The sequence below is a fragment of the Vanessa tameamea genome, chromosome 24 (genome assembly GCF_037043105.1).
Source record: "Vanessa tameamea isolate UH-Manoa-2023 chromosome 24, ilVanTame1 primary haplotype, whole genome shotgun sequence".
Taxonomy (NCBI): domain Eukaryota; kingdom Metazoa; phylum Arthropoda; class Insecta; order Lepidoptera; family Nymphalidae; genus Vanessa; species Vanessa tameamea.
Genome location: NC_087332.1, coordinates 7837598 through 7909686, shown reverse-complemented (window position 1 = coordinate 7909686; position 72089 = coordinate 7837598). Strand labels below are relative to the sequence as shown.

The following is a 72089-nucleotide window of genomic DNA, read 5'->3' as shown; positions in this document are numbered from 1 at the left end:
CTACCGCCAAACAGCAGTATTGTTGTGTTCCGGTTTGAAGGGTGAGTGAGCCAGTGGTAACAGGCACAAGGCACGTAACATCTTGGTTCCCAATGTTGATGGCGCATTGGTGTTGTAAGGAATGGTTAATGTTCCTTACAACGCCATTGTCTATGGGCGGTGGTGACCACTTACCATCAGGTGACCCATTTGCTCGTCCGCCTATCGATGTCATAAAAAAAAGAAACCGCGGCCGATGACTTAAGCTAATGAATAACATACAAATGTGTCCTTCTTGTTGTTACAGTTAAATCGAATCGAATGATTTTTTTTTCTGTATAAACCAACTCGAAATCCACATTATGCGATATTGGCTTTAATAAATATAACTTTTAAAGGACACGCGCATCATAATAGCATCAACGTAAGACGATTCAGAACGAGTAGGTTTCACGAGTGAAACGCAGAGTGAGTTCTTACAGCAACGCATCGCTGTAACCGAACACCGGTACGCCACTAAAATAAATAAAATCATTTAACAATAAATTAGACAAGTCTCGGACTTTAAAACGGGACATATATTACAACTGGTGGTTTATTCCCTGCTCGCTCGATTGTTTTTAATTTATTTCCAAACATAAGTTTAAATATCGAGGAATACGAAAATATTGCGATCCGAAAACCTACGACGGCGAAAAGCGTTGGGAATTTTGCGCAAACGGCACTTACCAACATGACATCTATAATACCCAGTTCAGACTAGGTATCCAGAATCCAATGTATGCCAAGAACACCTTTATAGCAAGACAACTGGCACACAATATTTCGAATCAATGATCAAATCAAATTAAATCAAAATATTCTTTATTCGAGTAGGCTCATAAAAGCACTTTTTAAACGTCATTTTACGGTATGAAATCAAATTTAAAGCACTCACCACCACAAAGAACATAGATTCTACTGAGGAGAACCGAAAAGAAACTCAGTTGTTATTTTATTTACAGAATTAATCGAGTATTTATCAAGTATCAAGTATTTTAATATCAGAATTTGTCAATAAAGTACAATTAAAATTATTTACATCTTGCCTGAAAATCAACGAATACTAAGTTTTTTACCATTAATATCGTATAGTTCTAGTGTTAAGTAATATGTCTTGTTTATCAAAGCTTTTTCGACAAGTGATTTAAATTTATTAACAGGCTGAGTTCAAAATAATTAAAATAAGTAGAATCTTATAATAAAAATGAATACCGCGCCGTACCGTGTACGAAGAAGTTGTCCTCGTTCGAGTTCGTTCGTTGTCAAGTCCAATGAAAAATTGTAACCAAGAATATTGAGATTGAGATCGTGATGCCATTTTAAAATTAAAACATTCAGGCGCATTAAAAAGTAGATTGAATCGGAGAATGTATTTAATTTATCCAAATAACAGTGAAGTTATTCTATAGGCACGTAAATCACGTCTAGATAAGATATAATAAATTATTAGTCGCATTTGGGAAGTATACATAACCTTAACACAGGCTATTCTTATAATCTAGCTAGGATGACTAGACTGTAGTCTAAATTATCTTTGTTAACTTTTGACTCGTTTCTTTTTTAAGACTAAGTAAATATCTATCCATCAATCCTTATGTAATACATATGCTATTGTTATTATTAAATTGAATGTTTCTAATATTATATCAATTATGAAATCGTAGTCCACTGCATAGTGCACCTATTTCAGGGTCTATAGGAGTATGTCTCATCTAAAATGCGCCAAGACTTCCAGTTCTTCAATATTGATGTTATTTATATCTCCAGAGATTTATGACCATTTGACACAAATTTGTGGTGGAAATTTTGAATGAAGATATTTATATAGAAATTGAATTTGAGCATTTCACGAGTTTTCTGGAACGCAGTAGATTGAAGTGGCAGTATCGTCACGTGAGGAAAACGCGTTATACCTCACCACAACCATTGACCAGCTTTCGGTGACCTTCCCCTCTCTCTGCTCTCTATCTATCTGCTGTATGCAATATTTTAATTCACATGAGTTTTAATAACTTTAAATTATCTTAATGATTGTTATTTAATACAAAGTAGCGAAAATAACTTCGCTCCAAATGAGTGGCTCAAGATAAATATATTTTTGTTTTGTTTCGTTCCGTTTTGTGCTAGTAATATTATTTGATTTAGATAGATATTCTATAAATAATGTACGTACATGGACTGTTACATCAAACAAATAAATAAATACTAGTCAATACTACATTATTTTATTTTAATTTAGTTATCTTTCATTTTTTTCATCTTCGTATCGTCCTGATTCCCCCTTCCTTATTTAGTCAGTTCCCAACACCTTCAGACATAAATTTACCATACCATTAAATACCGTCTACAAAATAATTTTAATTACCCAAGTAAAAAATATACAAACGGAAATTAATTTAAAAATACACGGCGATTAATAAAAAATACCTTGCAATTGTTTTTGTTGTAATTAGTACGCGACTGTCTGTCACTCGATGTAATTAGTACGTTTCTACCAGTCCTCGAAACTGGTATCACGAGAGAGGTGCCAAATGCCAAATACTATAAAAAGTGACAGTTTCCCGTAAATGTCATTGAATTAGGTATTTTAGTTAGCTAATTAATTATAAAAAGCGAAGCAATACATTTTGTCGACGACGGAATACTTGAACTTTTAATAAAATTTTTTTTATAGATAGTAGAAAGGCAGACTGATAAACGGACCACCTGATGGTAAGTGGTCACCGCCGCCCAATGACATTGGTACTGTATGAAGAATTCACCGCCCGATACATCGCCAATCCGTGTTGTTATTTCTCTTTTAACCGTAGTTACAATAACTCAATATTTATATATAAACTAACTAACATTTGACTTGTCAATAGACGTATTCTGTAAGAAGAAACTCGAAACTCACCACGGAACACGAGCGTCAAATGTCAGAAAGATATAAGCGACTTTGACTTTAATAATTTCTTAATACGTGATTTTGATACGTGGATCTAAAAGAATCACACAATTAAATATAGATCTATCTATCCATTGAAGGCGCTCCCTTCCTCATTAAAATATTATAAGCATTAGTGTGAGTGAAGTCCGACTTTAAAATATGCCGTAGTGTGTGTGAGACTAAGAGTTAAGACAGCAAAAAGAAAAAAAAAAGAAAAAGTTGACAACAAATATGTTGTTAACATTCATTGGTAAAAATAATCTCATAATTTATTCACTCTCTTCTCCGATAAATTGGTAAATCGATAAAAAGAAGGAGGAAAGGAGGAGGCTTAAGTCTGTAATCACTGTAATTCCTTCAGACTACAGACATCAAACATCAACTGACAGTTAAACAAAACCCGATAAATAAAAAGTTCAGTAACAAATAGATGAGTGTGTAATATACTAGCGTGTTAAAGGAATGTTCGTCTGATAACTCAATCTAACACTCGGGCCTCGATTATGTTAATGTGGGAACTTTGGTTTCGATTGGGAATTCGAATGTGTTCCTTTTTCTTTAATTTAAATTTCTTGTTGTAATATTAAAAACTATGCAAGTATTCCGAAGAGGTTGTATATATATATTTTTTATAATTTAATAAGAATATTAGAAGAAAAAATCAAATCAATATTATTCGCCTGTTTATGATAAACCTTTGGTTTTTTATATGAACGCACCCATATATATAAATTTAGTTACCACCAGAGTCGGTGGAAAAATCTTTATTAAAAACAATTTGATGCTTTTTATAACACTAAAGAATAAAACAAATAAAAAAAAGAACAGATTTATTTAATAAAAAATTCAAATGTAAATAAAAACGAAAAGCTAAATTTTAAGAACGTGTTTTTTGTATGTTTTTTATAAATAAAAAAAACTGGTTGTCGCCCGCGTCTTCGCTCGTATTTAAAGCGCTAGTCTTCATATGTTAGGTACATAATAACCTATGTCCTTCTTTGTGTTCGAGCTGCCTTCGTAGCAAATTTCATCAAATTCGGTTCAGCAGTTTAGCCGTAAAAGTGTAACAGATAAGAGTTACTTTCGCATTTATAATATAAGTAATATATTATATTGTTAAACTTAATATAAATGTCAAGAAGTCGCAACGACGCAACGCTTGGATAAATAAAACGTATTTCCCACAGATTAAATCTTTGACAGATAGCATACACAGCTACTCAACTAAAGTAAAATACTTATTCAACTGCATTTAATTATCTGTGTAATTTAATTGCCGGAAAAGACTACTAAGTTTCCAATTGGTCATTTCGGTATAATTCACATTTCGAACCGGTGGTAGATTTATTTTAATTGATCTTGTAAAATGACTAATCAAAGTGTTCATAAGAGGCTACTTGAATTATGTTTATTAATATAAATATTCTTCTTAGTCTTAACTACTGAATAAAACTATATTTCTTAGGTTTTCTTATTATTTTATAATAATTTTATAAATGTTTTACCCGATGTACAATGAAATGTATATATCCATGAATCAATTTTCCCGCCATGACGAATATCTATCAATATTCGTGTTGCCAGTTTAAAAAGATAATATAACGATTAATTTACAAAGTGGCAGATATTCGTCTGTAATATACAGTATATGTCACCGAAATCAACGTCAAGCCGGCAATGGACGATAGGTCAATTGATGGGGGTTATCAGAAAAATAAGAAAAAAATATTTAGAAATAATTTAAAAGAACATTGGCTTTTTAAAAAAAATCGAGAAATTGACATCCTGTGACAGTCTTTTCAGCTTTGTGACCACGAATCTTGACCATGTTTTGATTTTTTTGTGTAACGGATCCCTGAATAACAGTTTTATAAATTTTAATCTAAAATCGATACAAAAACGCCTCAGTTTTAGAAAAACAGCATTTTATTGGGCAACCGTTACGCAAAAAAGATTACATCATCCATCTTTATGTAAAAAAATGTACTACGCTCTTTTGGTAAGTGAATTAAAAGACGGTGCCTTTAGTCTGTTAGGATTCTAAAATGGTACGACACTTAGTAGACTACACCCAAAATTAGGTAGAAAAAAATGTAAACCAATTGAAAGTTAATTATATTTATCACTCTGGTCCAGGAAATAAATATGACGCTTATGATGTATTCCTGACCGATTTCGGCCACGGCTCTAAACTCAAGGGAGACCAGCCATGTAGGCAGTACTGTACTCTCTATTCCGTCACTCTTATAATCTGATGGGACGGCAAATCCGATACGACCACAAAGAGTTCAGGCATCGGCCCAACGACCAGACTCAGACCAGACCAGACCAGCTGTTACTGAGAATTTTTCGACAGCCAAAAAACCGAAAACCCAATAACTGTTTATCGGCCCGACCTGGGTTTGAAACCAGAACCTCGAGATCGGTAGCCTTATATCAAGCAACAAGACTATCGAAGCAGTTAGAAATATAACCTAGAATTATATCTATGGTCGTGAAATAATTCTGCAGACTGAATAACTAAGGGGGAACTCGCCTAAACAACTATCTCAGATGAGCCTGGAATGCAATACCTGCTATCGAACATTGAAAGGATTAATGAAATGGATTCTTGAAGGAGGAATATCAATAACCAACGGAGTTCGCCTAGAACCATCTAGAACCTTCTAAAAGTCTGCTAGATAACAAAAATAAACTATTTGATAGATACCAAATAGGCTCAGGGAGTGTATACCATTTAAAAGGAGCCATAAGCGTTAGATTAATATTTTATTGATAACTGCTACGATATATATTTTTCGTAATCGATACTTGCAAATTAAAAGCAAAACTTCTGTCACTTAAAAGATCAGAACGGGACGAGACGTTGTGCTGAACGAAACTGTGACGTTTACCGTAGCAAAGACCAGGGAACAGGGGGTGTGAGGTTACCCCGCGTCATATTTATCTGTCAAGGTCAACGAGGTTTAGCATTTCTTTATGGATATATTTTTGGTTTTAGGTTCTATTACGCGTTAAGCAGGTAGTATATATATTAGAGGAACTGTTTCGATATATCAATTAAAGTCATTGGAAAAGAAGGTATCAAAACAAGCAACTAGTAATGAAATCGGATCGTGCCCTCTGAACTAAAAAAAAGTTAACGTCTTCATCGGAACACACGTCCAAACATACATATGAGCGTACTGATCGGTACGAGATAAAGAATAGATTTGGAGTTCAATGTGACGATAAGAAAATCCTTTATAATTATTATTCGTAATAAATAATAATAACAACTAACATGACTGTATTTTTAGATGTTGAAAAAGAGTAACTACTGAGTTTCTTGCCGGTTCTTCTCGGTAGAATCTACATTCCGGTGCGGTGGTAGCTTTATTTTAAATAGTTTGTTAAATGATCATTCAAGAGTGCTTGTAAAAGCCTACTTGAATAAAATAAATTTTGATTTGATTTGATTTGATTCATTTATTTTAATAATTGATATTGCAAGCGTTTTACCATTCTTTATAAAATATACTGTTTTTATAAATACGTATAAATTTATACGGAAGAGCGTGGTGGATGATAACGAAACGCTTGGATACATTTTCCGGAAGGACCGAGGCTTTAGACCAGCAGTAAGATATTTACATTATCTTAACAGCTATAGGCGATCGAATTCAAGACTGGCTTTGAATTGATTGGAAAAAATAGTCTTATTTTTAGTTAACATATAATCACTTAGTTTAACCTATCAGTAGCAGTGATATATGGGCGTATACGTATATATGTGTGTGTATTGATCCTATTTCCAGATCTACTGTTGCTTGGAAAACCGCAACGTCTAACTACGTATAAAATATTGTACACGGAACAGTCGCTCATATTATATTCATAGGTATGACTCGGTTGTAGGGATGTACAATCCGTCTCGGTAGTTACCACCCACTTATTCTGTATTGTACTGCCAAACAGTAAGTTCTAGTATTACTGTGTTCCGATTTCAGATGAGATGAGGATCTCTTCCAGGCAACCAACTTTTATGCTATCCACTTTATTGTGACTCGCCGCTAGATGGTGCTGTTAGTTGTGCCAACCACTCATCAGATATTCTAACAAAAAACAGTATTATTTTTTTTTTTATGGCATTGGTTGGCGGACGAGCTTATGGGCCACCTGATGGTAAGTGGTCACCATCGCCCATAGACAAAGGCGCTGTAAGAAATATTAACCATATAACACAACAATAACATAAAACATAACATTTAACAGTATGTACACATTATTGTTGTATTCCGGTTTGGGTGAGTGAGCCAGTGTAACTATAGGCATAAGTAACTGCCTCTGCTTCTCGCATAATCGAATAATTATCTTCAACGTAAATTAAGTCTAAAATTTTATATATAGAGCTTAATTTTATGTAAACGATTTCAAATCCAATGCATTCGGTAACTTTGAAACAAACACAAATTAAATGTAATATTTTTATTTATTACTTTTTATTATAATATATATTATGTTAATAATCATAAATAGGTGCCAACATTTAAATAATAAAATATATATATATTTAATTATACGGAACCTCGATGATACGGAGCGACGCTTACGTTAAACAAGAGTCGGGTTACCAACGTGATGCTCGGTGTAAGTTACTGAGTGAAAAGTTGCTATGAGTTACTATAAACATTGTTACCGATACGAATTCAACATAAATTTCAATTTGTTTTTACTGTTAATAAATAAAACTTATAATTTAATGTAAGTCGAACAAGAGCCATAAAATCACAGGTGGTTTCTTGTTAGGCTGCACAGAGGTCCAGGGTTCACGACTCGGGTTGGGCAAATAAAAAAATCTATGGTTTTTCTGGAACAGCACGAAACTTGGACACTCATAACGTACATTAACTAGCTGTAAATTTCCCACTGCTGGGTTAAGGTCTCCTGTCCCTTTGAGAAGAAGTTTTGGGGCATACTCCACCACGCTGCTCCAATGCGGTTTGGTGGATACACATGTGACAGAATTGCGTTGAAATTAGACACATGCAGGTTTCCTCGCGATGTTTTCCTTCACCGCCGAGCACGAGATGAATTATAAACACAAATCATCGGTTAAGATGCACTGGTCCATCTCGGCTCTTGTGCCTCGAATAGCATGTTCTGTGCAAGAACTCTCTTCGGTCGTGACGGATTGCCTTTCCATTGGATTAGGTATGGAGTGTCCTGCTGGAGAAAGTTTCGCTGAGCTACCAGTATACCGATACGATTCTGCAGCCTCTCCGATCCGTGCCGACGACGGCCTTCACAGTGGTTTTCCCATAATTCCCACATGACCCGGAATTCTAAGAGCCGAGGTGACCCAGTGGTTAGAAATATATAAATCCTTAACCACACATATAATATTTTAAGCGATAAGAATAAATTTTTTTTTTTTTTTGAGTGTTTTTTTAAACGATTAAGATCGTAGCCTTTAGTTATTAATATTAATTAAAAAAAAAAAGATGATAAAAAACCATATAAGTATAATAATGATTGAACTATACAGAATTAAGTATTAAAAAAAATACAAACGGATGGTAACGGGGCTACCGTTATCGTTCGGTTAAACTCAAAAGGTTAGCTGTGTGCTTTAATATTTCACTTTTTTTTTACAATTATTTTAAGTAATTTGTTCAATTATTTATCATTGAAGTAATTGGTTCCATATTATTGTGACAGACAGACAATTAACATGTGGATATATAAATAATTTATTACCTTTTCTATGTTGAGAAAAAAAAATCATGAGAAAAAAAATTCAGCTCAGCAAGGTTGGCAACGACTTAATTTTTTAGAGTTTATGTTACATGACAAAAAAAATTATAGCTCAAATGATAAAATACTTTTTCTTATTAGACGGAGCACGTGAATGGTTCCAATCTGTGCAAAGTTTCATCCCGTGCATTAAGAGCAACAAAACCGTCAATATAAGAAATATTACCAACCCTTAAATCGTCAATGCGCACCCAACATTGGTAACTAAGATTTGATGTACCTTGTGCCTACAGTTACACTGGCTCATCTCGTCCTTCGGACCGTAACACAATATATTATAAATGAACATTACCTATGCAGAGAGGCTTCCATAAAGCCCTACGAATTACGTCTATAGTATTAAATTAAAAAAAAAAAAAATTGACATTTATAAATAAAACTTGAATCATCGATAAGCAATTTCATTATAATCATTAAAATAACTAGTAACACTGTGACTAAATTAAGTAATGATTTTAAACAATCCTTATAAAACACTTTGACATAAGTTATATATAATTGTATACACAACCTAAGTCAGTAATGGTCCAGACGTACAGACAGACAAATTTATAAGCGGGCGCTAACGAGATGTAAAGACGGTTCGGGTTAATAAATAAGCAAGTGAAAATTATTTGAACAGCCTTAAAAAATATCAGTCCAATTTAATATGAAACTTTTTTATTCGTATATTATATTATTGTGATTTTTTTTAACTGTTAATTTATATTTTTAAATTGTTCCGTATTTTATTTAAATGTTATTTTATTTGTTAAAAGAATATATGTATATTTCTTAAAAATAATAAATACATTAAAACTTTAAACCTCCTTTTTGGCAAAGGTATTGCAATATATAACCTAAAACTAATGACATAATTTTGACAGCTCAAAAAAAAAATGAACACGGACGATACCATACAGCCAATCATTAGTATTTCAATATCGGTAATTTTCATATAGAATCTTTTACACGTCGAGTCTGTAACGAGGTACTAAAATAAAACGACAGTTTAAACCTCAAACAAATAAACAGAATAATGTGCAGGTGTGAATGAACATTGGCTGCTGGTGGGAAGGAGATGGGAAACGCGTCACCAACGAGTGAGAAAGAGAAGATCGGGATGCAGATAGGGAGATCAAATTTCGTATAAAGGTAACGACTTATTTGTACCGTGTACATTTTTTTTAATACACACTTAATAAATTAAACGTCGAATTTTTGTGTGTATGATCAAATTAGAATTGTACGTAAGTATTAAAACCACGGCTTCTCTTTACGATTATTGGTGCACTTCATACACATAGTTTCTAAATTCATTTTACAAGATTTAATACTAAATAATTTTACAACAAGTTTGTAAATTGTAATGTCAATTATTCAGAGAAGAACCGGTTTAAAACGCAGTAGTTATTCATTTCCATAAATCAATTTACATAAAACTACATACTAAATACCTACAATTATAATTAGAGAATTTAAACCCTTTCGAAATCAACAAATACTAACCGCACTCCTTTTATCATCTATATAATATAATCTATATAATATATAAATATAATGATGAATAATAATTGTAGAATTTAAAAAAAAAACATTAGAACCTCTTGAGCAAATAGTTGTGTATAACTGTACACTAAAATAGTGTATAAATCTGCTCGCAAAATTATTAGGAATATATGAAAGGATTATAATTATCAAGCTAAAATATTATTATTGTTTTAACACTGCATCCATGAAAAAAATACCAGTATTAATATTAACAGTGTTAATATTAGGCTGTAATAATTAAGTCTTTCCCAGTATAATATTTGTAAAAAAAAAAACATTGCGTAATAATCTGTTAATATTTATATAAATTGACAACACTATTCAGTTTTAAAAAATCTAAAAATTATTATAACTTCCAATAAAAAAATATTGTATTTCGTTTCGATATTCTGTATCATAAAAAAATCCAATTTAAAAAAATATACAAAAAGTAGTTTTATGACTTAAAAGGATATTATTTAAATTAGTTTAACACGTAAAGAACAATAACGACAAACTAAAATGATAAAAATAAAAAAAAATCCTTCTCTCACATTTTTATATCTTTATTTTTAATCGCAATAAACATTAATGAATTTGCCGTAAACCTCGATCCGAATAATGTCACAGATTATCAAAGTAATAACTGACACGTATTTTTATATTTAGGGTGTACCCGCATTCACGTCAAACGCTTGCGTTTATTCTAAATTATTTTACTTTTTTATTATTTAAATTAGCTAGGTGAACGGACAAATGATCACTTGGTGGTAAGTGGTCACCACCTCTTATAGACTTTGGCACTATAAAAAATATTTACTGCGCCACCAACGTTGGCGATGTTATGTTGTATTAATCAATTTCCAAGGTTAATTTAAATATAAATCTACAACCGTTTCAGGGTGTAGATTCAGCCAGAAGAACCGGCAAGTAACTTAATACTCTTCTGCGCCCATCAAATGTCACATAATAATTGTAGATGATATATTGTAATTGTATATGTTTCCTCAAGCAATAACGCGAAACAATAAAACATAAATTGGCTTACAAACAAGTCATCTCCTCGTTTACTTCAAGCTATAATAACTTAACGACAGTATGACAACGACAATTTACTTTTATTATTATACATTTTATAAACACACATTTTATTAGAATCCAATACATTTGGGCATCAAAGACAAACTATTTTCTCATTAAAATTTGAATAAGACATCCTCTATAAAACGCATTGTGGAAAACGTAGTGTGAACAGTGCCTATCTTTTACGATTTTATTAAATTTTATCTCGGCAAATGAGCATTATTAAAGCATTTACGATATTTTCGGGTCGTAAAAAAAATCTTTTTATGTGAATAATTCAGAACGACCTGTGATTATCTTTGGTCATTTTTATTATTTACAAATCGATATTAATATTGTAAATATGAACATGTCAATTGAACTGTCTGTATCTTTAAGGATAATTATATATTTTAATTTTTATTTATAATAACGGCTCAACGGCTTATGGCATGGCCTGGAACTGTAAAAAAAAAAGAAAACATTATCGTACTGACAATTTATCGTCAACCATAGGTAAATTAAAGACGGCTTTACACGGTGCGTAGTATTTGGACATACGCGAACTAGCACTGATGCATTTTAGGAAGTTTCTGAAAACACAGGCTGTTCGTAGCGGTATGATCCGACTCGAATCTGTAACCTCAAAACTGTGCTGCGAGCTTGTGCGCTGTAGTCCGAGCTCATCGGTATATACACAGACTAGCAAGTCTTGTAATAAAATGTCATGTTCCTTGAGCTATACTTGACGATTTGGCGCTAAAATATTTTACAACTTATATACTGTGTTGCATTCGCTTTATAATTATTAATTATATTTTTCTTATTTAGATTTAGCCTCATCTACATACAAATAAAAAATAAAAATCTTGCACAAATTATGACCGCGTGGAATGGTGACAATAATACAAGCATTTCCCCGTTGAATCGCAATTCCGATCCTCTGGACAAAAAATGAACCAGCCCTCCTGCCATCAGTGGGACGATAAGGTTTCTATACTGGAATAGATTCATCGCTTGGAATAAGAGACAAATATTTCGATCGTTTCAGCTCTTAACACTGTTTCACTGATATGAGACGGGCCCGTGTCTCTCACTGGTTTTCAAACACACGAATATTGAAATAAAAACAAACAATACGTCCAGCGGCTGGACTAAGACTCCTCTTAAGTAGAAGATTTGGAGCGTCCGTGCTGCTTCAATTCGGATTGGTACGTGGCGGAATTTCAGAAAAATGTAGTCTTCTTCTCTTTGATTATTAGCCACTCATTCATCACACATTCTACCAATAATCAGTAAAACTAAGTATTGTTGCTATTGAAGAGATATACCAACTTGGTTCCCAAGGTTGGTGATATTGGTGATGTTGGAAGTTTGTCATTTTGTACGGCGCCTTTGGGCGGTGTAAAGAGTAATTACAGATATTTTTGCCGGCTCTGCTTGCTAGAATCTATATTTCGAACAGGCGGTGGCTTTACTTTTAATACAATGCTGTTACGTACAGATTCATATTTTGAATTGATATAAACATTTCGGTGGAGTTTACTTACCACCCGGTTGTCAATTTGCCAATCTCTTTTAAAAAAACCTGCAATCTGGTTTATTATTAAGGTTCATAAGTTCTAACCACTGGGCCATCGCGGCTCATGAATACCTTCACTTAATATTATTAACACGACAACAACAATAATTTGGTCACATCGTGTTGAAGTTTCTCGTGTAACGAATATTGCTTTTAAACATGTTGATAAAAAAAAATTAATCGATTCGAATCGAGATTATATCGGTTGGCTGATCGAGAAAGCTTATAACATTGATGCATATCGATTCGGATTTAACCTCGGGTGTTCCGTATACAAATGGAAAAGATTTTTCACGCACAATATTTTGTCTTTAATATCAATTCAGTATATCTAAGCCATAAATTGACCAGATATCTTGGGAATGTAAGTATATACGAGCATCATCGATTAATTTTTCAGTCAAAAATATTTTCTTCCGTAACGAAGTAGGAATTATATATATGTAATTATATTATTGTTTTTTTTCGAACATTGGTTCGAACTATTGAGTAAGTATATGTTGTAAGCTTGTTACGGTTAAGACAGAGGTCAGGGACAGCGCCCGGCAAGCATTGTTCTGGTGATCTCCCCTTCCCCCTAAAAATTCTAACCTAACCTAACCTAACCGACAGTCCAATACTTGACAATCATCGGCGAGGCCCTAACCAACGCCGTAACTCACCGCAGAACACGATTATAAAATGATAACTGAAATTGTTTTTGTTTTTTATATTTCATATGGGTAGACTGACAATGATGGTAAATATTCCTTCCACAGAAATGGTAGCCTAGATAGGTAGATGCTGTAAGCCTTACTTCCAAATCAAATATCAAATGTGTAAAACTTATGTTTTACACTTTTGGTGATGGAATCCTAAAATATGAAATATTTAAAATTAAATAACTAAAGTATTCAAATTACATTCTAAATTTTTTAATACAATTTTAATTACTACCTTTGCCTGAATGAGAGGTGATGTCATTTTAAGGAAACCTTTTTTAATATCACAGATATAATTAAGCGTGTTAGGTTCTTTTTTAACCGACCTCAAAGAAAGAAGGTTGAGTTTGAGTTTATTCACATTAAATGCAGGTTTTATATTTTCAAAAGTCGGACTAACATTTTAATTTTATTTTATAACTGACATAAATTTGACTTTTTTAATCAACTTAAATTGTTTAAGTAATTGACAAATAAATTCATACAGCTTTGTTAAAAAATATATAAGTAAAGGACTATTATTAAATATTTCATTCATGCAACACAACAGCTCAATTTAAAAAAATACCACATAAAAATTACGGCATAATATATTTTTTCTTAACAACTCTATTAAAAAAAAAGAAAAGTCTGTATAAAATATATAATAAAACACAGCAATAAAATTAATTTTAAATTGCACGAGTAATACAATTTCGTTCGGCGCCATTTTATTTTCCAAGGCGATCGGATTTCGCGCGCTTTATTTTGTTATACATTTATTTTATATTTGTTTTTATATTCAAATTTCAATAATAACAAATTATTGGTAAGAATTTATTGTACATGTCGAATCGTTTCTTTAACAAGCAGATTTATTTTATATAATACACTTTTGTTTAAAAGCGTTCGAGCGATTTCATTCATCGAGGTTATACCTTTTTGGCGCCTTATGTTAAAGAAAACTATTATGTTTAATTTAATATTGTATGCGTTACCGGAATTGTAAATGAATATCGATCATGCTAATTTTCAATAATATACTTAGTTTTTTTTTTTTAGGCACACAAGCGAGCAAATGTGCTACATATTCTTTCAACTGTCAAAGTAGGTACCTCAGAACATAGTCAAACATTATAATATCTCTCACGTCTGTAAGTAGCACTAGCTTAGTTTATCTTTCAAACTTTAACTCACCAATACAAATTTTATTGGTAGAATAAATAATGAGACGATGGTACGCACCCAGACGATCTTAGCCAAAGCCTACCAGTAAAAAAATAACATATACAGTACTGTTTATGTAGTTGTCAAACACGGCTTCGCTCGAATTCTAGGGGTTGGTCATCAGGTGATAGACAGAATGAAACAGACAGATAGTATTATATTCGCATTTATAATATTAGTAAAGATAACCCTATTTACTTGGTGGTAGGCTTTGTGCAAGGCCCGAGCAGGTACCACCCACTCAACATATATTATACCGCTAAGAAGTAATACTTTTAGTAGTAGTACTGTTGTGTTTCGGTTTAAAGGGTGACTGAGTCACTGAAAGGAACAATGGACATAAAAACTTAGTTCCCCATGTGACGCATTGATTTTATCTAAGAATGTCTAGGCAGTGGTGAATACTTACCATCTGGTGGTTCATTTGCCCGTCTGCCATAAAACCATACCGATGCCATAAATAGCTTATTTATAGGAAATATAGTCTTTTCCAATCGTAGAAGAAATAAATATAAACAAATCTTTACGTTTTTTTTTACATTAACAGGCTGTAAATTTCCCACTATGGGCTGGGCTAAGGCCTCCTCTCCCTTTGAGGAAAAGGTTTGGATATTACATATTCCACCATGCTGCTCCAATGCGGGTTGGTGTATACACATGTGGCAGAATTTCGTTGAAATTAGACACATGCAGGTTTCCTCACGATGTTTTCCTTCACCGCCGAACACGAGATGAATTATTAACACAAATAAAGCACATGAAAATTCAGTGGTACTTGCCCGGGTTTGAACCCGTAATCATCGGTTAAGATGCACGCGTTCTAATCACTGGGCCATCTCGGCTCTCTTCGTACGCTATTAACAGTTCTTGATTAATATGTATTTATTTTTAATACAAAAATATTTCACTTAACTACTTATATCCACTTTAATTTTATTTCCAAAATACCAATAAAGTTTCGTGCACGTTCAAAACGGCATTCTTTTGCAAATCCATTACGAAAACCATATATTTTATTCAAGCTCTCGACCAATGATATCGCGTCGATTGTATATCAAATGTCGTGTTTACTTGTCCTTTGTCCTCTTGTGGATGGAATAGACTATATGTATTAGAATTTATGTTGTCCTATATTTCAATAATTGCTCCGCGCTTAAAGTTTCTTCGATCCCGAAGGTCGTAGCGTGATGTAATCTATAGTATTTTAATTATCTTTCTCAATAAAAGGGCTATCTAACACCGATACATCCTTTAAATTTGTGACAAGACATTCTTCAGACTAATAATTTGTACAGATAATAAATATATTTTACAAACAGACAATATTGCAATATTTTACACACACAAACATATATATATAAATATTTGTGTGTGTATAAAATCGCTACAATTACATTGGCATTTGTTATTAACCTTGATTGGTACATTTTGAATTAAGATTGTGTAACATTGAACATTAAAGTAAATCATATCCATTAGTTAAACGTATTTTAATATTATTAATTTACGTAACGATCAGATTTACGCTTCAATCGGCGGAATATAAATCCAATTTTATGTTACATAAGCACTTATTAAGTTATACAATAATTTACTTAAATCACTTCAAGTGAATAAAAGTTTTCTTTTTTAAATAAACTAGGCAAAGGCCCCTTATTCGAACTATGGTATTTGGGCAGTGCTGTGACTAGGGGCTAAAAATTTTAGCAAAATTAATTTCGTGATACTTTTATACACGGCTTATTAACTTGAGCTGCAGGTATATAATAATATTTATATTAATATATTTTAAATAAAAAATAGACAAACAAGTACGACATAGATAAAAATACGCAGTTATAAAAAAAAAAAAAGAGTTGTGTTTACTTATGAGACGCGTTAGAATCTTCTAATCCTTGCACGCAAATACTGAATTGTAATAAAATAATAATAATGTTATCATTAACATATTAACAATAAAATTATAATGTTTATTACGATAAAAACTATTTCTTTTTTTTTCACAACTCCTAAAACAGTCGGGCACAAATTTAAACATTCACAATTTCAATTTGTAATAAAATAAACATTTTAAAATGTGATCCGATGTGAAGTTGTCTATTTCGAGCAAATTGACACTTAATTGTCAGTTTAGCGAGCGACTTCATCGTGTAGTGTTTACGTCACCCTGTGCGCACGTGTCAATAAACATTCAGGACAATAGGTACCTGTCTAAAAATATGTAGAAAACAAAAAAGTATGTTGATTTCATCTTCATTATTTAGCCTCGTACAAACCAACTACATAACAAAAATATTGGACAACAATTTAACAAAACGAATCCGAAGCTCTTGTCATAATTTTATTTTTACCACAGACATTTTTTTTTTTCAACCATATTATGACGTCAAAAAATGAATTATTTATGAAGGAACAATTTCGTTTTGACTTTGCATCACCAAATACTCAAAGCAGAATTATTTATATATATACATATATATATATTTTTTTGACAGATATACCAATAACTATTACTGGCCAGACCTGTGGGTTGAACTCAGGCCCTCGGAATCAGCGTCCGTATATATCTATTAAACACATACACGCTACCAATGCAGGCGGTAAAACTTAGTGCAGGTTGGCTATCCAGTGTAATTTTTTTTAAATTGTTTTTATATAAATTCTCTATTATATATTTACGCCAAACATCAATACTGCCTACTGCTCTATTACAGTTTGAAAGGTGAGTTATTACAGCCACAGGAGATATAACATCATCGAACCTACGAACTTGGCAACGCATTGACGGAGTACTACATAGCATGTGATTTAGGGGGACTAAATTGCTACTAAACACATTACTTTCTAAAATAATTATATATTCTATTAATGAATGAAATTAATTATTAAAAAAAAATTGTATGAACTGACATTGACATTGACGTGTGAGATTTAAATTTGTTTAATTAATTAATCATTGGAGGTTTTAGTATCTATTAACGTAATGATATCTCTTTAAAAAAGGTTTTTCCTTACATAAAATAATACTTATTGATAAGGCTGTACAAGTCCGTCTGAGTAGGAACTCATCATTTATTTTACAGCTGAACACTCAGTATTTTTGTGTTTTAGTAATTCAGGCAAAAGGGATATAACTTTGTTTCCAAGGTTGGTGGCGCATTGGTGATACAGAGAACAGTTAATGTCTTAAAGCGTTAATGTCTACGGCCCAACAACCAACAGCCTTTTATAAAAAAAAAAAAATTGCATTTTATCAAATATTGAGAACATTTGTAATTATTGTAAAACAGATTAATAATACATTATTGAATACAGATTATACCAATCAATTTATAGTCTGTTATCTGCTACTGAATTTAATTAAATAAATGAATATAATTATGATTATGACACAGATCTTAATATTTTTTTAAAAAAAATGTTACCGATAACCGTTAAAGCACTTTTAAACGAAATAATCGTCCCTAAAAATAAATACTGTACTCAAACATCGCTATTAGGTCCGTATTAAGGGAAAGAACTCACGTAATTCACCCGTCTCGCTCTAACTAGTCGCTCATATCATGGATGAAGGGTATTGCCATCCTTGTCACACGTCTTGGCAATTTGCTGGCACGTTGTTAAATTGCAATCAATTGCCATGCGCAAACAGACGCCTATGATATATCCAATTAAGACGCGTTCAAGGAAAACAGAGTACGGGAAATTTTAAATTTGTAAAGTTATTTTACACAAGAGATTTTGAAATTTAATTGAATATTTTTTTATTATGAATTTATTAATTATAATTTATTTCGTTATTAAAAATATATTAATACTTTTTGTTATCATAAATTGTAAACGCTGTTAATAAATATAAAGTAGGTATTCATCAATTCGTATTAACATTTTGTTAATAATAGTGTATGTTTTGTTGCTTGCCTTATGACATTTTTTTATTTTATTGCGAAGGTAACCTGGTTGAAATTTGCTAAACAAAATACACACATCAAAAATAAATTCCATTTTTAAATAGTGTTTTTTTTTTTAATTAAATTAAATATAGTCAATAAAATATAAATCATCGAATACTAAATTAATTCCTACTGATAACTTTAAAGTTATTTCTTTGCCGATAATAAATTATTCTGCTTCAAGAACATCAAGAATATAATTTTCACATACAATAATATTCAAGTTAACCGTAATCTCAGGTAACGTGAAGAAATTTACCGAGTATTAAATCTCTGAACAAACAAGTTGTTCGCGCTTACACACACACTCAACACGCACACGCAGATACACGTAACGATGTAAACATGTAAGTTACACGCACACAAATGCTAACTTAAGGGCAAGTTAACACATGTATAAAGTTTATACTGCATTCTTAACTGATTATTTATCATTTATAATGTTTATTATATTTTTGTAAAGGACTTTTTAATATATTATTTCTATTCAGAAATATATGTATGTAATATATACTGTTAATGTTATTTAATTTTTATTTTAGCTGATTTGATATAACTTCGCATTAACACACACATTTAATCAATACACGCTCACATAGCTTCTAAATAAACCTAGGCGTCTACTGTAGATTTTATACGAACCATCAAACTATGAAAAATACACCCTTAATTGAAAGAAAAAAAAATATTCGCATCAGAAACGTAACACAAAACGTGACACGCATAAAATTTTACTCACATAGAAAAAAATCAAAACATTTAAATAAGATATATGTATATCTATATAATATAAGAAATATAAATAACGGCAGATAATTATTAATTGTTATTTCGTCCTTTGCAAAAAAAAAAAAATTAAAACAAAAAGGCTAATGTAACTCATTCATCATCATTATTTAGTGTAACATACATTCAAATGTAATTTTATTTAATAACATATCTAATTATGGAAATATAATCTTGCAAAAACCTACTCTTATAAAGTTTATTCTCATATTTATTGTGTCATAAATTTACATGATGGGGTAAGGTTACTAGCAATTAAGACATTTTTTAACATAAAAATATTAATAATTAGTTAACTTTACTAATCTTTAAGTTTCATTGTTTAAATTATAAATGCTTATAATTTAAGTGAATACTCTTTAAGCTCGACAATTTTTATCATTGTTAAATCGTAACGTGTATAACATCACTACAATTTAAGTATTTGTATCTCAAAATAAACTTACATGGTATTAACATTTAAAAAAAGAGCTCTTTCAAGTAAGAAATATAATAATAAAATACTTCAATAGCAGATGCAACTTTCTTATCATTGGTTAATAAATTAGCCGTAATTAAAGGGCATTTAATTACTTTCGTTTACTTTAGAGACATTTTCATTGTTTTTAAATGTATGTTCAATATATTTATTTTGTGGTAGTCACTCATCAAGTTTTCTACCGCGAGACAGCAATATGTACCTACTTAGTATTATTGTGTATATAACATCATAGTTCCCAAGGTTGGTGTTGCATTAGTTATGGCCCCATCAGATGGCACCTTTGCCCGTCCACCTACCGATTACATAAAAAAAAACAAGAAAAAAAAATATTTTTTTAAATGTCAGATTTGACAGCCCGCCAATCTACACGAGTATTATAAAGCTGATGTTTGTTTGAACGCGTTCATCACTTGATATATGTACCATTCCAAGTTGAAAAATATATGCGATAGATGGCCTATTTATTGAGAAAGATTTTAGACACAATAACATATTATGAGCCATGGGGGGTAGAGCAGTAACATTTAATAAGGGTGAAGGGTTAATTATAATTAAAATATATTTATTAAGAGAGTAGGTCCTAGATAATTGTTATAAGTTTAAAATTATCTATATATAAAAATAACTCAGACAGACTGAGTTATTTTAAATGCAAAAATAACTCTGTCTGTCTGTCTGTATGTCCGTTGGTCTGTAACGCTATCACGGCCACAACACTTAACCGAATTTGATGAAAATTTTTGACTGGAATGGCTTTTTATACCTAACACCTGATGACCAAACTACTAAAATGCGAGCGAAGCCGCGGTCGATCACTAATATAACAAAAAATTTATACAAAGTTTATATATTTACTTTCTATGCGTTCCTAAAATATTCATTCTATTGTGATGAAACTTGGGTGATGTTTACTCCGAACGCCTTGTTTACAACTAACACGAAACCAACATCTAAAACGCAAGAAAAGCCGCGGTAAAAGAAAAATAAGATAAGCTATATATAAATGAATACTGTTGTATTCGTTAAGTCTCCAATGCGTGACTGCTTTCACTCGTAACAACTCCACTCGTAACTCGATATTGCAGTTACGGGCATTAGAGCAGATTAGCGCCATTGCTCCGCCGATTTATCGCTTTCCAACAACACCGTGTTTGTACACTGTGTATCAATTTGTTCACCAAATCGTTCTGGAGATTATAGAGTTGGATGTGTGTGCGATTCCAAATTCGAAAGTTTCGCCTGAACAACAGCGATATTATTGAACTGTTAGAAATTGACATAAAAATATTATATATATGCAGTTATAAATTTCTGATACAACAACAGCAAATTGATTTTCTATAACAATCGTTTTAAATATATAAACAAAATAATGCATTCGTTTAGAAACAGTCCTAGCAATAAATATAACAAAATTGTTCACGATTGAAAATGAACAGGCGACTAAATTAAAAAAAAAAAAACAATTCTACACATTTTACGTCTTTTTTTTTAGACATAGATATTTAAGCTGCAGGTAATCTTTTTTACTAAAAAAGAAAAATACTTTTTTTTAATGTGTTGCAGGCAAAGACTCAAATTGAAATGAGATAAATCTATATTGACTCTAAATTAATATAACTTGATCTGAGTTATGTCTGTTCTAATGACACCAGCACTTACCATTTAAACTGTAACATATATAAAATAACAGTGTATCCCAGAGCTGGGCGAAGGTCTCCTCTCATTTTGATGAGGTGGTTTTAGCTGGATACACGTGTCACAAATTTTCAAGTTTCCTATGATTAAGACAGGGCTCGAACCCACTATCACTGATTAAAATTAACCACTGTGTCATCTCAGCACAAATAAAAATATAGCACAATGAAAAAGACATTTTTTTATAAAGACCAAATCCCAAATAGCGTCAAAGCGAACCGCTGTAACTAATCTAATGTTATTAACATCTTCAGTTAACTTAAATACGGCTTAAGATTTGAAACTAACTAAATAGGGATTAAATTTACATAATATAGAATTATATAATGAATTGGAATCCATTTTAAAAGACCGTTAAGCTTCCAACAAATAATTACTAAACTATAGGTGAAATAAAATTGTATGTCAACTGTATATCTCAACACAGGGAATAATTTGAAGAATAATGCTTTGATTATTTATACCTACGTCTAGATGCTGTTTAAGCTGAGAATGCGTCGAAAAAAATATTAGTAAACTGTTGGCCACTAAGTACACGGACCTTCGTTTGTTTCGTGGTAGGGTTTTGTGCAAGTAGTTTGTGTAGGTATGACTCATCATGTATTCTACCGGCAAACAGCAACAATTAATATTGTTGTTCTAATTTGAAGGCTTAGTGAGTGCAACAGGCACAAGGGACACATAACAAATTATAACATCTTAGTTTCCAAGGTTAGAGACGCTTTGGTGATATAAGGAATGATTAATATTTCTTATAGTTCTAAAGTATATGGATCGTCCTATCCATATAATCAGCAAAATACCATCACGTAGTGCGTTTAATAAACTCTACAAAAAAAAATATTAAAACATGGTTTTTTTTTATTTATTTAAAAAAAAGTATATTTTAAGAAGTGTCTGACCACTTGTCTTCGACCCCTGAGAATGACATGAGTTGTTAAGAATAACAAATTTAATAATCATAATATTGAAATTGATTTTAAGATTGAAGTTAGAAACAATTTATAACGAAAAATTCAAAGTCATTCGATTAGGTAGGTAATCGAAAACTATTACTAAATAGAAATAAATAACATCATAACGAATTTTCTCCAATCATCCATCAAGTTAAATAGAGTTTTAATCAGATCGTTCTATTATAAGGAGAATTATATGAAGCACGCGAAGCCATTTTGTCTATAATTTTGTCGTAATTTCCTTTAAGTATTTTCAAATTAAGAATCCCATGTTTGTACTCAGTTTTTTTTTTTAAACTGTATCATTAAATATAAATGCTGATAACGGAAATATATTATACTTATAAAATATTTTATACTGTCTGACTATAAAAAGTATCAAGTAAGCTAAAATTAGCGTTATAGTTTTATTTTATTAGGTAAATTAATCGCTAAGTTGACATTTTTGGAAAATTTTCCCTTCAAGGAGGAAATTCAGATGTAACTTTGTTTAAATTATATATATTGTAAAACCTATGTGCTCTGGTTTAACGGGTCAGTGAGCCAGTGTATCGCAAGCGCAAGGAACAAAGTATCTTAGATCATACTTAGCGGTTCATTGCCATTTTTACCATAAGGAAAGATTGGAGCCTAGTTAGGTAATACGACGACAAAAAACAATTTAGATATATTAGAATTAAATACCATTTTGAAATCGTATGTAAAGGATTTCAACGTAAAACAGTCGTCTGCCAGGGCCTCATATTCCGTGCCGTAGAACCCCAAAAAGGGATCAGACGACCCTGGCGGTATTAACAAAGTACGCACTGACTTAGGTCTAACTGAACTCCTATCGCTGGTTCTTCTATTTCCTTTTCCGAACAGATACTTTAATACTTTGACTAGCAATAAGTAATATACTACTATATTGAAAAAAGGAATTTAATATGAAAATATATATATGTGATTAGAGATGATCTCATATGTAACAGTATGATGTCACATAATTTGTAAGTTATAACTTGAATAGTGTCATACTTTTCTAACAAAATTTTTACTTACTTGAAATTAGGTACACTTACTTGAAACTGGGTACTACAAAATTAATCCCTACTTATAAGTAATCCCTTTAAGTAATGTTAATATTATTATAAAATATATGTTTATTTGTTTACCCCCCTAAATCACTTATATATATTTTGCTGTCTCAATTATCGTCTCATCTTGTAATTATATTATTAAATTATTATACCTACAAATATATGAAGTTCACGCTTTACATGTAAACAGTCTAAGTTTAAAGAGTAAACTCCTCATATTTTAATATAGATGTTTATATTCTTTAATTTTATTTAGTTTTTTTTATTAATGATGATTTTAAACAACATTACCAGCAAAGAGGTTTTAACTAAAAACTTGCATAAATTCACAATAATATTAAACATATTTTACATATAGATAAAGGTATAATTAATAACATTGCATTAACAGATTATAAATACAAGATATATTAAGCTAATAAACGTAATTTCATCGTATTATTCATATAAAACTAATCATAAACATTATATTATCTTGGTAGTTATGACGAATGGTTGAACGAAGGGCGGGGCGGGGTATTAGAAATAGAATGAGCTTTTAAACACCCACTTTGCCCATCAACAGAGCTGGCCGCTAAGCGGAATAAAGCGGTGTACGTTTCCATAATAACTATAAAGTATTTTTAGTTTTTTTTTTTTAATCTATCAAAGGAGAAAGTACAAAAATGACACTTGAATTTAAGTAACCTTAATATAAGAACTATTAACATTAAGTCCTTAAATACAAATATGAATTAAAAATAATTACCAAATAAATTATGACCTCGGGGTATGGTGGCAAGAATGCTTTCATCGTTGAATCACAAAAAATCTTTGTTCATAGACACTAGGTATTACAATAAGAATAGATAACTATAGGATCTTAGATATACATTATTAACCTTAAATTATACAATGATGAATTAATTTTTAATATAATAATCAGATTTCAGTAGATTTAAACACAGCCATCACAATTTGTAAGTGTTCGCAATCACAAGGATTCCCTTATTTGATTGGACGATTGGTTTCTGATCCTGTAATATCTCTAACAATCAATTTTGATTAATATAACAGATTAAAATTAAAATATTATTTTGATAAGGATCAAAACTTTTAATAAAAAAATATCAAGTATTTTTTATATGTTTAAACATAAGAATTATTGCTGCGATAAATAAAATTTATATGACTAAGGTACTTCAGACGTTTTGGAAATTAACAAATCTTTTTATCTCGTAATATCTACAAAACGTATTATGATAGCGTTGGTAATGAATAAAGAAAAAACCTACATTTGTAAATAATAGCAATGCCACACAAGGGTGTGCAGAGCGGCAGCGAAGAGGGAACACGACTGTATGAGAATCTCAGAGGTCTTACTCATAAGTCGTATCAATAGATGGTTTACATCAAAGCTAAAAGATCATAATGATGATATCGATGTGATGATGATAAATTTCTTGCCGACTCATTTTGGATAATAGTAATAAGGTTAGAACTGACAGAGACATAATTTATCTATTAAATCAATAATATATCAGAGATAAACACAAAAAACTTCTGATGTAAAAGTGCTCAGAAAATTTTATTAATTTACACCAATTTATTTTCAATCAAGTAATTAAAAAAAAAAAGAAATATTAGTGGCTGTATTGTTTTTAACCTTTGCCTTTTCTAAGATATTGTCAAAACGATTTTTTTATCGTTGTATAGCGAAAACCTGCAACTCCCGTTTAGGCGTACCCCATTTATATAAATATAATTATGTTCCTGCCCATTACGTGGATACGATTTGTGCTCGATAGCTCCTTATTAAATGTTAATTTATTAGAAAATGAACGCATCCCTTACCCCGGGGTCTGGAAACATCTGACAGATGTTCTTGTGGTTAAAACAAAAGATATATTTAGGACTCGACTACGATTCAAACAAGAGTGATATTTCAACCTGTTAATAGGCAATGGTATCCCCTTATTATCTCTGTGAAGTCTAAGACCGAAAAACATCGTTAGAATAAAAAAAAATGTTTTAACTTGATTTACTTCTAGAGGGCATGTGACAGATAAATCTTGCCATTGCCTCTCACAAAAGAAGGTGTATATCTTCTATGTTCAAGCATCGATTGGAATTAAATTAAATGTAGATCTATGTAAGAAGAAACACGAAACCAACTGTAGAACACGACCGTGATATTCGACATTGACTATAAAAACTATAAAATGTATAAGATATAAGTATCAAAATGGCGTATTAACGTATGTCGGTTGTGAAAATTTCACGTAAGTGAATTTTAACGGAATCGCACTGTTTTGTTACTATAGAAAATTTGTCTTAATCTGGTTCTTCTTGCAGGTTCTTAGTAGGATCTGCTTTCCGAATCGGTGGTAGCTTTAAATTTAATTCAACACTGTATATCCACATGACGTTTCAAAAGTGCTTTTACGAGCCCACTTGAATAAAGAATGTTTTAATTTTCTATCCATCTTTGTAATGATATATTTAAAAAAATATATCATTGCATACAAATATATAATATAGAAAATGGCGGCGCTACATTGTAACACCTGTTGCGTCAATAGTTTTTGTGGCCCAAAACATTTTTGGTATGTTTTTTTGTTCCAATTCAACTATTAACTTGCGTTCTGCACCTTTAACTCTCGTTTACATTCCAACTACTTAATCGTGGCTATTATGTTTAAACTGTTTAAGAGGTAATACATTAAAAAAAAAAACTCATCAAAAAGCAATTTTAGAAAATAATACCAAACGCTGGATAGTTATTTTATTTGTCTATCACGAAAATAGATAATTTGTTCCTGAGTAATTTTGGGCTCGACGGTCTTTTTAAGGGTAACTAGTCAATAACGGGAAATAACATGGTGATCAGTCTATTCCAATCGAAGACGGTACGTAGACAAATCTTTGTTTTACGTATTCCATGCGTTTTGCTAATAACTCAGCTATATTGTTCATGTTCTTTATACATATTTATTTATAATACAACACGATTTAACTAAGTACTTATATCAATTTTAATTTGAAATTCCAAATACAGTCTCGTCGACGTTCAAAACGTCATATTTTCACAAATTCATAATGAATGTCATAGATAATTTAAGCTCTCGACCAATGATATCGTTTCAGTTCAATGTCAAATGTTGTTTATCTGGCTTTTATCCTCTTGTGTTCCGAATAGACTATATTATATGCACACACAAATGCACTCATTATTCCATACGGTCTACACGCCCGATGAAAATTACAGCCCAAAACCAACAGTTAACTAGAAACACTAACAACAGCTAACTGATTTCGATAAAAATACGCCCAATTTTTTTTTATATGTTGGCAGAATGGCTTTTATCCACCGCCTTAAGAACCATGCGATTATGACCCTTATGCCTACAACCATACTGGCTCACCTAGTTAATCACTCAACAATACTATTACAACAAAGTATTACTATTTGGCGGTATAATATGATAATTGGATACAGTAAATGTTGTTGTATAATGTATTAAATACTACTATTATTTAGCAACTTGTAGCTATATAGAATTCTTTTTTGTGTCTGTTTTTATCTAAGCCTAAATATGACCACGACTGTACAAAAGTATGTACTAGGAAATAGAAAAATAAAAAATTACGTTACTATTAAGTAGTAACTAAATTAATAGCTTCTACAAATCAAAATCCAGGAAACATCTTAATTAGGAGTCATATTTTTAAAAGATTACAACATTACAGATTACAACAATAATCTTTTATACATATGTCACTATTTTATTTTAAAAAAAATCTTCTACAGAACAGTATAAGGAAATACATACTTAATAAATGTGATTTTTTTTAATCAAAAATCGATAAATCTTGATAATCGCTGTGATTAATATTAATTTGGTAATTTCGGTAGATTAGAAGCTATTTAACAAAACATTTATTAGTCTTACAGAAATTTAAATAACATTTTTAAACGTACAATGCTTAATCAGTGGTCGTTGACATGTTTGACACATGTCAAAGTTTGGCGCGCTTTGAAATTAATACTTACTAACACATTATTAATAGCATGGAGAAGAAAATAAGTATCATATTGATTTTTCATAATCAACTGAATGTAGAATCCTATCTATAATTATACAAAATTGATATATTTTTATTAATATGTATAAGTTTTTTTTTTGCTACAATGATATTGAAGATTTGCATTAAACAGGAAATAAAACCTATCAATCAAAAAATCCTTTGCAATTAGCAATACAAAGCCATATTTAAAAAAAAAAAACTCCAATTCACAGATTAATAATATAAATAAAGGCCACTAGCTGGCTGCAGGGTATTATACATTTGCCTTTTCAAAAGTATCCAATAATACTAAATATTGCTGATTGGCATCATAATATTTAATAAGTACTTTACACTACTTTTCACTTAGACCTAAAAGATAGATACATCTTTGACTGCAAGATATACCATAAGTAGTAGAAATATTAATTTTATGTTTAATACTCACAAGTAAAGTCACAACTTAGAAAAAGAATGCGACTTTGCGTTCGCGATAGGGGAAGTCACTTCGAGCAAGAACTAGGCTAAATTACAAAATATCTTAATTGTAACTTAACTAATGAACTGTTTATGTATCTAAATTTTATTTTAAATTTGTATTAAGTAAGTAAATAAGTAAGTTTTTTTACATTGGTTATTATTTTAAATCAATTTTGTGGGAATTTTAAAGAGCGACCTTTAGAACGAATTCGGTCATGTACGAATTTCCACCAGCGTCCTTTCTGATCATTTTATTTCGGTTGCTTTGAAATAAATTCCTGGTTTTTATACATTTTCGGAAAGCTAAGTAAACGATTATGTTTTTAAAATAATCTCAGAACATGTTTCATAATGATTTTTTTGTTTTTTAGGCATATTTGATGGAAAAAAATAAAATAAATATTGAAATAATATCGTTTTCCGTCTCGCATTTTTAAATTTGGACCGATAATTATTGTTTAAATATTGAAAAATATCCAGTGTTTAATCATTTTTATAAATCAGAAGAAAAAATTAGATTTTAATTGATATTTTTTTTTAAATAAATTTTTGAAGTTGCATATTTGACTTATTTTGAAAAAATCTAAAAAACGCGATAACTCAAAAATGGTTCACTTTTGCATGGGGGTTCAAATTATTGCAAATAGTCACCCCTATCACCTCCTAACAGGAATACCTCGAATTACCAATAACCCTGTATATAATATATACATAATATGTATGTATGAGTATTATATTAAAGAATAGACGAAGATATCAAATTTAAAACCGGAAAAAAACAAGAATTTTTCTTTTTGTTTGTTCTTTAATCTTAAAGTTGTATTTAGACCCTAATTGTGAAGCCGTGACGGGAAGCTACAAATAAATAAATTAAAAAATATATATATTTAAACGGAAACACATCTCGAGTTAAATTACAATTCAAATAAAAAAAGTATGAAATAAATTAAGACATTTATCAAAATAAGCCTTTTGTTAAGATTTCAAAATGATAATCACTAACAGATATGGAAACTAATTTGAGCACACAATTCCCCTTAACTGCCTGTGAAGCGCAAACGAATGTCGACGGTCTGAGATTCAATGATAAAACACAATACAAACAAACATATATATTACATCTCCAAAACGACCCAAAACATATCTACACGAACCCTATTATTAACTAAATAAAGGTTATTTTGTATTACATGGAATACGCCATTTTGTTTTATCGGCGACACAATTAAGTCGGCGGTCATATTCTCTATTTATACACCATAATTTGATTATATTTATCTAGATGGAGCTGTCAATCGCTATTAGATGCATTTTGACAGCTATGGAAGGCTCGTTTGAATTTCGAACGGTTTCGAGTAACTAAAAAAAAAACTTCGTCTTATATTGTTAAGATGCGGCTTTATCGAATAACATATTTTTTAAATGTTTAAATAATACCTGTTGTACCTTTGACAGTTTGTTTTTTTTTTTAGATTAATAGATTGTCCACAGATTTTTAAATTCATTAAACAGTTAAATAGTTGCTTTTTTATATTCATATATTTGACAAGTCGTAATGTAATAATACCATACTTTATAAACTATTACTAAAATGTACAACAGGTTACTCTATAGTAATATGTATCCATTTTATTTTTTAATTTAATTCGTTTATTAAATATTTATTACACGCAAAAAATTTACTTGCATAAAAATAAAAGATAATTATTTATTCATACTAACACTTTTAAGAGATACCTATATTTGTTCGTTTGTGTGTAGGGATTAGCTCCGGAAATAATGATCCAATTCTAAAAATCTATTCACTAATAAAAAACCTGATTATTCCTGACTCCCACTGAGTATAAATGATAATTATATCATATAATTTGCTTTATTAATAAATCGCACCCGTTCAAAGCCGGCGCGCGTGACTTGTATTTAACGCAATCGTTTTATCATTTTACAGAAAACATAATATTAAAACAATTTTAAAATAAAAATGGGCGATCCAATTTGACAATTTCATGAGATTTCATTTCATAATTTGATATTTTTTATAACTAAGATCTTCATTTGAGTGAAACTGATGTGAGGTACGAGGTAGAGAGGAAAAGGAGCTGAAATACCTCGGTGGATAAAACGTGGATCTAGGAGATGGGATCAAATCCCGACATGTATCATTGACTGTTCATGGTATTCGTTCTCAGCGATGAAGGCAAACATCTTGAAGAAACCGACTCATGGGCTAGTGACCAAACTTCAAGCTTTATTTTTATGGGGAATAGACTTTGGACCAGCATTGGGCAACTTAAAGGCTGTTATAAAAGAAGAAAAATACATTGCTGTTATGATTCTTATTTTAAGTGACATTAATTAGATATGAGAATTGAATTTCGAATTTAAATGCAACTTTTATATGTAACTATGAGTAAGCTTCTGACGTAGCAATATGCTTCCATTTCTGTACTGAGTTCATTGACTATTAATCAATGCAAAATATGCATGTTAATGAGATTTCATGCAAATAGACAGATTGATTGAAAGTACATAATAAAAAGACGCAGAGACAGGACTCGTGAAGTATTTAAAATAATAAATACAATTAAAGTCAATTCAAATTAGCATTAAGGATGGATAAACGAAAAGATGAATAAAATATCTTGTTCATTCTCAAACACCAAACGTTCCGCTTCGTGCTCAACTGAAAAGATCAATTAAACAGACAACAGATTATATATAATACATTTAAAACAGTTTAAAACTCTTTCGGCGTTAAAAGAACTTGAAAACGTCTACTAATCCGCCATCTTTATATAGATTCAAACGATTACAGATTATAAATGGCAAAGGAAAAAATTATACTTTTTAATCCTGAACGAAAAAAAATTCAAGCCAATTTCTCGAAACTTATCTTATATTTGTTTGTGAAATCTTCTAATGTCATTAAACACGCCACCCGCGTCGTTTCGTGGAAATTTCACTGGCTGCGGCTTGGAATCGAATCCACTACCTGTGGTAATCCCTTTACCTATTTGACTTTTCTCGCCTTACTGAACGCGGCACTTGATTTTTTTTTAATTTCTATTTTTAATTTCTAACAGTGTCGGCATTAGTAACCGCATTTTTTTTTAAATATGCCACTTTAACACTTGAAATAAAATTGTATTACACACTTGAAAAAAAATTGTCCTACCCGATTTCGATATGGCGGCTATTTTGAAGGGAGACTAGGCAACTACGAAAAACATACAGTTTACAAGTGTGTGTGCAAACATGGTACATTTATAATTCGATGGAACTGCACACAACTGGAAATATTCTGTGCGCATAAACAAAATCTTTACGTGTTTTCCGCGGCACGAAAATATCCACACTTTCAGACTTCGGGCTGTTGTTAAGTTTTTTTCGATAAAAACTAGTACCTTTCTTTGCTGGATGCACCTGGATTTGCGAAAAAATGGATTTTGAAAGTAAAATTAAAGTGGAAATACGTGGTTAAGTGTAAAAATGTTGCATTATAAACAAACATATATTAATCATAAGCTCTTAGTAGTGCACAATATAGCTGAATTATTAGCAATACGCATAAAATACTTAAATCTATGGTTTGTTTATCTTTTTTCCTACTTCGATCGATTGGAATGGGCTATATTTATATATACTATAGCTATACCTACATAAGTTTTCTCGATGTTTTTCTTAATTTATTATGTATATCTACGACGGTAGACGGACAAACGGGCCACCTGATAAATATTGATTATTTCTTCGTTAATGCGCCAAAAACCTTGGGAGCCAAGATGTTCCTTGTGTTAGCAGTTACACTGGCTCACACAAATTTCAAACAGACAGTAATTCTATTACTAGATTATTTGGTGAGTGGCCTCTACCCAAATGGGCTTGCTCTGCTTAGCACGAGAATTCACTACCGAGTTTAAGCCCGTAAACTTCAGTGAAGAGACACGTATCTACCCACAGGATCAACCGCCATTTTAATCAACCAAGACATTATAGGAGTCTCAGAATGTGAAAGAATAGTCACGGACAGTACTTGTGTGATATAAAGATCTAATAAAAAAAACAGCTACTTAACATTTTATGAGGCCATTCCGTTAGTTATATGTGACAAGTGCTTAGGTATTAAACTGTATGAGACATACATACAGCAGTATATTTTACGACGTCTGTTTGTTTATAGCTCGTTAGAATAAAATAGTTCTTTTGTAAATGGCTTAAGAAAGCGTTATGGTAACTTTTCGTCCATACACATTGTCAATACAGTTATTCTAAACATGTCACTCCGAAAATCCGACTCCATTTTGACAGGCATGGATCATGATCATTATAATAAAAGATTAAAAAAAAAAAACAACGTAGCCTTTATTAGTCGCCTAAATTTCCTAATTACCTAGTTTCCCTAACGTCGTCAAATTACACAATTATATATATTTTTATAAGGTAATTTAATTTTAATATGAATATAAATCAATAAATATAAATAATAATAAAGTCCCGGCTTAGTACGGATCAAATAAAAATGTTATTTACTTCCGGATCGCGGCGTCACCGACCACTCAGGGTTTATACTAAACCATCTAAAATTACTCAAATTCCAAGAGGAGTTTAATTGTATACACACTTATTTATAATGGTATTTGACTAAATTTTATCTATGTTATTAATACGTATTTGGGTAATGTTATATATGTTCTTACGGTACGAAAAATATTGGGCAAAGGCATCCTCTATGTCTGCCCTGCTTTTAAATAGATCGTCTTCCGCGTGTTTACCTATTCACAGTCGAAGATAAAAACTAATTACGGTAACATATCCTGATGCGAAAACAGTCATAAAATACAATTGTATATTTGAATTAACGACCAAACTCTATTTAAATTTAATATTTTATAAATAGGAAGTTTATTTGATTTAATTTATCTATCGAAGCGTTTTCTGTAATGAGAATAAATTCGAAATTCACGTGATCGTGACATTTCAGAAAGTGACATGCGATTGCTTCGTATAAATTGACATTTGAAGCAGACAGACTACTAAATACCGTGTAAGTCGGTTTTTAACGTTTCGGTTAGATTATGAGAATGAGATAAGAAAAAGTGCATTTGTGTTATGCACACACATATTAGAACACACACTATATCCTGTTCAAGTTAGCTTGATCTTTTTGACAGACAGGCTAGTGATGAGAAACAGAAAATATAACATATATAACAGTCGATGGAACGATGGAATGCGTATTTCAAATTAGAATTCAATAGTTTTTTAACTTATTTTTCTAAAAAGAGTTATACCAGCTAAATAGACCCTAACCAAAAGGACCCCCGTTCGTAAAAATAACTTAACAATGATCTTTAATAGGGATTTTTGTAATCGATATTTGTAGTAGTTACTGATAGATTAATATCGGAAATGCAAACACCAAAGAGATGAGAAAAGATTTTTAATCCGTATGTTAACATATTCGAGAACGTTCCAGAAGCAAGTGAGTGATGTCAATTCTTAAAACTATACAGCTAAGGAACATTCTTTAAGACCCAATAATTAAGCATTTATAGAGTAAGATACAATAGACATTATGTGAGACCCAATTCATAATTATTTTCCTTATGACATTGTGTTTATAAAGACAGCTCTAATAGTTACTGCCTGATATTCGCGTCCCTACCGTCCGACCGATGTAACATTGTACTAGTGTCTATTATTTTCAGTGTTTCAATTTAAATTTTACTTTGAAGCAATAATATATAATAGAAAAAGTCTTAAAATTTTCGGATAACGCTTGAATCTTTAGGAACTTTTGTATTATATGTATTTTTTTTAAATATTTTTACAATTTTTCATTAAATTAAGAAAATAATATGTTCGTCATTGCAAAGTCAAGTATATCAGAAAAATTTACATATGTCAAAAAGATCAAGCTATCTTGTACAGGGTATAATGAGCTGTATTATGTCTTAAACAGATGTCTAGTATTAATCTAGTTTTCCTTAAACGCCCGCATGACCTAACTATGTAAAAAAATAGATTTAAATGATGTATCAATGTATTGTTGCGCATTCTTTGCTAGAACAAATGACAGTTATTAAAGTTGACTGGAATTCAAATGATGACGTCATCGAAACGTTCAATACTTCCTCGGTATCATTTTTATTATTTGCACATGCCTTTTATGTTACGTATATAATAATAATACTAGTTATTGTCTAAGGTTTCGTCCGTATTGAGTATTAACTACAGTATTCATGTATATTGAAGGTGATACAGTACCGCTTCTAGTGTCTATATTATATCATTTATTGTGTATATCCGTGTAGAAATATATTTATTACGGAGCTTTAATTTTTTTTTTATTCATATGCCTACTTCTGGCATATGCAAGAACTGATGGCAAGTACCTTGGATGGATAACACCGCCCGTAAACAACAACAAAAAATCAAATCAAAATATACTTTATGAAGTAGACTTTTACAAGCACTTTTGAATCATCATTTTACAAAACTATATTAAGTGAAGTTACCACTGGTTCGGAATATAGATCCTATAAAGAAGGACCGGCATGAAACTCAATAGTTACTCTTTCCAACATGTAAACTACAAAGTTATGTTAGTTAAATACAATTATATAAATATATAATATATCCAGCCTGAAAGTCAACAAGTATTACCTCCACGCCTTTTTATCATTTACATAATCTTGTTGAATATGCTTTATTTATTCAAATCAAAATACAACAATATAAAGTATCACCTACAACCAAACGGGCTTGCAAAGCCGTAAACCATCAAACTGTAGTGAAATTGTCTATGTCCAAGTCATCATTGTCTTTGATTAGTGTATATTATATTAGACAAGAGAAGGATATATACCGAATAAGTTATATTTCAATAATCTATACTAATATTATAAATTCGAAAGTAACTCTGTTGTCTGTTGTTCTCTCGCGAAACCACTAAACCGAATTTTAAATATAAAGCTTTAAATCCAAGGAATGATATAGGCTACTTTTTAGGCCTAACACTTGACGACTACCCCGTTAAAAGTGATGGAAGTCGCGGACAAAAATAGTTGTTTATATATTGTAATTAGTATTAAAAGAATACCTATATCTTATTAGTTGTACGAACAACACCTAGTGGCTGTAGGTTTACTTGCTCATAAGTCGGCGTACATCTTAACCGATGATGCGAGAACCACTGAATTTTCATGTGTGCTAGCGATTAGCCCTACGACCCAATATGGTGTTATGTCAATGAATTATATCATCAATAATATCACATTATTATTGTAATTAATTGATCAATAATTTGTACAGCTTTAATTAATATTATTTTATATGGAATAACATTTAATAATGGCTTGTAACACTATTTCTTATTTTAAAAATGATCGAGCTGTCATAAGGAAAACAATTGGATGATTGTGAGGCATTGTAAAGAAATATAGAGAGATTGGAGCATCATTGTAAAACATAATTTTATTTTGCCATCGCGAACTACTGAAATTACATGTGCTTAATTTGTTTTTATAATTCATCTCGTGCTCGGCATTGAAGGAAAACATCGTGAGGGAACCTGCATGTGTCTAATTTCAACGAAATTCTGCCACATGTGTATCCACCGACCCGCATGGGAACAGCGTGGTGGAATATGCTCCTAACCTTCTCCTCAAAAGAGGCCTTAACCCAGCAGTGGGAAATTACAGGCAGTACATGCAAGATGATTACCAAATTGAACACCCAATTGTAGTCATTCTAGTAGACATCCTATTTGATACGCGAAAATTACTTTGTTTAGCATATACCAGTAAGATATATGTTTATATAATATGTATTAAGTATAAGTACCTATTTGTATGTAAGTTTATAATACCCAGATTGCGTTTTTAAAAGTCTCTCTCTGATTGAGTTGTCTAGAAGAGATGACTATATATAATTTTATGCTATCCTTAGATTTTTGTATATCATGTTTGTGATGTACAATAGAGTATAACTTCATGAAATTATGCAATTGCACTTGAATAGAGTTTATTTTATTTTCATCATCGGCTTACTTAAACTATTATACAATAAATAATAAAATTCCATTGAAATAGATCCACAACCTGCAATCGTCGGTGTCATAAGAGCTAGATGATTTTGAAAATTAAGCGCTTAAGCGCTGCAATTACCCATTCCAAAGCACATAAAAAAACTTAAACAAAGTTTCTAAAGAACAAGGATCTCTCAGCCCGAATTGGCATTAAGCGAATTCGTCAATAAAATTGTGTTAAGATGCTCGGCACGTGGATATCGGTATGCAAGCGGTGCATGCGATCACGCGTGACGTCATCGTGTTGTGTGGTCGATTACCTAGGCCTAATAATAGACATTACGCCACATTCGAGACTATCTAGCTAGGTAGTCGTGGATTAGTAGTAAGGTTTTTTAAGTGTGACTTTTAATACAACTTTAATGTTTTTTTTTTTTTTTTAAGTTACAGACGTATGCCTTTGCCTTAGGTTACATTTTTTTTAATGTCTTATACCACAGACAATATGTGCGCATTGCCTTGGGTTATATTTTTTCCTAAATTTACTTAATTTCTAACCATGCACATCGTCGACTTATACAATTTAAAAGGCACGTTTTACAATTATAGAACAAGGAAATCGACAGACGGATCAAAATAAAGACCCATTAATAATAATAATTTGTCTCATTTGGACATAGACAATTGACAACTGTCGCATGTCTCATAAGGCTATAGGCTATTCCGATCACAGAAGAGATAAACAAACTTCATTTATACATATTTTGCGATTTGCTAAAAGCTCGGCTTTGTTATGGTTCTCGATTTTATTATATTTATACTACAAGGCTATTCCAATTAACTACTAACAACAACGTCGTTTAAAGAAGTACTTTAACGAAATATAGAACGTAATTTAAAGAAATATCAGTACCGAGGCGCAGTATCCGAAGCCGAATGATAGAATCCTTGAACGAAGTACATTTAAATGATGATTTATTTAATTTTCATATTTATGTATGTTTAGTCAGATTTTGACTTTTGATTCTTTACTAATGTGCGGCAATATAGTGTTGCAAATGTCCAAGGGTCATGGTACTCATATTCCACCAGCGGAACCGATTCGTTTAACAGTAGTACTTATATAAAATAACCTAATTTCAACTCCGTTCTCCTTAATTTCTATTAAGGTATTACATTAGGTAATTTATATTATAATCATTCAAATAATAACAGCTTCTAAATCTCCCATTGCTGGGCTAAGGCCTCCTCTCCTATAAGCAGAAGCTTTGATTTTTCCACCATGCTGCAAAAATACTCTTTGGTGCGTACACTTGTGTGCCGGATTTTCGTACAAAACATCCAGATATCCAACCGATTCCTTCAAAACCGAGCACGAGATAAATTCTAAGTACAAATAAATAGGAACATGAAAATTTAATGTCCTAACATTACAAATCATTAGTTTAACTTAACAAAAATACAAATTGCATTTCACAAATTTCACAAACGCTACTAAGAAATCATTTTGAACGTATAACTAAAACGAACTACTGAACTTAGGTAAATAAAACTTGTACCAGGATATGCTACACGTTTCGGAATAGGGTTTAGTGAGTAATGTTACTTATACGCGTTGATGAACTTCGCAATTTCATCGGCTTTTAATTTAGACAATTGTCGTGCCGAGCGTGATTTTTACGTTCTATTTTCAAAATAATAAAACAACAATGTAAATGAGTAAAAACATATATTTTTATATCACTCGTCGTTTTATTGACTACTCATACATTACTGGGTACAGTCACATAGAGAAGTGTTAGGAGAATATACACACATACACTTAAAATAATACCGAAACTAACACACATATTTACACTTAAATAATTAAATAGTAATTTACAATTTATAATATTAATATATTATGTTATATTTACAACCTTCCCTTCATATGGCATGAATTTCCAAGGATAAAGGAACAATTTATCATACTGGGTTTATATAATAAACGTATACGATTGATTGATTTGTATCATACGATACGCTAATCATGCTAAAAATAATACTATTTTCAAAATAAATTAAACACTTCGTTGTAACAATCTTTGATGAGAGTTTTTTTTTTTATTTAGCAAAGGTGTTAAGAGAAATGATCTTAGATTATAAAGCGCTTTAATAATATTATTAAAACGCGACAATCATATTTTTACCAGTATGATATTTTTAATACTCTCAAATTAAGTCATTTAATTTAAGTACACAAATTTATTATAATAAATAATGTATATTTACATATTCTTTTTATATTCACACGATCAATGGAAAAGCGACTGAATGAGAAAAACGAAAATACTGTAACTTAATTGATATGTAAGCACATCTTACATCTTATTAAAAAAAAACAATGAAATTAAAAAAAAATCTTATTCGACAATAAAAGAAAGTTTTAAGTATTTTTTTGACATCTGTATTGAATTGCATGTGAAAAAAGAAAACGAATATTTAAAAATAGTAAAGTTTAAAAAAAAAAAATTGGATTAATGTTGGGTTAAGTACGAGATTTTATCTAAATTTCCTTTATTATTATTGTTTACCTTTTGTATAAACAATAACAAATATTTATCGCCATAAATTATTAATGAACTTGTGTTATACAAATTAGACATAATTAGAAAAATATAAATTCCGAATTACGTCACAATTTGTCAAAAAAATATTGAAAAATGACGAAATTCAAAAAAACTAAATACCAATAAATAGAATATTATCTTGCTAGTAAATACATAAGCGTTAGATACTCTTTAAAATTGTTTCGAAATGATACAAACAAGAATGCCCAAACAATGGCTGCACATAGCGCTTATAATATTTTAGCAAGATAATACTACAAAAAAAACATACTTCATTTTACGTATATATACAAAAAATAATGTTATTTTTTTTTCATTAATTCTCGTGTACCTACTACAAAATAAATTAGAAAGCTCCGAAAAAAACAGATATAGGATATGTTTACATAATTTTATTTTATATAGCAACATTTATTTATTTATAATTCATCGCAAAGAAACGTTGTTATTATATATTTTATTATTTAACAATAACTCTAAAGGAACTCTACACTATAATATTTTGAGCGATACGTACTTTACATTTATATTACGCGTTTATGTACCTCGATGTTAAAATTTATACATAATATTGTTAAATGTTATAAAAACTTATTTCTTACAGACTCAATGTGAATTTCGCGCCAAAATCAGCCACACAAATAATATAGGATGGAGATGATAAATGTTTTTGAAAATAAATTGACTAAGAAAGGTACTCATTGAGCACAATTTAAAAAAATGCAGTATAATCAAAAAACAGTCTTAATTAAGGTTATCGCGTTTTAGCAAATTAAAAAAAAAAGTACTTTGGATAATTTTGACAGATAATAAAAACGGATTATTATAATGTAATGATAATATTTAAGAGTGTATAAAAAAGTAACCAAGATTTTTAATTAAATAGACGATATCAAAATCCTACATTTTATTATCTTTATCTATCTAAATTCATAGTTAAAATTATCAATAACGAACTATCGCTACGTTATCTATAATTATTTTTAAAATTGGAAGGTTGCGTCCGAATACGCATGTGTAGTGTTTTAAATAAAACAGTCTATGGACGTTATGTAAATTGCATAAATTCTTTAACTATTATTTGAAAGCACTTCAATCAAAATTGGATTTATTTTATTGAATCTTAGTCTAATTATGTCCGATGAAAAGTTTAATACAGTTAAAAAAAAATTGCCAAGTCAAAAATAAAAATGAAACTTAGACACAAGTTCCATATTTTTACACACACATAGGTTTTGAGTTTTTAGCGTGTCGTCTAGTATAATATTCATTTAATTATTTTTTTTGCCTATAGATTCTAAGACTTTACACTCTAAATATAATATGGAATAAACTACGATTCGTATTTACAAAAGATCGAACAGATAATATGTTATCGTATCTAAATTGATATTTATAATTTCCCTAAAACAAAAGTTAAACTAAAATCTCGGCTATTGTATGACATTTGTAATAAAAGAAATATAATTTATGTTAAAAAACCTAGAATTAAAAAATATCGATATTTTTAAATTAATGTGTAAAAACCAATATTACAATAGAAAAAAAAAACAATAAAAATCATTTTTAATCCAATTGCGATTAAATCAAATGAAGGAATAATTTCAGCTAATCAGTAACGATGTATGTAATTAAACAATCGAATGGAATCGTTAAATATCGACATGCTCGCTAATCAGAAACAGTTAATGAATAAAAACCATAATCAAAATGGCGGTCAATTGAGCGGAAAATGGAAATATGCAAGTAATGAAGTTGACATTAATATTGACTTTATTTTTTTAAATAAGTGTGTAATGTATAATCTGTTTTTTTTTATTCCAACTGTGAAGGAATAAACCGATAATTATGGTATTCTATTTTTGAATTATTTTATAAAATGCCTCAGTTTTATACACATATTTATTGAATGATGAAATGAGATAAAAAGTGTATTTATTAACCTTCTTGGTTGTTTTATTAATATACATTTCGAATTGATAATGGCTTAACCATATTTAATTATCATTTGAAAATTACGAGTGTGATAATTGAAATAACTAATAATTCACTATTTATATTTAAAACAGCATTTACACAAATCAAAATGACTTCCCGTATTTTAATGTCTCCTTTAAAAATGACTGAGGTTTTTAATTTCACAGATAATAAAACACAAAAGCATTGTTTTATTCTTATGTTACCGAAAGCATTACCAATTGCGTTGTAATAACAAGGCATTACGCGAAATAAAGAGTTTTAATTTGGAATGAACGAATATGAAGGAATGAACGGGAATACGATCTCGATCGTAAATCATTCGAACAAAGGACGGAAAAGTAAATACAAATTAGGCTTATAATCGCGTTATGGACATTTCTGTGGAATGCTTTATTGCCAGCTGCCACCCAGATTACGATTTTTTTTAATCATATATGTATAAAATACAGCTTAGCCTTCAATTTAAACGTTCTAAATCGGAATAGTTTTAATAATTTAAAACGTATTTAAATGTACATTTTTACATTTCTGTTATCCTTTTTAATTAAATTTTAGTCCTTCAATTGATTATAGTTTTTTTTTTAATAAACATTTCTACGAGTGAAGCAACGATACAAGTTTATACAAATGAAAGCTATTACCGGTAATGTTACCGAGTACTTAAGTTTTGAAAATGGCGGGAACAATAGCGTCTAACGTATACGAAGAAAATTAAACGTTAATTCCTATTACGATTCAATGTAACTATTTTTTAATTAAACAAATCCTCTCTGGGCACGCTGTGATTAACTGCAACCATTTTTACACTTACTTACATTTTATAAATATTATTATATTATAATATTAATGTTTTATAGATTATGATAATGTATCGAATCGAATTGTTATTAGAACATGCAGTGATATATAAAATAATGAACTTGTCAATTGTACTTGAATGACATCATATAGTTTATATTGAGTCAATTATTTATTTTTAGAAATAAAATATACTAATATTAAACAATCTTTGTTGTATATTTTTTTATTATCATTAGCAAAATTTAAATTACACATATGTGTAAATATTTTGACACGTATATATTTATAGATGTTTCTGAACGACTCAGAAACCTTTCAAATAAGAGTTATAGCAGACATTAGCGAAAATTACCGCGAAATGGTCTAAGACGTAAATATTTTGACATTACAACATTTGTTTATATTTCTTTTAAGTTTGATCGAAACAGACTTTTTCAACGTCATTAAAAACGATGCTGAAAAACTATATCAAATTTAGATTCGATTTAAAAAGTTTTTCATACCATTGACTTTAGGCTCAGGCCCGTGAAGCTTTGGCCTGTGTGGCAAAATATGAAGAAAACTAAAAAAACAAGACTAAAAAATAATGTTATGACGAAGAATGTCTCCTTTTTATTAAAACATACATATTTATTATATATACGGAACTCTATGTAGGTTCCTATTTCTTAAAAAAATAAGGAAGCAAACTTACTTATATCAAGTAATAAGATATACAAAAAAGATATTTAGAAAGAATTGTCTCCATAAAGTACAGTCACAATTATCTTTTGACATTTAAAATCAGGTTGTCAAAATTAAATGCGATCAATACAATGGTCATACAATAGCTTACGCGTGAAAGCGATCACTAACAAGACTATTCGAGATCTTAATCAAACTCCAAACGCGTAGACAAATAGCCGTAGAGAACAATCGTCAACAGTTTAAAAACAATTTTGTTACGTCGCAAGCAATTACTAAGAAGATTTCGACCCGAGATACCGTCTCAGAAACCATCTCTTAATAATAGGCCCACAAACGACGTACAATAATCTACCTCCATCTCTATAAATATAGTGTCTCTCTCTCTAACAGCACGTTTATGCATACACCCGTCCCTTTCACACGTTGACAGCTCTCGTTTAGAACTCACAGTCCCTACGTATCAGCGTTTAAAATCAAACTGTCTAATTATACCCACATCACCAGTGGAACGCATCAAAGGAGGCATTTTTAATTAATTTAATCCCAAAAACTATTATAATGCGGCCAATTTTGTTATCTAATAATTCGTGACGCGCTAACAAGAGTTGTTCAGACGCCATTTTGAATGCGTTCCGTTAATTTAATGACACGGTTGCTTGTTTGGGGAAAATAAATGACGGTTAGTGAATTGAGATTAATTGAGCGATGAGTTTTAAATAGTTGTTTTATTTTTATAACATTCCTTACCTTCATTTAAACAAATTATAATGAGTAGGATTCAATTCAATTGTTGCCAGTAGCAAAAATCTCTTGACATATAATTTTCCAATTACTAGAAGAAATAAATAATAATCGATATACTATTTTTTAACTAAATTACATTATTATTTACAGTTTAGTGTCCTGTCACATTTTATATAGTTTTTACGTTTCGTTTTCACTCTCACTCAACTCGTCCATATCCATATCTATTAGTTCTTCGTCTTCTTCTTCATAGGAATTGTTGAACTGGTTACTGTCGTCTGGTTTCGAACTAGACGAACCAGATTTTGTTCCAGTTTTTGCTTCTTCTTCTTGTTGCATTCTTTTATGTTTCGTTCTTCTGTTCTGGAACCAGACTTTCACCTGTAAAAGAAATTAAAATTAAGAACTTGGAATATAAAACAAAATAAAAGTAACAGGTAGGTTACGGACAACATATGAATATAAAGTAATATATATTTCATTTCATGATATATCGAATTCATACAATTATTTGTGCTTATAATGTATACGTATATATGAATTGAAAACTTATATATATTAAACAATAAAACGGTTATTATAAAAATAATTAATAAAATAATAAATTATCTAAATTTACTAAAGGCATTAACCATGCCTGAATATATAAATTTAAAGGACTAAAATACAATGTAAACAACTAAATTTAATTAATACGATATGTATTATTAAATAACAAGGGTAGTTCGACCCCTGACAAAATATACATTATACACACTCGATTAACTCAACCGTAAAGGGTTAAAGAAATAAAACTATCCAACCCCAATAATATATCATCGCATTGAAAGAAAATTGTCAAAATTTTTCTACTGGCAACACAAAGAGATTTCCCGCGTTACCGGACGCCATCTTGTGAAGCGATCTGTCACGTGTTTAATGGCGGGTGAAATCTATTCACGGAGTTTGAAAACTGTTTTGAGAAAATATGTTAATGGAAGCGAATCCCGGTTTTGGCAATAAAGTTTAACAATGGTACATACGTAACAGTCTCTGTTATCGATATTAAATAGAAAATACGTTTCTGTTTCTGGTTTATATGTATATTTATTGTTCTTATATCGCAAACGACTATAGCAATGGCTTAAACGGAATTTATCTGTTATCTGCATATAAAACCTTATTCGATGAACGTTTTAATGCAATTGAGTTTGTACGAAGAGATAACATTGCGAATTGCGATAATATTTAAACGGTATATATTATGTTAAACATAATAAGTATATATAATAATAGTATCTTAAATTAATGTTAATATATAGTATTTTTAATTTGTAATATATGATTTACTTGTCGCAAATATACCTAAACATTTATTATAAAGTTAATTTTAATGAAAAAAAAATCCACGGGCGACAACTAGTATGACATATAGAGAAAAACTTTCAATTTGTCATTATAATCCGGAAAGCGTGGCTATATATCTATTTTCCCCTAAAATTAGATAACAATGAGCGGCCACGGTACATTAGCACTACATATCGACATCAAATATCAATCAAACACCCTTTGTAGTGACGTAATGGTCCGTGACAGAAAGGGATGGAACGTGTCAGAAAGGGACAGATAGCTTAAATCATTTGAATGTAGGTATTGTTTTATGTAAACCGTATGCATTAACGTAGACATGAATCTATTTTCCTTCCAAAGTAACAATATTACCAACAAGTTACCACAGATAATGAAGATCTTGAAGGCTCAATGTCAAGTCAATTTAAGAGCAAAGTTAATTCATCATAACACTACTGGACTATACGTATTATAAACACAGCCCTTCCCGTAACCGGCTAATCGGTTAACAGTTAAACCGAAGCTTAAGAGAGTAATTTAAACGTACGTTTCGAACTACAACAGATAATAAACGCTTTAAATATATAATCGTCTCGTAAAACGTTAAGCAATAAACAAGTAACGACAAACCAAATATTAAGACTCATACGCGAAACGATAATTTCCCACACAATGACTCGCATGTCGAGTTACGAATGAAACTTAGCATTTAACCCGGCGTATTTGAAAAAGCTGTTGTAAAATTTATTGCTACTAAACATATGATCTGAGTTAAGTTTCTAAAACCGTTTGTGTTCACTGAATGAAGTTATACAGCCAGACAGGTTGCTTTAAGTTAAATGCGTGAAAATTACTTAAATGTTTATGTTAAATTTTAGAGAATTTGCTAAGTTCACGTAGGTATAAATATGTTAATGTTTTTTTAAATATATTATATATAATAATTATTTGTTTAATCTTATAAATAACTGAAAATTCTCTTTAAATATCAAGTTTGTAACCTTCGCCAATGGCAGTGTAATCGGTTTTAATATTTTTATATTTACCAATGAATAATTTAAAAATTCTTTTATAGCAGAATATTCTGTTTTCATAAGGCTTTTGATTATCGTACACGATACGTAATTTTAATTTTGTGCGATTATTGAATTTAATTGAAGATAAGAAGTACCTAACTATTGACTTTGACAGTCCTCAGTAGAATAAACATTCGGAACCAAAGTGAATTTCAAAAATATTTTAATTTTTATAACACAGGTTATAAAAGTTAATGCAGATGGAGGGCGCGGAGCATTAAATGAAAAAAATATAATTATTATGACAATACTTTTGACATATTCATAAAAAGACCCATCGTTTCGCACTACCGGGATTCTGTATTCGGTTTGGTTGCTAATGTACCGCGCGCTCCAATAACCTTTTGGTTTAAAATAGTTTAATTAAATATTAATTGATCATATGTTTATTTGACAGTGATACAGCAATAATTAGTATTGTTGTGTTTTGAAAGGTGAATAAGCCAGTGTAACTAAAGGCACAACATCTAATTGCCAAGGTTGGTAGGGCATTGGTAATGTTTCTAACAGTACCAATGTCTGTAGGTAGTGGCGACCACTTACCATCAGGTAGCCTCTTTGCCAGTCCACCTATTTAAATGGCTAAAAAAAATATTTTCAGAAATGTTATTCGACTAATTTATAGTTACATAATCTAGAAAGATAATCATCAAATTGATCACCGATTCATCTTACGCTTTCTCACCAACCCCATAACGTAACGAGGGTTGTAACCCCACGGGACATACCATAATAAATGGGGTGTTCGATCGGTACCAATAAATTGGCCTATGGGACCCGAACCCGTCGGATACGCTTGTAATTTAACGAGTAATGGGGAATTTTATGGGGTTACAGATTTTTTTTTTTTCGTTATACAATCGACGAGAAAATTTAGATGTTTTTATTGAATTCGGTTATGGGAAAGATTGATTGAGATTTTATCTTTTTCTCTCTGTATTTATTTAATGGTATAATACCCATACAGTAAATCTCTATTCAACGTAGAAGCATTATTAGGTACTTGCCAATTGATTGACAAAAATCTACCACGAGTTCGGAAATAAATACTTCAATGAGTGAAAAACTCGGCGAGTTATGTATAGATACATAATTTATCTGTTTATCATGCTTACATTCTTTGATTTTTTTCTTTTAAAAAGTAAAAAACCAATGATTAACAAAATTCTAATCAAAAATTAAAAACAATACTATAATTTACATAATAAGTTAAAATATAATAATTACACTGATGAACTAATAAATCCTGACCAAGCACTGAGCAACCAAAAAAAAAGTTAATTTTACAAAAAAAAATAAATAAGCGAACGGAAAAACTATTGGGTCCTTGGTCTTACAATTACTTCCAATAAGGTCTTATATCGAAAACAAATTATGTATCAATTACTATCTATCATCTATAAATACATAACAAGACAATGGCCATTATCCGTTCGAAACTCGAGCACAGATAATAAAAAGCAAATGTCAAACTCGCACGGAAATAAATCTTTTATAAGTGACGATTAACAAACAAAATACGAAGTGATTAAACAATTACGACGCCCCGATGCAAATTTTATGAAACAAATTTCATATACAATAAGGATAATTTGAACGGCGCATCTGCTATTACACGGGCGAGAATAAATCGACCCTTGTTATAACTAACTCGCGGTGTCAAAAGGGGTCCTAAATAACTGGTCCCATAAACGTTGTAAGACTCCGCAAACAACTTCAATAGAAGGGTACCCGCGTTATAACGATACCCGCACTGAATAAATAAAGGGTGTCATTCAAAACATGCCCCAAAATACGATTAAGTGCTTATATACGCGATTATACTCCCCAGCGGATTAGAGTGAAACGGGAAGAGTATTCCCGGTTTAAAAGAACGAGACGGATACAAGGGGAGATGCGCAATTATGGGGTAGAGACGAATTGGGCCAAAATTTAAGCGAAAAGCTATTTATCTCTATATTACTTTATTGTCGATCCATTAGTGTGGGAACAGGACAGATGTATGCGATAGAATGGGACATCATTATGCGACAAATTGGGGTTGTTAGGCGATTGTAATTTTACGCCCTATTCGCAATTCGCTACTGTAAGACAAGGAGGTATGATACGGTTTTATTGTGCGCGAAAGAGACGGCTGTAAAGAGTTTAATGTCACGGTTACGAAAGATCAATTAATTGTTAATAATAAGCGCATTGTCAGATAATTGGTAAGTCAATTTATAATCAGTAGTTTAGTTCTAACAAATGTTTGCTCTTAAATTTGTGGGCGGCCATTTTGTTAGTTTAGATAATAATTACGTGAGAACGTTAAACTAAGTGCTTTTTTAAATTATTGTTCGTTTATATGTTTTTAAGTAAAAATAATGTATATTTTACCATGAATATATTACATTGAGCAGTAGTGTATTTTAAATGTAGAATTGTTAAGTTAAACTCGTTATACTTAATCAAGTTATTGTCTAAAACCCTTATAATGTCTTTGATGAGATAAAAATGATTACGATCATTTCAAAATTATTCATGATCACATAACAGACAGACAGTTACTCATTAATAATATTAGTAAATTAAAATATTGTTAAATGTCGATTATATTTTTATGTATTAACTTAAGCCTATATATCATTAGTAAAATGATATTGTATATTAAACAGTTTTTATAGTCGGTAAAATTATGCGTAATTTACCAATAAGACCTTTTGAACTAACAGCAATAACATTTTAATGATACGCAGTTTCGATAGGTATAATTTAAACATTATAATTATAGCCGTTAATGTCGCTTAAAACTTTCTGACATTTTAATATAGTCACAGAATAGCTTCACTGTTAGTAAACAGTTGCTATCATATTAACGAATTGACTTGAAATATTGCTATCATTAAAAAATACCTTCTCGAACATAAATCGTTGCCGAAAATTTTAATTTCATAACTCAAAACATTTTAATTTACACCGATCAATTCTACTAAATAAATCAATGCTGACATTTATTCACGAAACAAAATCTAAATTCATCAAAAGAGTTTTTAATTGTTTTTATTCCTTATGGCCTAACAGTTTCAAGTCATCGTCATTGATCGATTTAAAAAAAAAAGTAATATCCTGTTTAACCCCGGATACTGCTATTACTGATTGTATTTGGCGTCATTTTATTACTACTCAATTATTATGCTGAATCTGTCATAAAATCATTACGGTTTATTTATTGATAACTAGCTACACGTCCGGCTTCACTTCTCGACAATTCTCTATCATAATATGCGTGTATATAAACCTATACCATATAAACCTTCCTTTTGAATCGCTCTGTTTATTGATGAAAATCCGTTGCGAAGTTTCAAAGATACCAACGGCGGAAAGCGACTTAGCTATCCTAAGCAAGTTATTTCGTTCATGTCAACACATATTTCTATTAAAATAAAATGAACAACATTTAGTGTTTTGGGACATTTCGCAGTTCGGCCAAGACTTCTCCTCTAACAGAAGACGCTTGGAACTTATTCCCTCACGGTTGGCTGATACACATGCATCAGAGTTTTATTTGACACAAGCAGGTTACTAAACTCAAGATGATTAAATTCGCCTCTGGAGACGATCACGAGATCAATTAAACACAATATTTTAGATTTCGCCACGTCATTTTCGAAGATACAGATCACGGCTAAAGATACAGAAACGCATAGAATACGAACAAGACAATCATTAACTTTTACGACGAAATGAAAGCAATAGAGTTTGCATTTTGCATATGTGGAGCTATTCTCTTTGAAGAATCAGCTCATTGCAGGTGACGATTATAAAATAAAATTTATATAAGGACTCGAGTGGCAAAAAAGTTTGTAAGCTTACAACGTTTCACAAGTGAGATACGAGGTGACTTACAGAATAGCACTGTGCTCCTAACGCTTTATATAAACTTATTTATGTATAACCTATAGGTAGGTATGTAAGACATGCTCATAGCTTTAAACTCTTTGGTTTCCAACCTCCTTTTTCCTTATATCTAAATCTTTTTTTTTTTCTTATTTTGAAAGGAAAATATGGCGGCATTCGTGATTCTGATTAAAACTATAAAGTCAACCGCACATAACATTGCCACAGCTAATATTCTTCAGAGATAATAAATATTTACATTAATTATTAAATTCCAAATTTAAATTTATTTACATAAGAATTATTTACATTAACGCCTGAATTATACGTAATAAATAAATAATTACAGATTATAAATACATATATGTATATTATTATTATTAATTAACAGAAATAAAGACGAAAAGAAACTATTACCAACTTAATAAATATTCATTTACCGGCGAAATTTGACTACAATAAAATCAATATCAATAAATAAAACGTTAATTACGTGTTATCACAAATATAAAAACAAACGAGTATTTTTCATAGTAGGTACTAGTTCTTTTCACCGATAAAACATACAAGAATTAATACTATACACGGATGTTGTGAGAAGTCGTTGGTATTCTCATAAAATATAATATAAATACGTGTTATAAATCATGTATGATACGAGTGTCATGATCCCCTGGGCGGAGCCGCGGGGTGCCATCGTGTTGACACGCGCGCCCTCAGGGAACAGGGGTTGCGCGTTAAACGAAATAACTTCATATCCAATAAAGAAATATATCCGATTGTATATCATGAAAACGTGATAGGCTATGATCGTTTTTATTAGTGACTTATCGGGGCAGCCAGTTATAGAAAATTATTTGAATAGTAGTTCAACGACGTTTTAATTTAATTGTGACATGATCATTGCTAGACATTTATACGATATACGATCACACGAACTCAATCGCCTCATTTCGGCAACTATTATTAACATTTTTTTTTTCTATTTATCGAAGATCACAAGACAAGCAACACGATTTTATTCTTATTTTATTATATTTGTTTATGTTCTTAAATACCTACATGTTTATCTAGAATAATTTACAACACGATAATCGAATGATACTTTCAATAAAACATTATATTTAGATTTAAAATGTATGTGTAATAATACTAAATATATAATTAAAATTCAAAAAATATTTATTGTAATTTAGTCTAGATTGATAGGTAGTAACTAGCAGCTACATTATAACTGCTAGCTAAAACATAAGTATTGACATTAACCCTTGCGTATTCTGATGTGTAATGTACAATCTTTCTCAATAAACGGTCTCCCAAACGCGAAAGTGATTTTTAATTCCGAGATTAACGCATTGAACAAACTCTACAGCTCAATAACATTAGCATAGTTCTTAATCCAAAACATGTTTGAAAACATTTAACACATCCTAATGTTACAGAATTTAATAAATTAATAAACTTTGCCAACCATGTATCGACAGTTTTCATGCTATTGAGAAACAAACGTCCAAACAGTCACTTATTTATATTAAAAAGATAAAGAGAGATCAATTTGAATATATAATAGGGAAGTTGATACATAGATTATAGAGACGCGTATAAGATGATCCCCTGGGCGGGGCCAAAGGGTGCCGACGATTAACAACGCTTCCCTAAGCCAAATAGGGGGAGCGACGAGATAGGCATTACTTTGTACCTATCTATATCGTAAATAAAATATTTTTAACTTCAATGACAAATTTGATGTAATACACGCAAGAATAATTTTCACTTTTTTTATGTCATTGTTAAGTGGTCACTCTTGCCCAGAGACATCGGCTCAGAAGTTTCAGCCCTTCCTTATATAGCCAATACGCCACCGACCTTGGGAACTAAGATGTTATGTCCCTTGTGCCTGTAATACACCGGGATACTCACTTTTCATAACGGAACACAACAAAATTAAATATTGCTGCTTGCTGGTAAAATATGTGATGAGTGAGTATCTAATCACACGAGCTAACAGAACCTACCACCAACTTTTTTCATATTATGTAATTCATATAAAAGTATTCCATAACCTCGTACAGACTTTATTGTACTTAAATTCTTCGGAGAAGAAATAGCCAATAGTTCACATGCTTATTTAAAATATTATTGGCAGAACTTTATTATGGGCAGATAGTAATGTCTTCTGGCATAAATATTTAACGAGAAGACCTGGGTTGATTCCAGTGTAACTACGCTAATTATTTATCAAAGATATTATCAAAATCAAAATATACTTTATTCAAGTAGGCTTTTACAAGCACTTTTGAATCTTCATTTATCAAACTATTTTAAGTAAAGCTACCACCAGTTCTGAATGAATATTCTACCGAGAAGAACCGGCAAGAAATTCAGTAGTTACTCTTTTTCAACATCTAAAAATACAGTGATGTTAGTTAGACACAATTATATACGTACATATGTTATGTCTCCTGTCTGGAAGTCAACAAGCCACACATAAGAGAGATAATATTCATTGTAGACGTTAAATTGTGCCTTCAGAATCCCTTCCTACACGTGGATTGCAATTCTAAAATTACGTATAATGAACCATTTTATTGCATTGTAAAACAAAAATGGCTGCCAAAGTTTAAATAAAATTCCTATTTTAAATTTTCATAGAACGTCATTGACAGATAAATGTGTTAGGATATTTTTTTCAGTTGCATTGTAAATGTATTGTAATGAACTTCGATATAGTTTGTTAATCATTATTACCGTTATAATGATGTCTTTATTCGTGTATTTTTTTTTTAATAAGTATTAATTATTGATGCAAACGTCAACAATAATTTGTTGGCGAAGTTGTAATTATTAGGTACTAAAATTAACTACCCGTCACTCCCAGAGGGCTAAGTTTTAATTTTATACACGACTTAACATTGTTAAAAATATAATAAAGGCTTTTAAGCCTTAACAATTTGTTTATTCTAAGCGAAAAATGATCGATGTTTTTCAGTTTTCCACTATCCAATGTTGCCATTAATTTGAAAATAAAATAGACATCATCACCAGCTGAACTGAATGTGCAAACTCCTTGGTTAAAATAATTACACTATATTTTTATTACTATAAATGAAAATTTAACAAATATAGCCGAGTGTCATTAATAAAAACGTACATTTATCGCATTCATAATAATTAAAGTTGTTTTTGCTTCACAATGTTGCCTGACATTAAATTCTTCGATGATCAAAACTGGTCGAGCCTCGTAATTTTATATTATTAAGTAAATTGTACACCTGCCTCATACGGTCTGCAGCGATTATAATAAAATGTTTATGTAGATAATTTGATTATTGGGAATTGTGAAAACGTTGAAATTAATCAACATAGGATTTTTTATTTTTGAATTTCGAATTGCTCGATTCTGTTTCGAACTTTGACACTTCTGAATGTTGACAGTTCATTTTTTTTAAAGTAATTTTTATTTCATGTTTTATGCCCGTAATATTAGAACCAAATTAAAATAAAATATATAAAGAAATACCTGAATAATTTTTAATGTAATAAATAAATATGAATGTATAACATACGTATAAGATCTAGATCTCTCGACTTCACGCATGAAAAACTTTCAATTGGTACAAAAAAATGAGTAAAACCTCATCAAAATGTAATAAATATAACAGCAATTCAAGGCTCATTACCTCGCAATTTTCGATGTTAATTGTAAAGAAGAACAACGCTGGCTTTATAAAAAAAACACACAGAAAAAGTAACTGTCATGAATGACTGAGCTTGCAATATAAGTAGATACATGTTTTAAAAATAATTCATATTATATTCACATTTATGTTAATGTAATAAAAGCTAATTTGGCGTGTATGTTTTTTAAGCGTGTTGTTGCGTGTACGTTACTTCCATTAAACGCTGAATTCTCAAAGCATTCACGTAAGGAAAGAGCAAGTTCTTGCAACATCAAAATAAAAAATATCCTATCCTTACTGTACTTCAAATTATACTTCTTTAAAAAATAAATGTCAAATAATAAGGATGTCAATGAGCTGTCAAAATTATTACTTTATTCTTTAAAAAAAAACAATTTAAATAAAAATTATAACGTTCCATTTAACACATCAATAAATAATAATGTCATCTCCACACATGGTCATTAGAATTAATGCAGCTAATAAATTCACGATAACATTATAACCGATGTTTGTCTATTTATAATGTCCTATTCTGTTGTAAATACATCACTATCGAATGACAACACTTACAATGTTAAACGCACACCACTAAATAGCTGTAATAAATATACTTACGACATCTTTATAAAATAATCTTGTAACATTATAATATAATGCTTTAAATAACAAATATTGCTTGTATGTTACGTTTAATATGACATATACGAATAAAATATATCTCATAGTTGTTTAATTATACTATTGAAGATAACGTGGATACTAATAATATTGTTCTTGGTTTTTTTTTTAAAGTGGATTTGATAGCTAAGGTCTATTTATATTCAGCAGGATAATATCTCCAAAATCTTTAGTATAATGACGTATTAATCGGTTATAAGATTATATATTTTTAAAATCATGTATTGAACTTCACTGTTAAGTAAGAGTAAAATCTAGCGATTTTTTTTAAAACAATTTCCAACGATTCGCTTTACCGATTGCAATTTTTGATGAGATGGATTTATAAATATAGAATCCGATTTTCATTTTTCAAAGTTTTCTATGAATCAAAACTATAACAGCCCGTTAACTTCCCACAGCTGGACAAAACCTTCCTTTCCCGTTTGAGGGGAAGGTTTGGTGCTTCACACGCTGTTCCAATGTGGTTTGGTGGATTAACGTGGATTCACAAAAATATATAATATGTGACTTTATTACATGTAGGCACATCAGTAATCGTAAAAGTAATCGATCGGTGAGAATCTTATTCGTTTAAAACACAACCGTATTTTAAAGATTTAATTTTGCCGGTGTTAACAATAATAAAAATTCTAATGAAAAAATTCAAAATATAATTTCATGAATAAATTTCAATCTGAATAAGATATAGCTATCATTTTTAAATTCTTATGTCCAACGACCAATTATACTTAAAATTATACATAATTAAAACATTTGCCAACATTAAAAATAATATAATACCAAATTTAAAAATATAAACTCTTTAAATCACATATAATTTAAGCTGTTGACGTGCTAATGACAGAGTTAGTGGCCTGTCAAGCAACATGGAAATGACGATCCTTAAAAAATATATATATATATATATTGAATTATTTTAAAAATGTCAATAATATTAAAAAAAAAAGTTACGCAAACGAATTAAATATAAAATATGTTTATCAAAATAAAATTCATTTCACTCTGTAATTTATGTTGTGTGCCACGGTAGTGCCAACACTTCGGAAAGAAACAGAAATGTCATTTCAAAAAAAAAAAAAAGAGATATACTATACCGACACGATCTCCTGATTATCTCTTTATCATATTGAAAATTATAAACAATTTGAAAAAGAAACCCGCTGTGTTCCTGAAATGATGGTAGTTTAAAGTTTTTACTTTAAACATCACTATAGGATAAGGATTACATTTAATACATGAATTGGAATCCATGTTATAACTTAATAAATTGACGCATTATTTCTAAGATAAGATAAACTTAAATTAGAAATATCAATACATTAATTATTGTACAATCTTGCACTGATTAATTAAATCTGAACGAGGAAATGACAGGATGTCTAATCAGAACGGTAATGGCAGAAATGACGTTGCAAGAAGGAACTATTTATAATTTAATATTTATTAAAACTAACTACGGCGAAACTTCGCGTTTTTCAAAAGATTTTTTAGGAATTTCGAAATCTATGACAGGTTTTGTTTTGCAAAACTGCAAGTCACTCATCCACATTTGGCGTAAATGTGATGAAACCTCTTTTAAATAAAATTTCTAATATCAAATAGTATAAGTCAACATCAGTTCCGTTAGAATTGGAGTTTAATTTTATCGAAAACAATGTAAATTTTGTTTACGTTTTTAATTTTTTTCTTATACATCCATAACGCCGCTCGCTAACCTGCCAATAACTTTTTATTAAATAAATTCATTGTTATTTCGTAACAATTTAGTAAATTGCAATCAAGAATCCTCTCTAATTTTCTGCACATCTACGACTGGAGCTCTTCAAAATGAAGCCATAACCGATTTATGTGGAGCTATCGTCCCATAATCACTGGGACAAAAATCTTACGCTATTAATATATAAGATATATTATAATTTAACTGAATATGTGACCCACATAAATATGCACTAAATGTGAAACTCTCGCAATCATCGTTTGCATTCAGCTGTAAATAATATCAATGCTGTAGAAACTGGGCTAATAATCGCCGGCCACACCCGGGCGTGTCTTTAGTATGGTACGCAGAAACATTATCATTTAATTATATATTTTTATTTCAACTTTCGATTGAAACGTATGTATTAATCCGTAATGTTCCCCTAAATAATAAAACCGATGGTGATACTGTTGGTAAGTTGAAAACGAGAGATTTGATATGAAAATAACTTCTCGAATGCATATCAAGTAAGTTAGTAAGAAATACGCATTATTGAATTATTTATGATGTTAAAAGATACAAATCGATACAAATACGATTTTTTTTTTAATGAAATGTGTGACCAAGAACAAATGTTTAATGTCATAAACTTTGCAAATCCCGTATTCTAGGGAATCTGTGATTAAGCAGTTATAAAAAATGATTAATTTAAAAGTAGTACGAGGCGTTACTTATTAAGGCGATTAATAATAATAAATTCGAATATCAAAATGATCTTAAAAGGACTTAGAAGTAACGATAATTCAAGTAAATCAACAGTACAAAACTAGTATTAAATCTAAAATCTAACAGGAGCCTTAACGAGTTAATTTTTAATCTTGATAATCATGTAATTATATTTTCTGCTATCAGTACTCGGACAGGAGCGCACGCAACGCCTAATAAACGTAATTATTGAGTTTTTTTTTTCATAAATTTTAGAATTAAACGCAATGTTGATACGTTCACCGATTTCATTATTACGTACGTCAGTAACAATTAATATTGAATCTATTATTGTTACGTCGATTTGTTATCTGTAATTGATTTTTAAAGTGCCGAAACATACTTCTTTATTAATTGTAGTTTAACTGAAACCATAAATCTGTTTTTCATTTTTCGTCTCTTGATTAGATTCTTATAGATATTTTATAACTTTATATTCTGTAATAATATATATTATATTGCAATTCAATTATATTATACACTAGTATTAAAAGTACCTATAATTTAGTTTTTTTATATTATAAATAATTACTAAGACACTTTCTTTTTTATAAGTACAATTAATTTTTTCTCTAGTCTTTAAATATTCAGTATTTGTAATTTAGGATCGATATTAGACAATTTAACCAATATTATGTTAATATTGTAAGTAATCATTATTATTGAAAAAGAAAAACAATTTAATCGGAAACACTTAATTTAAAATAAGCGATACGAATAATAATTTGAGTTTTAGTGGAACATCTACTGGCGCGCCATGAGGGTTACCCTTAAGACCGACCCTTATACCGTGACGTCAAACGGCGTGACTCTTCGTTATTCGTGTGTTCTCTCAAGATACACGCACACACGCGTGACGTATTATACTATAAAATTCATTGCCATATATAAAAATAATAATAAATATATATATTAGAACTTTCGTTTTAATAGTATATTATTATATTGCCATTATTTTATATGATTCACATTTGCCGAGCATCGCGTCATATCCGTATTTTCTTAATAGTTTGCCTATCACAATCTTTGTAATGAAGATATCTACACGGTAAGGTTTTGTGCAAATATATACTATGACACCTAAACATCATATATTCTACCGGCAATGAGTAATACTTATTATTGTTATGTCCCGGTTTGAACGGTAAGTGAGCCAGTGTAACTACAGACACATAAATGGTTAAAATTATACACATTTCCAATAAAAAAAGCGTCTAAGGCAGTGCTGACCACTTACCATTTTAAATCACAACCGAACATAGCATCTTCGTACAATAAGTCATATTGTATGTATTTTTTCGAAAAATATTTTAAAAATTAATCAAAGCTATTGATTACGACATAATCTCATCTCATAGTCATCAGCTTTACGATTAATATTATGCTCCTTTCGTTCTGTCATCAGGAATTTGACAGTTAAAAGAGGGCAATGGTTAAAATAACACCATCTTCTTCTCTCGAATGTCAAATCAATAATGTTAAAGAGAGATAAAACTGAGTTTATCTAAACATCCGCTAAATATTTTAGGTGGCTATCATTTATTTTTTCAAATTTCTAATGAGTTAATTTATTTAAAAAAGGGAACTAAAATAAAATATACGAAACGTTGTTTAAAATATATGTACTGCTTATATAATAACGGGTTAAGCACCTTAGCTTACGGTTTATATGCCGAGAAAATGAAATAAAATTGTCAACCGTCAACCAATGTCAAAAACGTGGAATGTCTAGATATAAACATAGGAATATCTAAGTCATTTACCTGCGTCTCAGTCAAGCTCAATGCTTGTGCTAACTGCTTCCTTTCAGCGCCGACAACGTAATGATTCTTCTCGAAGGCGTGCTCCAGCTTCAACAGCTGGGACGGAGAGAAAGCTGTTCTGATCCGTTTGGGTTTGCGGAACGGCTGAAGGAGGAAGCCGGGGATATCTGGACCTGGAGAGAAATATCACTTATTAAACTATTTGACAGAAAATTTAAACTTACATTAAAGGTTGTTTAAATTATATCGATTGTTGTTAATATCGATTCAATATTATTACATGAATTATTCGATATTCGATACATAAATTTGTATGTTTCGAATAATTTATTTCTAGTTTTATTGCCATTTGTTTATTGATAACATCAAAGATACTTATAACTACAAAAAAAAACGGTTGCCAAACATAGACGAAGATACTAAACTTTTGTGCCTTAAACATAGATTTAAATTTGACAAGATCCATTTCAAAGTACTAGTTAAATATAATTTAGGACCATTTGTAATTAATTCACCAACAAAACCGTTTATTGAAGCGACATTAGTTATATTTAAAGTTATAAATCATTGCAAACATTGATTAAACGCTAACTTAATACATTCGGACATTTTCAATTTAACTGACATTTATACAAACATTTATGTTAATTATACAAAATATTAAATTCATTAATTATACGTACGTTCATTAAACGTAATCTCCGTAACATTTCAAATTCTAAATGCTCGCAAATATAATAACAGGCTATTTCATACGAAGTATCTTTGTAATGGCGGCCGGCTATTAAAATTAAATTAAGCAAAGATTACTGCTAAGCGACCGACAGCCGGTTAATCTATCAAGCGCTTACATACATATATTTTACGAAGAATTATTAAGTAAGGAAAGAAATAATACTATTTTATAAATTGCATGTTGTTCTTGTCTTTAACGCTGATGAGAAAGGAGCTCACTGAACGTTACTTATATAACGTTGGTTAATTATCGTAGACTTAATATAATCTTTCGAGGCAAAAACGAAGTAATTCCCGTGTGTAGATGGTAGATAAGTGTCTAACAAACGTGTCTACTGGGTTTTAGACGTATTATCAACTTTAAGTTGGTTTCGTTTTAATGCTAGCAATGTTCTGGAAACTTCTAGTAGTTTTCAATTTGATAGTTCAAGATATATATATTTATTTTGTTAAACGATGTTTTTTTTCTTTACTTTTATTAAAAAGATGGTTTTTTATAGTCAGAATAATAACTGTTTTATCAAAGAGGGTTTTTTGTAGTCAAAAAAATAGCTGTAATATTTCGCCTGCACGCGTATTAATAATTTTATTTATTTTAATATGTAGTTATTTGAGCATATAGATAATAATCAATTAAGTTAATATACATTTGATAATAGTTGGAGTTCCAGCTTGCTTTATACAAAATTTCATCAAATTCGGTGCAGTGGTTTGACCGTGAAAGAGCAACAGACAGACAGATTTACTGTCGTATTTATAATATTAGTAAACACATAAATAGCAACAAAGCTAATTTTTAATTTTGAATACATAGTAATCTTCTAGTAGCCATACACTTTTAAATCAAAAACAAATATACCATTCAAAACGAAATTAATAAAAACCTAAATTAATAAAGTCTAAATTCATATAATTATCTAAACTTTTTGACACACCTTAAACTAGCAACGATTAATTTGGTCAATGCAATTATATTAGCAAATGGCGGACGTTAATACAAGGGCACAGCGCCACCCACGTTTACCGTCGGCACGGTGAAGTATACTTTTGATTGGTGTAGATGATGTAAGCCCAGATAATTTTAAAGTTAAACTTCTTTTAGTGCAACGATATTTAACGTTAACTTTTGTGTTTAACGTTATGCGTGTATCGTTTCAGAATTAAACGTTTTTGACGTCATATAATGGACGCGTAACGCTTTCCCCGCTGTCGTTTTATTTACTTTTGAATCGTCGTTTTTAAGAATAAATATTGCATTTATATATAGTATATATACATACAAGCAATATACCACTGATTGACTCATAAGGAGATCTCCGAAACTATACATCCGATTGACTTGAAAATGAGTATAATAAGGTTTAGGCGATGTAGACAGGAGGGGTAACTTCGTATTAATCTTACCAATGAGTTTGTATATATTGTCAATATTTGTTGTTTTTTTTTATTTTAGAAAGCAAAAGTTCAAAAGTGCAATTCTTAAATTTTTATTGAGAGTATATAAAATAATATTTAAATTACATTAATGTTATAGTTAGCATGGCTAGTATATTTTGATTTTATAACATTTTTCAGTTCATTATTGCTAACCTAACCTAAAGGTGACCTAGTCAAGACAGAGTTATGACTCCGCGGCCTTTGTTTACGATCCTAATGTTCTACTCACTGAACAATCTCAGCTCATACAATGAATATATAATTAAGCACTCAATTTAACAACATAACACATACTTAAATTAAATAATATCTTATCAAACAAAAACCTTATTACTCGTTCCCACGATTAGCCTTAATAATAACTAATATATCCTCTTTATATTAATCAGTTCATATTCAATTACGAAAAGACAGAGAACACGATACTTTTACCGTATCCTCTCTTTCACTCATAGTAATAAGTACCAATTAAAAATCAGTGCTTGCAGTTAACTTTGGGTTAAGTCTGGGTACCAATCATTACACATGCAACCATCAAACAGCAATGTTTAGTATTGATGCTTGGATTTGAAGAATGCGTGAACCAAAGCAAAGCCAAGCACAAGGGACATACATACTTAGTTCCTAAGGTTCGTGATGCATTGGAGATACAAGGAATGGTTAAAAGTTCCGACAGTGCTCAAGTATATGGGCGACCACGTGTACAATTTGCCATTTATTAAAATTAAAAAAAAAAGTGCTACTCCTTAAAGACTTATTTCGATTTCAATTTTCACTCCTGAAATGAAGAAAAACGACTTACATTGATTGAATTACGCTATTTTTATTCGTGTATCCTATAATTGTCATAATTACTTATTATAGTCAATGTCGCATGTCAATCTGACATTTCACAATCGTTTTCTACGGTGAGTTACGAGTTTGTTCTTACAGAATAACACTATAGATTTTTATAAGGAAAAAATATTACGAATGAGACATTTACAAATATGACACATATCTAATATAATTAAATAAACAAGACATTGTTATTCGCTGTAGATAATGTATTTTTTATAAACGAAATCGTGAGAAGCATTCTTATCTGTATTTATACAGGCAAAGACAAAACAGTTGAACCGTTTTCTTCTGTTTTGTTAACCGATTTTCTTTTGTTTTTTTATTTATTGACAAGCTTTGCTTTAGCTTCGGTTGCAAACCAATGCAAATGAATATATTTACGTTTTCTTCATTTTTTAATAATGTCTAAGGTCGAATTTCGGTCAACAGTCGACCACTAGGTAGTATTTAATTTAGACTTATACATAATTAAAATTGGGAAAGTTTTTTTTTAATATATATTTTTGACACAACATTCCATTTCTATTTTATTTCAACTAATGAGGTTTTATTTCATTATCATTAAAGAGGTTTTAAGTCTGGCTAAGGCATGTGTTATTTACATTGACAGTGACAATTCTGTGAAATTGAGATCTTTCATAATCTTCTTTCTTTGCTATGTCACTCAAAAATACTTTTGTTGAGAAGGCAATGAGTGTTTACATACTTGCCGTGAAGGTAGGATAGATTTTAATATACACTTAAAAAAACGTTCAACAGACTTTTGTCATAAGGGGAAATAAATGACCATTTAACCAGAGCACAGATACAGTAACCACTAAGCTAACAAGTTGTCAATCAATAATTATTATATCAAGACTTATTTCTCACAAAGAAAAAAACAATACGCATTCCATCGTGACAGACGGATACAACTGTATTACGTATAGCAAAAACGGAAACAGTGTCTGTCTCTTTATTGAAATATCATTTTTCTGCGAACAAAACGCGATCGTGAAATGTCAAAAAGTGATATGCGACTTCGAGAATTATAATTATTAGCTACATTTGAAGGACACAAGCACCAAAATTGCGTTACACTGTAAGTCGACATACGACATTTTACGATTATTCTTATATTTTACAGAATAGTAGATACTAATATTAGGTAAACAAACGCTCCACTAGGTGTAAATTGAAGTTTAAAAGTACTCCAATAAGTAATTAAAACAATATGTATTAAATTAAAGTCAATAACTTTTTATTAATCTGACCCGGGAATTTTAAGCCTTATAAAATAGGCTTTAAACCATAGCAGCATTTTAAAAGACTCAGTTATAAAGATATAAAGACGCACTAGTGACAATTATGCCGTTTCATACGGAGAATTAACAAAACTTCAGTGTGAACACGCAAAAAGATCATTACGGCTGTCAAAAGTTGTACATAACCTGTAAGATTATAAATTACAAATACGTGTTTATTAAATTATATTTAACTCCTTAATGACTTTTAAAGTGGGGTAGCCAGCTTTTCAAATTTCCTGGTATTCAGGGTATTTTTGAATATTCAACGACATTAATAAATTTTTATAACGTTCGAATTTTAAATATATAATTTTTTCGCACGTTTTAATACAATATCATGAAACAGCTATCTTTACAAAGAAAGTTTAAAAGGACCTACAATGGATCAGTCTGATTGCATAGGCTCCGGAGAGGATGCCTTTGCCCAGCGGTGAGACGTTTACAGGCTGTCATTATTTTTTTTAATATGACCATATTCACCAGGACAAGACTGCTAGTCAGTCTCATCGTCCGTAGAATTGTTGTAAATATTGCCCTTGCGTGCGTCCATGAGTTTTTATTATTTTTTATATGTATTTATTTAATTAAGTTATAAATATAATTAAATATTATGTGATAAAAATTATTAATATTCATATAATATATTAAAATAAATGTTGATGACTTCCGCCGTTTTGGTTTTCGTCCCATAACTAGATATCGATCACACATGAGGCATAACATCTCAATTCCCTGAGTTGACAACGCTTATTAAGTATAAATTATTCTTAACAATATCAATATATTGTTAATAATAATTTATACTTAATATATAACGCCAATCGTTGTCATTGTCACCGAAGACTGCGGGTTTAAATCTTGACAACTACTGAGTATTTGTTGTGTGAATGTAATCAAATTGTGTATGGGATTTTTTTTCATCAGAAGTCCTGCATGTGTCGAATGAAATGTCACGAATGTATCCATCAACCATGACAGCAGTGCGGAGGAATAATCTTTAAGCCTTCTCCTCAACCGGATAGGAATCTTTTGCCCAGCAGTAGGGTGTTTACTAGCTGATCCCAAGCCATCACATGATGGTACCAATTCATAGATGGATGAAAGACAAAGTGTCTTTGGGTCAATTGTAAAAAAAAATACTTAAACCAGATACCAATCACTCAATTCCATTTTTAAATCCTTTTGACATAGTCGCGTGCACAGATTATACTTCAATATAATAACGAAAATATGATGTGCGCTCATATTTATCAGTGACCTTAGAGCCATGAGTTACATAAATTGGTAGTTTAACGATTCTGATAAGTCCATTGACGTTTATATTATCAATACTCGATATCTTATGTTTAACCGACTGCAGCAGTTTAAGAGGATATGTATTATTATTACAAAGATACATTGCTGGTTTGTATACATAATATTACATAGATAAGGTATATTTTTTAAATTTGAATCGGCCTCTTCGTTTCGTGATTTTTCTTCAACAATTTTCTCTACATATATATGGAACATGAACTCAAACCATAAACAAATAATATCTACACTTATAAGATGTCAAAGATCAAACATATCGGTTAGTATCAGCAATTTTATCATTATTATATATTAGAGTTCCGTGCTTCAGATAACACGTCAATCTTTCGGCGTACGCTTGTCTCTGTGTCATATTGACGTCCGAAATTTGAAAGAGTATAGAGTATGTATCTGTCTCTACGCTGTCAGCAAGTTTATAGGCTTCATTTGAGTCGAATCGAAGCCAGTGGAGCTATTACGGCTAGAGCATAGCAACTGCGGCTAACAAATATTTGTTGCCGATTGATATCAAATCAAATCAAAAAAATATAAAACAGTATTATGGACCTATGCAGTAGCATAATACTTCATAATACTGATTTATCGACTGTAACATTTATCAATCCGGTACAAATATTTGATAGCAAGAGTTGCTGTGCTCTAACCGTAATAACGCCACTGGTCACGTGACATATCAAATTGGACAGCATCACATACATTACTCTGATCCCAATGTAAGTAGCTAAAGCACTTGTGTTATGGAAAATCAGAAGTAACGACGGTACCACTTTATTGTGTACCACTAAATTATTGTGTAATTTCTCTAAATTTTGATGTTTTCTACAAACTGATTCGGATATCGGTATGCAATTTATACCGCTGATATTTATCTTTATGATTGATTAATTTAAATGAGCATACGTAAAAAACCATTCATGCATCGAATAGAAATATACTTATCTAAGATGCTTTTAAGAAATGAGTTGTGAGATCTCCTGATATTTGTTTGTTGCGTTTATTCGGTCACGTGTCTAACAGTATTTGATTTGACACATAGTTTTTCTTCTTAAATTATAGACATAAACACACGAAAACTTAAATGTACTTTACAGCGATTAAACCCGCAATCTCCGTATAACCACAATTCAATTCAATTCTTAGTTTAATGGCTTTTAGTTGTGCCTAGGACACAAATTATTTCGCCAATGTCACTGTATAACCGCAATTTTAAGTCCACTAGTTGACAGCGCATTGCAAACGTCAGGTGACAAATTTACCCTTTGGCTTACATACGGGTAATAAAAAGAAAAAAAAACACGAGCTGCTCTCTTCGTCAGAATCGCTTTATCTAAACGTTACAAAAAATCGTTGCTAAAAGCAACGATTTTTTGTTTACATCCACACATTACCGTAAATAAAATTGAGAATATATATTTAATGAGTCTTCTTCTGCGACAAAAACGTTTAAATTAAATGTTACAAATAATATTACATTGCAATTATATCCTCACCATAAGCAAGCTTCACTCCAAAAGCACAGAAGAATGCTTGTGTAGGTAGACTTCCTGACTGTTCCGTAACTTTCTCAATTTCCAACGTTCCCATTGGCCGCAGTTCGAAATAAAACGTTTATAGCCGGAAGACCCTTTTAATTTATCAGTGAATTAATCAAAATAACTGCTTCTCGTTACTTATAACGAGTTATTTGTAACGTTAAATAATCAATACGCGTAAAATAGGTTAATACATTTTCATATATTAAAATAGTAAGTTTAAAATGTTTTTTACACTAACCTATGAAATTAAAAATGAATAACTGAGGTAATTAGTAGGTCAGTCCGCATTAGGAATCAATTAACTTATCTCCTAATAAAATATCTAACTATATATAATTTGTGCGACTTTGTCGACAAATAATATAACATATCATAATAACGTTAAGTTTTTAGTAACGATTTTCGCGATATTAATAATTATTTATATATAGCGATATTAATAATAATTAATTAATTAGTACTCTTTTGATGGTCTAAGTCATAAAAAAAATTATAATCCGTTCCAATTTTCTTGCATGCTTCGAAAAAAAAATATTTGAATGTTATTCCTATTCGAATCTTTTTAAATAATATTGACCGGATAAATATTTTCAATTTTATAAATCACTTAACAATAGCAATAAATAACTTTTTAAACGAACGTAGGCACTTATTATATTTCCAAGCTATTACCAGTTAAAGACTTAATTATTACCACTCTGTTGTACAGAGTAAACAACTATTAAATATAACGAACTTTTGAACTCCACTTAAACATAGCATCCATACAAAATAATTAATCATAAATATTCTCGACTCCTAAACGTAAATCATTTCACCTAAGCAACGATCTTGTTTCAAGATGGCTGCCGCTGCCAACATAACGAACATAAATAGTTTAATTTAGGACGCCTGTTAATCTCGCTCACTCAACAACAAAGTCTCAAATTACATCCAATTATATACCATTCAATCCTTTTAGAGGTATATTGTAAAAAAACATCCGGTAACAATCGCGGTCATTAAGAAAAAAGGCGCGTAACGAAAGATTTGACGTTTCGAGCTACCAACATGTTTAACGATGCAGACGAGTAGTGATGCGCGTCTATCGATAAATAGGGGACGATTATCGCGAGTTAATTTCGCTTTGTCCCCTTTAAGGTTTACAATTAGTATCGATGAAACCTTAAATGTCGACGTTTATCCATACACTTAAACGATGACCATATTAAAAACTATAATTACACTATAATGTGTCGAAAAAAACTAATAACAGTGATTATAGGAACAAAGATAACCAAGGTTAACTTATTAGGTATGTTATTTGCTTTATTTTATAGGCATGTAATAGTGAAGTATGTGCAATTTATAACTGTAGAAACGATTTATTACAAAAAAAACTTACAGCAAAGTCTATAATGTATAGATTAATCGTGTTATAAAATAATATCGATACAACGCTATCCTACTCTACGAAATAATCAAATTTAGAACAACAATGGCGCTGGCTGATAATCGCGGGCGTTCATTCCCGCCTTCACAAAAGTTCTTTGTCAAACCGCTTCCATATTACATTTGTATTTTTTTTTTCTTTTAGGCGACAATTTTGACGCGTTAAGCCGGCTTGATTAAAAACCATTTTTATTCTGTTCATAAAAATAATATTGTTAGAAGGGTAGTCAATTGAGGCAGGGAGCTCAGTTATTTGTCGAACAATATTTTTTATAGCTTTATATTACGTATATCGTTATATTTTTTTGTTGACACAGATAATGGCGAGTGTTATGAGGGGTTTGGGAACAGTAGCGAGTAATTAAATCTGGAGCGGAGTTTATATTTGGAACGATATCAACATTGTGTTTATTGTTCCATTGAAAAATAAATTACATAACGGCTCTTTTGCTTTAATCAATATTAAATAATATATTTTTATATATTTAATACAACTAAAATAAAGTAAAAATAATATTATAAATATTTGTACGTTAGGGTCGAAATCATTCAATATAATATAACTTTACCGGTCATAATATAATACAAATACTGGCAAGCTGCTGCTTTTGTAATAAAACAAAACGTTAAAAAAAAAAGTTTGATTTATGAACAAAAATCATAATTTTTGAGAGTTAAATTTAAAGCTACCACAGATTAGGTTAGATCCCGTAAGATCTCAGTAGGCAACCTACTCTTTGTCATATATTCAATCAGCGATATATTATGACATATTTAATATATAATATACTAAAGTTCATTGTCTTCTATTTAATAATTTATCATATCAGAGCATATCATACATAAGTAATAAGTAACTTAGTAAATAATAAAATACGCAACAGACTATCAAAACTTGACAGATTATTTACAATCATCCGAATAAAAGATTTGAAAATGTAATAAACTTTGTTTATTGAATACACTATCGTTATAATTAAGTTATCTCAAATAATTACAACTAATGAAGCGACTGTTACATTGTAAGAGGTTATCTGACACAAGACAGAGTAATTACGAAATGGTGCTGGCGGGTCACAGATAATATATCAAAATAACTTTTTAATTAGATTATATTATGCCAACATTGTTTAAGCTAAATGATAATAAACGATTTTAATGAGGACTTTTTGTACAAGATCAAAACGGACAAAGTGATAATTTTTAAGTATTATTTTTTTAATTTATTTATAAGGTAGTGTAATTCGGAACAAGCACAAGGGACAACGCTTAGAGCCCACGGTTGGCGGCGTATTGTAGACGTAATGAGCAGCTTAAAAATATTTTAGTGCACGCTCTTATAGGGAAAGGCTTGTTATAAAGTAAATTTAAAAACAATAACATTTTTATGATTATCTCGTATTATACAAAGTTACTTTTTACGTCTAATTTTATAACGATAAATTTAATATACCATAAATTTCGTTCTAAATTTTTAAATATGATATCAAATGATCATCATCGCATCAGTATCACGTTTAAATATCTAATAAAAACAATTCATCCCTCATTACAAGTTTTTGCTTAACATTAATATAAATAGCTTGTCAGCATCTAATATTATTGGAGAAGTAATTATTCAAATTACTCACAACAAATATTGATACAAGATTAGTTCTGAGCGCCATATTTTTTGCTGTCAACCACGCACAGATAAAAAATATAATGATTAACGATTGTGTTTGTACAGCCATTACAGCACTATTGAACTATTTCACATAATAAAACTGGTTTAGCACTTTATAAATATAAGGAATTTATGTATGTTGGAATTAACTAACCTTTTTACATGACTTCTGTTAAGTTTATTGCGCTGACTAGAAATATAAATTTTATTTACAAATAAATCATTTCTAACAGCGATAGGTATATAAATGAATATTTTTATGTGTGTAAAGTTAAACCGTTTTAAATTTAATAAATAAGACGTGGTATTTATATATGGGAATAAACATCGAACCTTTAATGATATGGCCACAGAAACATAACTCGTTACAATCTCATTTTCACACGTAACTAATCCCCAAAAGTAAATATATAATTGTTTTATGAATGTTTGTTTATGCGTTTTTTACTATTCAGCCAATTGCGATGGCATTTTCGTGATCGTACACGCGTTCGAAAATATTTCTGAATTAATACAACCATCTCAAAATAATTAAGGACCATGTACGAAAGATAATGTATAGAGTATGTGTGTGTGTGTTGTTTTTTTTTTACAGTATTTTATAGAAACAGGGATCAACTTTTTAAGTCCTAATATGCGGCTAGTATAGACGACATAATTAATGGTTTAAGAGTCACAGCATTTAGTGTTGCGGTTGCAATGTAAATACTTAAGTCGGTTTGGGTGCCGAGGGTTTCTAATTTTCCGAATATTGAAAAAATAACAGAACAATATCGTATAGAATATTTTGTTAAGCATTATTAAAATGTATCACATCTTAGAAGGCATCTTACTGTTATTAAAAACACATTTTTTGTGTATTCGTATGTTTATTCCTCACCTTAGTCACCCTTGGATAGCTCCTACTGACGGATTCTAATGAAATTTGATATACCTACTTAAAATATAATTAACTTGTGCCGTCGGATTGGACATAGAATAATAATAATTAGCTAATATTTAACTAACCATCGAAAAATTGCAAAAGGAAAACTCTTGACATTGTGCATATTCGTATATAAAAAATAAAAAATATATCAATACAAAAAAAAACTAGAATATTCGAACAAAACTACAGTTTCACTCGCTATTAAACTTATAATTAATTCCTATTAATTCAGACTTTAAAATTTATAAATGGATGTATTTTACCTTCTAATCAAAGACATGTGGACTGTATAACTTGACCATACTTGTTAATACACTGTAGAATTAACAGGTAACTTTTTGACAGATGTTGAATATGGACATTCGCTCCTATTTTACCTTTTAAAAGACATTTATGACTTTTGTAATAGATCTACATCTACACACACAAGATTATTAGGCAGAAACTTTTTTGTCCTTTGCAATAAGTGTCTTTAATATATATATTTTTTTTATCTTTATGAGATTCAAATATAATATAAAATTAATAAGAAATAGATATTTAGTATATTAAAAAAACACTAATGACTAACATACACTTAATTAAACTGTTAATTTTAAATATAATTTTATAGTTTCTAAATATCCGTTCCATTACTCATATCTTAATAATCAGTTTGACATTTCCCAAATATATAACTCGCCGCCGTTAAAATTCAAAAAAAGAACGATCGTTTCCCGCGCAATCTTCACTTTCTTTTTTATCAAAGAACAGCGATCAGAAATGTTTCTCCTCGATAAATTTTTATCTTAATAGCCTCATGTTACGGATAAGCTACTATTTTTTGTGCGGTTAATTCGATGTATGTATCTTTAGTGGGGAAGTGACAACTTTTTGATAACAGCCTCTTTAAAATTGTAATAAAAAATATTTCTGCCTTGCGGCCTAGTGTTGCTAGTATATTCATTATATACTACCATTTTTTTTTGTTTAGACCACGGCATGGTTATGCGACCTGACTAATGTATTTTATAAAAAATAAATAAAAAATAATAGCCATTAATAATGATAATAATAAAATTGATTATTAAATTACTATGTTTACATATATTTATGGTTTAAAATTTTACATTAAGTCGGTAATTAATTATACAAAAAATTTTGATGTAAATAGAAATGATATTTTTAACAAATCTCAAATAAATTCTACAGTCCATACGATTTATAAACATAATTATATCATGTAAAACACGAATATCAATTAGCCGTATTAATGTTTAACAAGCCTTTAATTTAATATTTCACGGTCAAATTTATTGTAATTTAAAAAAGAAAATTAAATTATATTGTAATATTTATTGAACTTGAAATAATGGCATAAAGATATTAAACTAGAATTTTAAAATAAAAATTTAGTATTAATATAACAGTTATTTGTTTTTTTTTTTTTGTTTTTATTAATAGAGAAAACGAACGAAGACGGCCAAATAATCGACCTACATAAAGAGAGTGGTCAGGCCGAAAATACACGTAGAGTATTGTAAAAAATTAAGTAAGCACGTGATGTTATTTGACAAGAATGTGTGCCGAAACTGGCAATTAAACCTTTTTTATTTAGTAACTATTTCCTGTGTATATATTAGTTACTATAGATATATGGTGAATGGTGACATTTTTTTTGCCAATTAAGAAAAACCGGTAAATGTCTCTACATGCCTATTATAAAACCGCTGGCCGTGTCGTTTAAGAACTTAGTAAAAATATTAATATTGTACAAAATTAATATAAAAAAGAAACAAATCAAATTGTAGCGACGGATACAAAAAGCTCTACCTCCGACTCTATCATTAAAATAATTCTAAAACTAATCTGATTCTCACATAGTACATAATAAAACTCACCCCCGGGGAATCTGTGAGGAAATATTCTGCCATGTCTGTTGATCAGCCAAGGGTAGAGCTGGTAAGATTCTCTAGGCACAGGCGCTGCTGGATGCGGAGGTGGATGTGGAGGTAGAGGAGCTCCAAACCCTTGTTGCTGATGAGCGAGTGCTGCGGCCAAAGCCGCCCCTTGGAAATGGGCGAGGAACTGGTGGTGATGGCTCTGAGCGTCCAAGTACGGTAGCCTCTTCAATTCAGGAGTTGGAAAAACAGCCGGCAACGCACTAGGTCTCAACAACGGCCTCGGAGATGGACTACGAGGAGACGCCACCGGCGACGGCGACCCAGGACTCGCCAGCGGAGGCGACGTTTGCTTCGGCCTCTCCGAACCACCAACTATACTGTCTATACTAAATCCAATCTTGGGCTTAGATGGCACCGCCACCACAGGGGTCGGTGCGAGAGGCATCATGCTTTCACACAACGGTTCCGTCACAAATAACACCAAATCAATACCACATGTCACAAGCACAATCCATCGTGACGCGAACACGCGATACGAACGCCTAGGCGGCGCGCGGCCGAATGAGCCCTACGCGCTCTCTCGACGCCCGGCCAACGGAAAAAAAATAACGAACATGGACGCCCGTCCTCCGATTGGCTACCGATCTCCAATGGGTGGCGTCCGATCTCTTAAGAACGTTCGTTAGACAGCTCTCGAGGACCTCATTGGTCGAACTGTTTGCAGAGGTGGAATTTGAATTTAGAACCTTCCCGAGTGGGCGGATTCGGTTCGGAGCTAGTGATTTTCAACCGGATAGATGGAGAGACGCTACGAAATCGTCGCGTTCAAGCGGGGTTGAGAGGCTTTCGAACTTAGTCGGGTATGAAACAATTAAGGCACCGATTGGGTAGGTTAGCGAGCTACTCTTTGGTCTTTTTTGGTCCGTCGGAGCCGCGAGCCGGTCGCGTCGTCCACACAGCGATGCTCTTTAATTAACTCCGATGCTTTATTAGCTTAATGTCTCGAGATAAAGTTTTTCAGCGGTT

General features: G+C 30.6%; 1 protein-coding gene across 1 annotated transcript; it reads right to left on the bottom strand.

The window, feature by feature from the left end:
* Positions 1–42443: 42443 nt before the first annotated feature.
* Positions 42444–71644, bottom strand: LOC113396045 (homeotic protein empty spiracles-like). The gene is made up of 3 exons (XM_026633817.2): positions 71061–71644; positions 58009–58181; positions 42444–43517 (listed from the first exon to the last, which is right to left on the bottom strand). Exons 1-3 carry the CDS (start codon positions 71509–71511, stop codon positions 43317–43319), a joined length of 825 nt encoding a protein of 274 aa, XP_026489602.1. The 5' UTR covers positions 71512–71644; the 3' UTR covers positions 42444–43316.
* Between the last annotated feature and the right edge of the window lie 445 nt (positions 71645–72089).

Bases quoted from the DNA above. Each gene is read 5' to 3' on its own strand.
- LOC113396045 (XM_026633817.2), bottom strand. From the start codon at position 71,511: ATGATGCCTCTCGCACCGACCCCTGTGGTGGCGGTGCCATCTAAGCCC. The intron at 58,182-71,060 runs GTGAGTTTTATT...ATTTCTCTCCAG, and splicing joins TCCTCACAGATTCCCCGGGG to GTCCAGATATCCCCGGCTTC. The intron at 43,518-58,008 runs GTAAATGACTTA...TTTCTTTTACAG, and splicing joins TGAGCTTGACTGAGACGCAG to GTGAAAGTCTGGTTCCAGAA.